This window comes from Augochlora pura, chromosome 10 (assembly GCF_028453695.1).
Source record: "Augochlora pura isolate Apur16 chromosome 10, APUR_v2.2.1, whole genome shotgun sequence".
NCBI lineage: Eukaryota > Metazoa > Arthropoda > Insecta > Hymenoptera > Halictidae > Augochlora > Augochlora pura.
In genome coordinates, this window is record NC_135781.1 from 32,698,164 (window position 1) to 32,762,741 (window position 64,578).

Consider the following 64,578-nt stretch of genomic DNA (forward strand, 5'->3'; position numbering starts at 1 on the left):
AGCCACTCCCACCCCGTTGACCACGCCTACTCTGCGGCCACGCCTACAACCGCGCGCCTTCAACACGCAGAGAAAGAAATAGATTCATAATTCTATTCACAGTCATTTCTCGCGCCTGGTCCGCGACGGGGTTCATTTTCAGCCACCTCAGTTTCCGATCCTAGCGTCGCTGCGTCCTACTCCGTCGAACCACCGAATCGCTCTATAGATCGATGATTTTCTACACAGAAGGATTTCCCTCGCGAAGATTTACCAAATACGATAAACCGACAATCATTGATGAAACATACATTTAGGAAAAAAAAAAGAAACGTGTGCGTGCTTCTTTCACCGAGGACTGACTAAAGATAATTAAGTTCCGATATGCTTTCATGCGATCTCGAACGATTGATATATAGGTAAGAGGGACTTCGGTGGCATCGGTGATGAAGGAACCAGAGCCAAAAGAAAAACACACACACACACACACGAAGGCTAGGCTACACTCTTACTTCGCAAATTGTTTCCACGTGCTTTTAGTTTTCCCGGATCGAGATTATTCATCGTGTCTGAAACGCCGCTTTGCGAGTATACAACGTGATATAAACATATCATTGCGCGATTTAGCGGAACGAACCGACCCCCGCATTAGGATCAGTAAGAACGGAGAAGGGATAGGAGATTTTTTAGTACAAGGAGGTCTCGCGTGCATTCACCATCCGCAACTATGTATCTCCTCTATTTATTATGATACGGAAAATTATCCGACGAAAGGAAAATCGCAGCGGATCCGCCCGTATCCGAACTCGCTCTGATAACAGAGTCCGTCGTTCTTCCGCCGTATCGATCCTCGCGTCGGCAACCAGAATTTTCTACGGTGTTCAACAAGTGCGAGGAGCAACCGGCGAATCGGCGTAAAAAATTATCGGTTCTAAAGGGCGAAAGAGTTTTAAGCGCGCGATGGAAATCGACGTCGGTTGTTGACACAAAAGGGCGAATCGTTTCGATCGGAAATCGACCAGCACCGTTCGGATAACGGAGCGCGCGAACGATGGCGCGAGGGTTCGGACACGGGACGGTCCGTTGAATTTTAATGGCGGCAGAGGTGGGCGCGATAACAGAGTTTCCGCGTGTGCTCGTCTTTCTTAAGCTTTCAATGTCGTCGATGTCTCGTTGACTAAGTTGTGATAATGTGATGGTTCAAATAATTTTAGGGAAAAAGCAACGGAGCACGACGAAGGCGCCGCGCGGAGTAACAGATGGTTTCTCCGCGGGACCGTATTTACGATTGTATTTCGCATTTGTGTGCACGTTTTCACGGTATAGACGGGGGGAGGGAAGAACGAAGTGATTTTCTTTAGATTGTCGACTGCTCGCGGCGTGTCAGAAAAATTCGAGGCGCCGGTTTTCTCGAGGACCTTCTTAAATGAGGAATTAAAGAGTCGTAAGTCTGACAAACTATGCACCTATTATCACAGGTGCTCGAATTGCTTTTCGGTGCGTCGTAATATTGATTTCGGACCGGACGGTGGTAATTTTGCGTGTCACAAAAATATCGGAGATAATCGCGACGCGAGCGGAACGCTCTCCTTTCGCGTAAGGTGAAAAATTAGTATTAAACGGACCGACGCTGGCATGATTTGGTAGCGGGTACGCGCGCGCGCGCGCGCGTTAATTTCGAACGATCGTCACGGCGCTAGATAGATTCAAATTGTTTCACATCGAGAGTTCCTTCAACCATGTGCAGATATATGTAGACGACGCATACACCTATCTTACCGTCCTATAAAGTGATACTATTTACATTTGTTTATAAAATGTTAAATCTAAATGCTCGGGAGAGGATAGCATTACAGCATTCACAAGTAAATAGGCGAGCGATTTAAATGGAACGAAGGAGGAGAAACACGTGTACATACATAGAATCGTGCCATATGTAAGATACAAATTTAGAGGAGGATCGTGTAAGGTGATCGTGTCAAAATTGTTGGCGAGGACTAGACTCTGTCCTCTCGGATGCGATCGTCGAACGCTTGCGCGCTTAGGCGCGGTTTCCTTTGTCCTCGTAGGAGACGATGCGGCGAGGCGTTTAAATGGTAGCGATTAATGGTTTCGTCGGTGACGAGGATCTCCAGCATCTGTACCGATCCGATCGGGTTTCAGGGGACGGGAAATTATTGCGTTCGAACGTAGAACCTTCGGCGTGGACGCCGAACTTTAGTTCGCACGACGGACCCTTCCGTGCGCCGATTGCGAACGATAGCGTTTTTCATCCAGAGCCTAAAATACGAAATAAAGCCGACGTTCGATCGTGAATCGGTTAAACGTCTGAGACGTTCGAAATTCCAATTTAATTTCCACGCGTGTAAAGTGCGCGAGAAAACGCGGGAGGAGCCTGCGCGTTAACCAGCGTTTCGCTTGTGTCGCGGTACGAGAAGAAAACTTTCCCTTTATTCGAACCGTTGCGAGGCCGTCCCGAAGAATAGAAATTTGCATAAAGATTTCACGGCAACAAAGACAGCCCCGCTGATAACGAAGCGAAAGATTCGCATTCAGGCGAACGGGAGGCTCCGCCGTGCCCCGGCATTCCGCTTTCACCGTTTAAATTCCAGCGCTTACTGACACCGCGAACAATCAGCCCCGGCGCGAGTCGAGAATAGACACTATTAAAAACGGCGGCCGATCCTCGTCGGCGCGCAGTTTCGGCCCGAGACACGCGGAGAGAGATGCCCGTGTGACGCGCGCGCCTCGGTGTATCGGTTCGACATCGATCAGGAACGAAAACCCGGAGTAGAGGAGGGCAGCAGCTACACGCTATACTTTTTCGGATACGCAGCACCGTGAAATAAAGATAATTAAAAAAACACACACACACGTACGCAGCCACACACAGAGAGACCCACACACATACACACACAGAGTTCTAGCGTTAAAACAACCCGAGGGATGTTTAAGACGTTGCACACACACACACACACACACACAAAGTGAAAGACAGCAAAAAACCGTAGGAGCCGTAAGCGAGCATACCTTAAAAGTATAACATAATGTATATGATCATATATAATTAACAATGGATGAGAAGAAAAAAAAAACGAAAACCACAAAACGAAGGGGGAGAAACCAACACGTGCATCATGTATGTGTATACATACATACGTACATACATCTATCCACGTATATGTATATATACACAGGCGTATAATAAACAACCAAAAAAAAAAAAATGAATAAATAAATAAATAAATACAAGCAAGAAAACTATGTATATTATATATACATAACAGGCGTAAGTGTGTAAGGGGATAACATTAGTCGAGAAAAAAAAAACCTAGCGAATATATCGAGTATAAGCGTAGAAACGAAGAGAAAGAGCGCGAGAGAGAGAGAGAGAGAGAAAGTGCGAAAGTGAGTGAAAGAGAGAGAGAGAGAGAGAGAGAAAAGAGAGAAGGACGAGCGGGAACGCGTGCAAATTGTTTAAAATGAACGCGGCTCGCCGCGAATGTACTGTGTTAAATACCTTTAGCTGTTAAGCGACTTGAAATCATTGAACCGTAACCGATTAACGCGACGAGGAGAAAAAACGTTGCGTGGCTAGCCTGCCGGACCCCCTGAGCCCCATCCGACAACAATTCCGTAACAAATAGGTCTGTCGCGAGAGGAGAACGGCGAGCTGATAGTCTGTCGTTTGAGAATGAGAGCGAGAGAGAGAGAGAGGGGAGAATTAAACAGAGAAAAGCTAAGCGAGAAAGTAAGAGAAAGAAAAGCCGGACGAAGACGAAGGGACGCAGATGCATGAGAAAAGCGTGTCCGTGCGCGTGTGTGGACGAGCGCGCGCGCGCTCGTTTCCGCCGCGATAGTGTGCGCGAACGGGACGAGATTAACGTTGCGTCGGCCCAGAAAGGTGGTTCGAAACTGTGACAGAAAGTGAGGGAGGGGGGGGGGGGGAAAAAGCTTCGTACTTATGGTGATTACGATCGCGGCCGCGGGCTCGCGCGCGCGATCCACACACGCACGCCCCTTCCACCGCAAACCCCCCCGCATTGTCCCGCAGTTTTTTCGTGCGATTCGGCGCGCGTGTCACAACGGGACCCATTATCGTGCTCACGGTTATGGGTCGCCACCCTCTCACCTGAAAAAAAAACACCCCACCACCGAGCCAACCAATCCCCCCGGCGCTGTATGCGGGCATATCACTCACGACCGTACGCTAAGGAGTAAGGTGCCTTTTTTAACTTTCATCGTATGTATGTAAACTTTTTCGGGGTTCGACTAACCAAACAAAAAAAAAAAGAAACTACAATCTAGCGAACGAAGAAGCAAACACACGCGAGAGAAAGATAGAGAGAGAGAGAGAGAGAGAGGGGGAGAGAAACACGGTCGGACACGAACGGGAATGGAAACGACGACGACCATGTGTAACACCGTATCGGGGAGAGACGGCTTGAGACGGAGAGAGATCGAGGGAAGGGACCGGTACAATGTCCATCCAGCATAAAAAAAAAAAAGATAAAACAAAAAGAGAACGTGCATCGTCCGCGATATTTTTTATTTAAACAGTTTTACGATGGCGTGAACTATCAAATCCGATCATCCTTTCGGAGTGCTATCCCGGTATGGGATCGGGTCCGCGCGCGCACGCGCGATCGAACAATTCCTCCGCGAGATCCCGTTCACACGGCCCGCGGGGTCCCCATGGCAGCCTCTCTTCGCATATACATACCAGTTTAAGTTTTATGGTGGTACACGCGCGATCCGTCGGGTACACCAGAAAAGAAAAATAAGCCCGAGTCAAGCAACAAAGGAAAAAAAAAAGATGAACCTCTCGTGCACCTGTATATGTAATGTAATTTGTACCGATGCGATGGAGGTCGTTAACGCGCGATTACGGTATCAGGAGCGTGCACGCGCGCGCCGACACTATGTTATCACCGACATTACACACGGGAAATCGTAACACGACACACAACTACCCCCCTTTCCCCGCGACCCTCCCCACTCCTGAACCCCAACTTATACCACCCCCCGCCCGTACACACACGTACACGAACGTTACATGCATAGGACACGTATAGGAAACTCGACGTGTATATACGTATATATAGGATATGTATACGCGTTACACACGATTATACTCGCGCGGACAAGAGAGTGAGAGTGAGAGAGAGAGAGAGAGAGAGAGAGAAAAGAAAGAGAATGATAAATACAGAGCCACTCTATCCACACACGAATCACCGAGCGACATTTACCTAAAAAAACATAGAATGCACACGTGCACACATACACAAACACACACACACACACACACACATAGGGGAATGCGAAAGAATGGGATGAAAGGGGACTGATACCTCCGAACAGACAATTCTCACGCGATATATAGAAATGGAAGCTCGAGACGCCCTGGGACGTGTGTAAAAGAGAAAAAAAAAGGAAACGTGTATGATATTGTACGCGGTGCGTGGGTATACGCGGCGCGGAAAGCGCGCGCGCGCGTATACACGCGGCCGCGTATGAGATAGTATATAAAAAAATATAAATAATGATGAATATAAATAAAATATATACATATATAAATATATATTGGTATATGTGTATATATACATATGTACATATGTATACATATACATATATAAAATACTATGAAGAAGTAAACAAAGTATAAATACGAAGGAAGTATATAAATGAGAGTAATAGGATAAAAACACGCTTAGGCTTAAGAATATAAGATATTATTATGATGATGTATGGTTGGTTTATAATGTAAAATATATTATAGAAAATGTATGTTGTTACGTTCGTTCTCCTACCATCCTGCTCGACGGTCACGTTACGACGAAGTGTAGCTCGAGAATTTTCAGCTAAGAATTAATTAAATTAGATTAGCCGAATGGCTAGGAATTTTTAATTGTTTTCTCGTTATCGCGTTGCTCGATTAAGAAACGAGCGGCGCGCGTTGAAACCGCGCGGCACACGTGAACGAAAAGTAAATTACAACCCCTAACTGGCCTCACGATTTTATTCTTCCTGTTCCCGCTGTTCCACCGTTACATGTATCCGCGATCACTGTCGGAATGAATATACTTTATGATATTGCCGTTCGGATACGAATCTAAAGCAAAGGTAATAATTTAATTCGGACGTTAAGAATGTTGTAGATCTGATGTAGATAAGTAATACACAACACGAAGTCTTATGGCGCGGAGACGAACGGCGGCATCGAAGCGGGAGTTTCGGAAAATGTTTATTCGGACCGTTAGCAATAATTGTGCTCACGCGACGACGGCGTTAATAAAAATATCACCGTAGGAAACACAAGGCCGGTTTTATTCTTATCCGAATCTCGTGTCTTCTATATCAATGTTTTCGTTTAACGTTTCATATTTCATTTCCGTCTCGCGTTGCGTCAACAAAATGAAAACACCATGAAACGGCGCAGCAGTCGCCGCGTGCCAGTGGAACGGACAACAAGTAAGTGCAACACAGTACTATTATTTGATATAAAAATAGACGAAGTACTTTTCATTCAGTCCGAGCTGCATTTATTATATCACGCTCCAATGGAATTCGAATTTATACCGTACAGATTTCTTGTTTCATCGAATAAAAGTATTTCCCTTATTTATACGAATCTCTCTCTCTGTGAAAATCCACGGGGCGATCAACGGAGTCGCATCTTTTTACCCCGTTCCGCCGATAATTCGAAACGCCCGGAGCATGCAGTTTCGCAGACAATCGTGCCTGCTACAGGTACGTCGAACTCATTGGATTCCGTAAACATAGGTCCGTTTGTGTCTTGCGCGAGCTCGGCAGCGAGCGTGGGAGACGCTTTTGCAGTCAAATCAATTCAAATGCATCGAACGCGTTCGGCTGTCTTACACATGCATACGCGTTCGGTGTGCCTCCGGGCGAGCCAGCATCCATACATGCAGTCGCGTGTAACGTAACTTTGTCGTCCCTTTCCCCCCCCCCCCCCCCCTCCCCCTCAACTTCTTCTCTCCCCGTGCCCCCGTAACCCTGCTACAGAAACGCTGGCTGAATATGGGAATCGATAGGAATACTTCTCGCCGGCGCTCGCTATATTGTCCGAAAATTCTTGAAAAGTTTAATTTATACGTGTTTCCTAGGAAACGTTCGCTTATTCCATATTTTCCCAATTGTAAATGCTCTAGGTCAATAAATATATATAAATTCTTTTCTTTCTTAAATTGTATATTAGAGTTAATATTATTAATAATTAGTTTTTTTTATGAGAAAGAAAATTTTGTATTTATCTTGCTCCTGTATTTAGTTTTTAGCTCAAATATTGACGACAAGAGGACAGAATTTTGTTGCTATATAAAGGCTTGATTTCTTGTAGAAGTTAAGACAAGAGTAAACATCTTTCACGTTATTAATGGAAACTAATAATTTATCAATCAATTTTCTGCAAAAATAACTCCACAATTTTAACAACAGTAAATCAAAAAGTCCGTAATGGATCTAATAAATCAACTACGTCGTGTTGACAAACCACCCTCCAAAAATATCGTATAATTCAAGAAATCCTAATTAGATTCGACCTCGCCGACAATTAATTCGAAGACCTTCGGCAACTACGGCGGCGAATCGTCACCTTGGAAAAGACGGCGGCATCTGTACCGTGGATCGAGTAACGCGGCGAGAAGGAAGAGGGTGAGAGAGGGGGGAGGGGGTCGGAGAGGGCACGTAATGCGAGCGCTCTCTCGCAAATACAAATTGTTATGTGGATACATATATCCGCCGGGAGCCGCATTCGCCTCTACAAGTAAACATACAGGTCCGTACATATCGAATACCCAGCGGAGGACATAGCATACAAGAGAATAGTGTAGTATAAAGCATAAACTACAATTAGCGGTAATCCGCGTGACACGGGCATGGCACCCTTTGCGCATATTAAAGCATTAGCTGCCGAGTCATACGAGCGAGCCGTACATCATTTCGGGACGTAGCCACGTCTGCCGGTAAAATCGTTAAATTTACGAAGAAACACGACTGGCCCGATACGGACTGACTGAATATTAGTGGAGCAACACCGGCGCGTATCGTATACGTATTCGCGCCCGTACGTGTGCGCGCCGCCTGCATACGCGGTTGTGCACACACCCCCTCGCGTCGCGTCGGTGTTGCTCCCCTGCGGGCTCTGTGTGCGTGCCTTTTCCGGAACCGAGCAGAAAAAACCCGTCTACTCGGATAAATTACGAATGAAACTCGATGAGAGAGCTGTTTCGGTATGCACGCGATGCAACGGAACGTAATTTTTATTGTCGAAACGCATGACCCGCGGAACGACCCGGAATGCGGCTATTGTCTTATGGCGGCAGACAGTGAACGGTGTGCTCGGTTCTTTCTCGCGAAGAAATATGCGCTAGTTTATCCGTGGCGATCTGGACGAATTGAATAATTAACGCTTTGCGGTCGAATTACTGAAAATTCAAATACGACGCGAATAAATATTCAAAAGGAGAATAAAGGGTCGGAGAATAAAGGTCGGAGAATATTTCTAGAGTTCTGCTATAGCTGAACGTTAAGCTGTCCAATTATATATTTATGCCGAAGCTACCAGTGCCATGTCGGTCAATTATTCACAATTTATTTAGTTTGTAAAAGGTACTGTCTCTTGTAATTAATGGAGACAATTTTCATCTCGCAAAAGAGATCGTATTACGGTTTTAATACTGTATAAGTCTACGCTAAGTCTGGATCACTAAATCCAATTAAAGTACTCGTCCATCCATCTAATCTATTGCACGTGTTCGGTATATTCGCTTTGAACGTCCACCTAGTTTTTGGCCGAGCAAAGCTTCCCTCGGTCAACGCGAACGCAACACGGTTCCCGGGTTCGGAAAATTACTGGCGAAGTTTAGCGAGTTACTCTAAGCCTATTTGACCATTTCAAGCAGATCGACGAGACCGTTTCTTCGCCTGTGGTGACCCGATTCATCGCTTATAGCGAAACGTAACGAAGGCTTTTACGTAACTGATATTGTTCAACGGGGCAAAAAAACCAAGGTCCGATTTCTTCGTTTCAATTAACAGGAAAGTTTTCGAACAACAACTTGAAATGAAGCAAATGCGGTCCACGGAATTGGCCTCATCGGTCACCAGGGAAGCATGGTACAGTGTAGTTCCCTCCGCCATTCTCATTTGTGGTTATCGGTCCACTGTTATTCCGTTTGGCCTCGGCGCTGCATTCGACCCTTACGCCTTTATATATTTCATTCTAACAAGGTTACATTATATTGTACGGCCGCCTACAATTAACGTGTCCCGCCGACGTATTTTACCGAGATCCGTCTGCCCTGTTACGCCCACTTCCGGTTATGAATGCCGCGAAATTAAAAGCTACGAACTTGACAAACCTTAACAATCTGCACTTCATTTATTACGCAGTTTAGTAGAAACTCTGCCCTCCCCGATTAAAAGAAATTATGTAATTACTTTTATGTTATTTTCGGATAAAGATAGAATAGAAATTTAAAGACAGAAAGCGTTGTCAGAAAAAAAGAATCCTCGGCTTAAAATGCACGTAGGCACGGCGCATAAAATGCCGCGTCGCGATAAAACGACCCTGTGTATATATGTATATATCTATCTATACATATATATATATATATATATATACGTAGCCAGGGATTTTTTAGGATCATCATTCACTTGCGCTACCTTGCGGATTTACATCGCCGCTTTCATCTAAAGTTACTATCGCAGAACTTTACGTAAATCTAGATTTATTACATGCGGATGACCTCTCAGGAATTTCTGTCGTACTCCGTAGCAACAGATGTCCGGTGTTTAAAGAGCTCTACTCAGAAGTTCGCGCCGGGGCATATCTCCGTTCCAAAAGGTTGCGGACTACCGTAATTATTACGTGTCACGGCGTTGCTAAGTTGATAGAATGGACGCAGAAACTGATGATGCATCGTCGAGGCTTTTACCAAAAGCATCTCAAAGATTTTCGAGGATCCTTACCGCTGAGGAAGTGGCTACGTATTATTACGTCTCAATTCAATTTGTAATCCTTATAATGTGAAACAGTGTCTGCTAACAGAATGGTAAAATGTTTAAAAAATTTCTTTGGAATATAACAAGGCACCTAACAGAAGGAATAATTGTTAATTCGAATTTTCATAAAATACTTCATCGATATCTGTGCTCATAAAAATTCACGAATACACCTCGATATTGGTTGTGTAATAAAATTCTAATACTAAAACGGTTGACATCGCAGGTATCGAAAATTAAGGATACCAGGTGGCGCCACCGATCTGTCTATGGAATTACAGTATCATAAAATTCATTCGAATAACTTTAATACAACATACGATCACAGATAAATTAATAAAGCCTGTAATAAATATTACAACTGAAGCCAATTAGTTAAAATTGACAATACAGAGCAATTAAATTAATAAAGATAAATGTAACAGTTTAAACAATCTGAGATATTGAAACTTACCAAGCTGGAACGAAGTCGAAATTAATAAATTTCGATTTTATGCGTATTATTCTGTTTTCATTTTTCTCTTCTCATCACTCATCACATGAAATGTTAGCCACGCTTTTTGTTGCATCATAGAAATAGAGAGAACTATTAATATTAACAAAGAAAACTAAGTAACTTTGGAAGCTGTTGAATAATGTAACACCCACTTAACTTTGATCCTGCGTAGTGCGTTAATTGCGCAGAAAAATGCGCAGGGCTCTATTTGCGCAGGATAATGCGCATAATACGATCCTATAACTTTGTGCATTTGATTTAAATTTGAATTTGTTTATAATGTTTCGCTTGAAATAAATAAAAGAAGAAAAGCATAAATCCATTGCCTCTAAATAATATTAAGCGCCGTTATCGGAAATAGAGTATACCCTATACTCGATTCTAGTTAAAAGTCCTAAATTTACGAGTTGTCAATAACATCGAATTAAATCAATTATCTCTAAATAATTGGAAATATTTTGATATAAATAATTTGATCTACATTGTAGCTAATTCTATAAAATTTGGTAAAATAGTTTGAACAAGGCGCAAATAAATGTCATATATGCGCCCTCTGTCGTGGACAAACGGAATCGCAGTCTAGGGAAATATTTGGGGGCATTTCTAATCCGTCGAAACTGCGTGGACAAGTTGGTTCAAGTGCAAAGTAACTAGGCGAATAACTAAAATAACAATTGCGATATTTGCAATGTGATGTCGGAGATATTTAAGTATACTTGCCAACGTTTAATTAGGATATGAATGTTGTACAGTAAACAAATATGTATCATGACAATTCTTTTTAAAGAAACTACTTGTTCGATATTTTGCGAAGTGTATGGTATCTGTACTTCAATGGAAGTGTAACTGATATGTTGTACATAACCTTGTAGTTCCTAGAGGTTATGATGTGCAGTTGATTATTTTCTGATAAGTTGTCGGTGTTTTTAACAAATAAATCCGCACCAACGAAGTTAAAAACATGGCGTATTTAACGAGAAAAGAGATTGACGAAATGAAACCGCAGATTGAGAAGGCGGTTCATAAATTTCTTGGCTTCGGGGAGCCTGCTATCGTTACCACGGCTGTCAATTGTATTACCTCTGGCTACGATAAGCGTAAAACTGCGGGTTAGTATTGTTATTAATTCGAATAACGAAGGTACAAATTTTCTAATACGAAAATGTTAATATAATCGATGTTTTTTTTCAGATAAACTATCCGCTTTACTGGAGGACAAGAAGGCTTCAAAATTAACTGAAAAAATCTTTGCCATATACGATGATGCCAAAGCGGCACAGAAGAGTAAAAAACGGAATCATGTGGACGATAAAGACAAAGAAAAAGAAGCTAAGAAACCTAGGTTTAGGGACGATGAAGTGAAAAATGAGAAAACAACGGAAGCACAATTATCTGCGGATAAGGTAAGTAGGCTGCGTTACTGTGTAAGCAAAACATTGTATCCACTTATGAATAACTCTATTTGTGCAGATACGACAAATGATGGCGAACGCCCAAAGAGAAATTGAAGAACGGAAGAGGGCATTGAAGGCCATCAAACAAGAAGAGATAGCTCCAGTGAAACCATTGCTTAAGTCACGAGATTCATTACCAACAGTAGGTAGCATGTATAACCAAGGTCTTTTAAGTAAAACAGATTCTGACAAAGCACGAAAAATTGCTGCGTTACAAGCTCAAATCAGAAGTAAACTCAGCTCGGGACTGCTCGGCAATGTCAGCGTTCCTGACAAGCCAACTCCGCTAATCCTAGACGAATCAGGAAGGACGGTAGATATAACAGGCAAAGAAGTTCAACTGACGCAAGTTGTGCCAACATTGAAGGCCAATATACGAGCGAAAAAACGCGAAGAATTTAAAGCACAGTTACAAGAATCGAAAGGTCCGGAAGAAATTCAGGACACGCACTTTTTCGACAATAGGATAGGCGTGAAACCCGCTGTGCGCGGTAAACGTACATTAAAGTTCCATGAGCCGGGAAAGTTCCAACAGTTGGCAGAGAGAATTCGTATGAAAGCCCAACTGGAGAAATTACAGAATGAAATTAGTCAAATAGCTAGAAAAACCGGTATAAGTTCGGCAACTAAGTTGGCACTTATAGCACCGAAAACAGAAGCTCTCAGCGAAGATGTGCCTAACGTGGAATGGTGGGACTCTGTTATATTAACAGGAGGATATCCGAACGAAGATGAGCCTACAGCAATTAAAAACTCTACTATTACAAATCTCGTAGAACATCCTACGCAAATGCGGCCACCGAGTATGTATATTTTACGAAGATCTAGCCGATCGCAGAGCGACTTCAATTTAGCCACTGCTAATTCCATTTATTTTTTACAGCCGACCCGTTGAAACCAATCTATATGCCTGTATTTTTAACGAAGAAGGAACGTAAAAAATTGCGCAGACAAAATAGGCGCGAAGCGTGGAAGGAGGAACAAGAGAAAATCCGATTAGGTCTCGAACCGCCGCCCGAACCAAAATTACGAATTTCGAATCTTATGAGAGTGTTAGGTACAGAAGCCGTCCAGGATCCGACAAAAATAGAAGCTCATGTTCGACAGCAAATGGCTAAGAGATTAAAAGCACACGAAGACGCGAATGCAGCACGACGATTAACCGCTGATCAACGACGTGAAAAGAAGGCTAGGAAACTTAAGGAGGATACTACCCTTGGTGTACACGTGGCTGTTTACAGGTACGTAAAGGAACAATATAAATTACAATGTTTACCAATGTCTTTGTAAAAAAAAATACTGTTAATGGTTAATATTATTTTTTATAGAATACGCGATCTACTGAATAACGCATCGAAGAAGTTTAAGGTAGAAACGAACGCGAAACAGCTTTACCTGACTGGTTGCGTGATGCTTTTCCGCGATTGCAACGTTGTCGTAGTCGAAGGAGGTGCGAAACAGCTGAATAAGTATAAACGGCTAATGATGCACCGCATCAAGTGGGAGGAGGATACTATAAAAGATAACGACGGGAACGACGTACCCAACAAATGCGTCCCAGTATGGGAAGGGACTAGCAAACAACGCCACTTCGGCGAGATTAAGTTTAAAGTTTGCCCGATCGAGAAAATGGCTCGTGAGCACTTTAAGAAGCACCAGGTCGAGCACTATTGGGACCTAGCCTACAGCGGAGCTGTTCTCGACAACACAGACGATATTCGTTCTTAAAACCAGATTTTCTAATTCGAGCGATGAATATAAACACGCTGATGTAAATGCGATCATAGGTAATTTTAATACCATGTAATTAAACAATCGCTAACGAAACGTAATAGTAAGAAGATCCAAACTGTAACTAAACTGTGGCAGATAGAGCGAGAATAAAAGTGCTCAAGAGAACTCCGCGTAGAGATCCTTCTTAACTGCCTCTAGGAACCCTTTAGATTTAACAGAGTATTCAACTGATATGTGAATTGAAGATAAACATTTTTATCATCCAAAAAAAAAAAAATAATAAATTTGTTGTATAAAAAGTGTGATGAAATTTTTGATTTCTCGCGCGACGAAGACAAATACCGAAACGTCGAAAATTCTGTGAAAGCAAAAGTCACCTCAGCTCCCTTTACTCTCGTCTAATCCTAAAAAAAAAAATAATCGCGCAAGAGATCGAGCGACCTCGGCGCAGAGGTCAATCGTTCGCGTTGCTCTTAAGAATGTTCATCCCGTACCGACATTACGGTCAAGCCCGTGAGTGTTAATTAGCATAGCGCAATGACATCGCGATGCCAACGCGTGCCACGCCGCGAACGTACACACACAGGGTGCATAGGCCGCGCGCAACACTGTATTGTATCTGGGAAGATGCAAATGCACTTTTGAGCCTTGAAACTGCACGTCCAACCGCGACTACGGACAACGGCGTCTATGAAAGGTGAACCTTGGTCTCGTTCATAATACCAATCCGACTGGAGCAGCGATGCACTTTTACCGTCGCATCTAAGTAAGTGTTACGCGCCGGTATATTGTTGACACCCTATATTACTGTGATCCTTACGCCGCGCGAGCCCCACTCTTTTATCCGACCGGACGCGCAGAGGTTTTACTTTCGTTCGAGGATCGGTCTCAGTTCAGGTTTGCCGCTACATGTTCTCGTACATGCCCGGCGCAGGGTCTTGCGAAATTCGCCAAGGCAAATGAATTCTATCGCGTGCTGATACACGGACCGATTGCTACCTTCGAAACCATCGTTCCCAACGAGCGAGAGAATCATTTTGGGGAGAATGTCAACGTGCCTGGAACGGCGATCGATCGATCATGTATTCGTCCTCCTGTCCCGGTGAGTCTTTTCTGTCTTCGTTCTATCGGGCAAACGATGCAACGCTTACACGGGCCATTAAGAAATTTATGATTGCTTTCTCAGACGATTAACCATCCGTCTAGACGCTGACACATCGGCACCGCGGTGTAATCGATTTCTATTTGCGCTTTCCTAATTAACGAAATCCCGCGTTTTCTACTTGGAATTTCAAATTTTATTCCCGCGGGTCACGTGACGCGGAGAAACAATCAAACGCCCGTGGTTTCTTACTTTCTTTCTGCTAATTATTCGAACTCGGCTGATTGTTTTCTCGCGAGACTCTAGTTCGCGCGGATAACAGAAAATAAAGTCGGCTTTACAATTTCTGCGGATTAATATTTCTTAGTTGTACGAGACGAGCGAACTAAGATCGGAGCTTGAAATATCTTCTCTTTACAATAACATGAGAAAATTTGCAAGAGGGGTAAATATCCGTGCCAAGGAAACGAAAAATCGTGATAGAATTTTTTCCGAAGGTTGAATTTCCAGAAATTTCAAGGTCAACGGTGTTATTTCAAGTTCTGATTCATTCAATTAATATTGCTTGTACGCTTCAACTTAAACGATAATTAATTACTTTTAAACAAATTCCGTTAGTTTGAAAGGGTCTCTGAAAACGTCTTTTCTAAATTCACCTCCACGAGATCGGCATTCAAAAATCGAGATACTCATTCATCAAAGGATCGACTTGCCAACAAAAGAGCGAACGCATTGTAAAAAAAAAAAAGTAAGAATCGTTCTCAGCGATGAGTCACAGAAAAAAAAATGGCGCCCATTTGCCTACACGGTCTCCTAATCATGGGAGCACGAGTTACGTAAGGAAATCACAGAAGAACCAGGAAGGCGTCTAAATGTCAGACAGCGATCCTTCGATCCCCACTTAAGGTCGCATTAATTTGTTCGCGATCCAGAGCCCGTTTACCACTATTGGCGCGATCGCAAAGAAAAAACCAACGGAACGAACACCGACCCAGAAATTCGCTTGCGGAATCTAGGCGAATCAATGAATGAACTTAACGCGATAAGGGTAACGGCGGGACGGTCGTCGAGATTCGGGCGAAAAGATATCCTCCGCGCAGACAAGGTCTTCGGAGTCCTCCGTGAAAGTTCGCCGCGGATCCCTCGTGATCAATGTTGAAACGGATCACGCGACTCGTTCAATATCGGTAGACCTACATTCCCCTAATAAGGAAGCCGGCGTTATCTCGGAGATCATGCGAATCTTCCCGTCCCCGAAAACCCATCGCACGGAGGAGAGCCAGGCTTCTCTGTCGCGTTACCCTAATTCGTTTCGCGCGCGTACGTAACAGCGGCGAAAAAAAAACCGCGTAATCTACATGGGCCGAAACCGGCGTCTGCGCTTTTTTAATGATTGATCCTATCTCATCATTGTCAAGTTAGATAATAAGACAACTGTTGAATTTACATGACAATTATTAGGTAACCTCAAGGTGTACCGTAGGATAGATGTTAGAAACAATTTCTCACGAGTTCACCGGTGGGAGAGGTACACAACGTTACCGCGGCGACATCCACTTCTCGGATAATAAACTCTCACGTTGCCGATGCTGAAGGGTCTCGTGTCTCGGTACACGGGTCCGTCGCAGATTACAGCTTGTTATCTCGTGATTCTGCTTCTCTCACGCTCGAAACACCGAGAATCCAGTAATCTTCGCCGTGAAACAAAACGGGCGGGTGATCGCGATTTTTTCAACTCGCGAATAATGATCTCGATAGCACGGCCGTAAACGGCACCAATCTAATCGTGGCTTGTTTCAACTTCTCTTCCATTCCCACGGTACTGAAGGTTATGGTATTTCGTGCAACGCTATTATTTAACAACTTCATTAAATGCAGGAGGATTACTTGAAAGATTACTCTTCAAGGGACCGCGGTTGCTGCATGATCCTCGTTATTTGATGTTGAGCAAGTCCTTTGAAGTTCTTCGAAGTTCTTTGAACTTCGAAGTCGCGTCGCGGTTTCGCAACCCTTCGCCCTACAATATCAAATCGTATTAGCGTCGAAGATTTCAATTAGACTACGTAGTGAACGACTTCCAGCTACGTGTAAGAACAAATTTATATTTCCTATCCTTAGAATCCGATTCGCAGATTCCTCGTTGCGTTCGCACTGGTCGAGGGTGCGACCCTGCCGTCGAGCATGTTGTTGGACCTGAACAAGCGTACGAACGTATCGATGCTAAAATATCATCAGGCCGAGCAAGCAATTCAGAACTCGCACACGCATTTGAATCATGGCTCCCCGTCGTACTTTCTGAGCGCGTCCCACGAAATTACCGAGCACGCGCAAAACCTTTCGAGGAAAGCTCTACGAATCGAGACGATGGCGATGATGTTGGTGGAGGCGTTGAACATGACGTCGAAAGAGGCGTCCTCCGTGTTGCCTTCGGTAGCGGCCATCCATTGCCCCGACACGTCCACATTTTTGCAAGTGATGGCCGGCTGCAAAGAATTCGACTCGCGGTACAGAACGCACACCGGCAGGTGTAACAACGGCCTGCACCCTATCTGGGGCGCCTCTCTAGAGCCTTACGCAAGATTTCTAGCGCCGGAATACGTGGACGGCGTTTCTTTGCCACGCACCAATCTGCCCAGCGCCAGGGAAGTCTCGTTGAGAGTTCATTCCGGGGGCTTGGACCTTAAACACCCCTACTTGATGGCGCTTACCGCGCTGTTCGGCCAGTTTCTGGTCCACGATCTTGCCCACACGCCGAAAATGGAACTGCCTGACGGTGCGAAACTGAAATGTTGCAATGTGGACTACGAGCACTTCCATCCGGAATGCTTTCCCATCCGCGCGGATAACGCCATAGGGTGCATGGAATATTCGAGGTCGGCGCCGCACCCAGGAAACTCGTTTCAGGTAACGCATTGTCTCTCGCGAAACGTCTCTCAAACGTAGCTAAAAAGAGACCTCCTTTAACAATTGCGCCACTAAGGTAACGTAACGTGCGCTTACAATTTTCCTCTAGCATTTTGCGTATGTTCTTACCGATGATTAATTAATTTAAAAATTGATCTTCGTTGATTATAAATTATCTTCAAATTTCCTAGAAAATGTAAAGCATGTTAGGCATAAGAGTTAAAGAACTTTTCGCGAGAAACGTGAAATCTCAAAGCATCCTTACCTGCGGCAGAATTGTTCAGAACCTCTCCGAATGTCCTAGCAACTGGGTCAGATCCTAAGTTAATCTAAATCAGCTGCACACAGCTTTTGCGTTTAACGAGAGCGTGTAGGAAGTAACATTTGTACGTAGGGCTGCAAACTGGGTCCCCGCCAGCAGATCAACCAGGCGTCCTCCTACTTGGACCTGTCGCCGGTTTACGGTAGTTCCGAAGAAGTGGCGAGGACCCTGCGATCCGGGAAGGGCGGTTTGCTGAACACGCAGAGGAAGAATCTGCCCATGCCGTCACCGAAGTACGAAAGTTGCCGTAGCGCCAGCAAAGCTTTCCCGTGTTTCCTTAGCGGGGACTCGCGGGTAAACGAGAACCCCGGTCTCACTCTGATGCACGTGCTTTTTCTACGGGAGCATAACCGAGTCGCAACAGAGCTGGGACAACTGAATCCTCTCTGGGACGACGAGAGACTCTACCAGGAGGCAAGAAGGATCGTTATCGCGGAAATGGAGCATATAACTTATAACGAGTTTCTGCCCGTTGTTCTCGGCGAGGCGGCCCTCGACAAGTACGTGCACCCTCTTTCCTGACATAATTAATTTCACGGATTAACAGGCTCGCGCGAAAAACGAACACGCCCGCGTTCCGCCTGGTTCCCGGACTTTTAGTCGGGCCGCGGCGGCGTTTCTCCGCGAGAATGATAATTAGCCGCCGCCGCCGCCGCCGTCGTCGCGTGTGCATTATTGTTACGGTATGATTCCAGGTATCAATTACGGTTGACACACCGGGGATACTTTCGCGGCTATGATACAAGAACGGACGCGACGCTCGCGAACGCCGTCGCGTCGGCTGGACTCTTCTTCGTGGCCGCGCTGACCCCGAAAACCCTCGACCTAGTTGACTCACGATCGGCGCTAAAGTCCGGAGAAAGATCCTTATTGTCCGCCTTCTACGCTCCGCAAGAGTTTTACGAAGCGGGGGCTGTCGATCGTCTGATCGTCGGCGCCACAGGTCAGTCGATTTATTAATTCGTATATGGTCGTCGTACCAGTTCTTTTCATAATCTAGGCACTGCCTGCGTTCTCGACGTTTTATTATCGTTGCAAGCTTTCACCTGACCGCTTTCGGATTTGTTACCGTACGATTATTACAGTTATAAGGTTATGCTCGCGAGACGCGATCGCTATTGGCGTTTTTATGACGTAACGCTGTCCAATAACTATTAAATTTAATATTAACTATCTATGTTCTCTTCTTGCTGTATATATTTCTATATTTATCGCGAATGAAAGGAACTTTTGCGACTACCTGGATGCATGTCGCTCGTAAGATTTGAAACAGCTTTCCTGTCGCATTTTGATCTGCAAAAAAAAAACAAGACCGAGATAAGTCGTCTACTTCTCAATGATTACCGCATCATGATTGAAGCGATCGAAAGAACAAGTAAAGTTTTAACTTAAACAAATCGCAAGCACGTGTTTGAATGCGACTTAATTAAATAACACCGCAGTCTACTACCGACACGTTGTCCCATGAGAGCTTGGTTTTAATGGCGATCTAGGATGCAAGATTTAATTTCCGTGACAGCGGGACATTCTAGGAAGCCATTACCGCCGGGATTGAATGAAATCCTTTTGGAACGATACTTCCACGATGGAAAAAGCAACGATATCGCCGTGGACTACGCCGCGCAGGTGATACAGCAAGGACGTGATCACGGATTGCCGCCTTATATCAGATGGCGGTCGTTCTGCGATTTGCCGGATATTAACGACTTTGAAAGTCTCAGGGGATCGGTGGCCAAAGATACTATAGAGAAACTTCGGGCCGTTTACAAGTAAGAGAGACGAGCGTTTAACGTGATGTTAGTGTAATCAAGAATTGGAATAATTTTCTGTCATTAATGTTCGACGAATAGAGACGTGCAAGATATAGATCTTGTGACAGGAGCACTTTCGGAGGCAACCGTCTCAGATTCTGTTCTGGGACCGACATTTCTCTGCTTGCTGGGTCGCACTTTTCGCAGCCTTCGTTTTGGTAAGTAAAATATTAGAAAACTGTGCGGCACTGCCATTCCATTAATATAATTATATGCATTAAACAGGCGACAGGTACTGGTACGAAAATGCGAACACGCCGGGCTCGTTCGCGTTGAGTCAATTAGAAGAAATTCGGAAAGTTACAATGGCGCAGATCCTGTGTTACAACGGCGACAGAGTGCACCTAATGCAACCCAGAGCGTTCCTTTTGCGAGATCGTTTCTTGTAAGTCTAGCATTTATACAAAAACATCGTGATAAGTAATTAATTGATGGACTCTTCGCTTTCAGAAATAATATGATAAATTGTACGATACACACGAGCGCGTCGCCAAATCTTTCGGCTTGGAAAGAGAATAAGGTCTCGTAAACTTTTCCTTAGCGGCTTACGCATGATAATATGTCCTTAATTGTACATAATGAATCCTAATTCTAGCTACTATTAATTGACAATATAATATAATTAACGTTGTCCCTAATAGTAGAAAAGAGTAGACACTGCACTATTTCTAAGGTACGTTCGAACATTGTATACTGAATTCAGCGAAAATCTTGTGAAATTTTTTATAAAACGTAATAAATGTTACACTTATCGTGTTAAATATATTATATAGAAATTTGATAGATCGTTGGTCAATGTTTTAATTATTGACGTGGACAATGTACGATTTATTTTATAAACAATCCTTACTGTATTCACGTCCATTCCAAATTCGTACTCCTCCTACCTCTTCTCATTTTTCCATTTTTTATCTCTGCAAAAATAAATTAATATTATTACTGACTGTATACCTCCTTCGTGATATTGTTATACTATGTTACCAACACTTTATGAGTTTAGTTCACCGTTATCTGAATAGAGTCCGCTACAGTACGGTATAGCGGTTTTGTTATGGCGGACACTCAAATAGCTTGAAACAAGAAAAGGAAAAATTTTTTAACAGTATATCACACAGTAAAACGCTATCGTAATCAGTAAGTTTAGTATAAAGTAAAATCAGGTAAATTCTTATATCTATACAATTGGTATACAGAATATTTTATACTAGAAATGCAATTATAAATTCATGTACCATATATAATTTATAAACAGATCTGTATCAGCTTAGATCTACGTATTAACTTACTTTTTCTAACGATGAAAAATGTCTTTAGAACTAGATCATTTTTCCAGGGTAGTTAATTTTTTATCAGATGCAGTAAAATGCATTTTATGCAGCTCGTACGAATTCGAAGTCCAAACCGGGCAGATTCCTACCTTCTTTCGAATCAGCCGCTTGGTGCAGCACTTTCCCGGAGGCGACCGATTCTCGGGCGTGAGCACTCACATTTCCTCTCTGCCGAAACTGCATGCACACGGATGTTTGAATCCGCCGTCTATTTTTCCTGCAATACCAGAGATTTAGTTGCGAAACAGTCACATGTGATTCATCGAACGATCTTCGTTCGCGGCGCCCGTTCCGGGATTTCTCTGCTCGGGACAGTCGTTCGTTTAATTCGAGAACGACAGGCGGTTTTCTGAACTGACAGAAATCCGCGTCTAACTTGCTGCGTGAATGCTACGCCATCTTGATTATTCTCACACTCCATTACGTCGTTTTTCCGAAGTCGATGCTCCGATTCCAACGACTTTATGTACTGTGGTTTATCGATAATACGTTCGAAATTAACCGAACTAAATTCCATCGAAATAATAATGTATGCATGAAGAAAGTCTGGGCTCCGATGTCGTTCATTATTCCGTATAAGAAACGATACAAGTGGTGTGGATTTACGATATAAACTAAAATTATCTACGAAGATGTTGAGGAAGTTTTAGATCGTACGATCGGAAAAACATTCGGTCGGACTGGTTCCGATCGTTTCGAACGCGAATCGTGTATTCCATCGTTACGTACGTTCTGTCCGTGTTCGGAACGGGTCGCACGCGATTTTAAGTTTTCCGCGGATTTTTCAATGGCTTTGACCACCGTTGTGAATTTTCCCAATGGCGCATGCACAGCTCAGCTGTGTGCAATCGCGAGCAATTTATTAGAAAAATAATGTATTTTACAGTATTTTTATCCAAGTAGAAGGTGTACTGGACACGGTATTCGTAACATTAGGTATGTTGGAGCTGATATTTTGCTGTCATTAATTAACTGACCGCGGAGTATGCGGGATACGTTGAAAATCTTTTGTGACGGGTTTAGAAGCACCTGCATGGGATCCACCTTAGTTCTACAAGCTTCCTGACAGACTTCTTCGACTTGTCAGTTCGTGAAACGTTCAGTTTCCATTTGCTTGTCAAAATGCTGAACGATTATAAAGCTTCGTGTTTGTTCAAGAATCTCCACGAGTTACGTTCTCGTCGTGGAAATACTTTTCAATGAAACTGACAAGACACTCGTTAGTATAGTTTTGTTTGCATGTTGAAAACTCGATATCAAGTGAAATATATCACGTGAAGTATCAGTTGGATCGTTCGCCTTCCCGGATTAGTTTGACAATCAGTGTTTCTTAATGATTGTTGGCTTTGTTTAAATTATATTGAATCGTCATATAGTATGGTATTGGAGAGTGTTCATCAACAACATTTTTCCTCAGCACTCTCTTGATTTTTTGTTTTAATTTACACGAATTTGTTCGTGCTTATGGTCGGGAATTGAAGTGAAAATTTCGTTTTTTGTTCCTTCGGGCAGTGTTTGTTCAATTGAAATTATTTTCATAGTGCAATGGATATACTAGCAATTAATTTTCTCTCTTATTATCACTGCTCATATCTCTGATGATTAGATATACATTAAAATGAAAGTGTATTTATTTTGAGTTTATCTAGTAGATGTACAATATGTCGGATCCTTATGTTTAACAGAAACATTTCTCCGTGCAACAGCTATGTAATTAATAATGTTTTGTTCCACCAGGAAACATGGACTGCCCATCTAGTATTGCAACAGTGCTTAAATTCTACTCACATTACATGTAGTCTTTCGTTCTGCATTGCTTTTGATGCATCATACGGGACAATACATTTTTGAGGCAAATTACTTCTTAGCTTCGAACAAAAGAGATGGATGCATTGAGAGACGAAGACAGGCGCAGGCGCCTGAGGGTGCTAGAAGATCGTATAAGAGATCCAAGAAGTGTTACAAATATCGATTGCCTGTTGGATACAGTCCAAGCCTTGGTAGCAGATTGTGATCATTCTAGTGTAAAACGAATGAAGAATATAGAAGCGTATATGAATAGATGTAAGTACTTCTATGTTAACATATAAATACTTTACTCTCTTTTTTTTTTTAAACAGTAATTCTAATACATTATGAATATTCTTGTCAAACAAATAGAATACAAAAGAATTTGATTTGAATTTCAGATGACTCGGTGGCACACGATATTTGTAAAATGCGAATGCGCATGGACGATTTCACTTTAATAAAAGTGATAGGCCGTGGAGCATTTGGGGAAGTACAATTGGTACGACATAAGTCTACGCAAAAAGTGTATGCAATGAAGTTACTCAGTAAATTTGAAATGGTAAGGAATGCGTATAAAGATGCATGAAATAAATGTTGCGAATTTGAAATATATTTAAAATGTATATCCTTTTATAGATCAAAAGATCCGATTCAGCCTTTTTTTGGGAAGAACGTGATATAATGGCACACGCGAATTCCCAATGGATAGTTCAACTGCATTTTGCGTTTCAAGATCAAAAGTATCTTTATATGGTGATGGACTATATGCCGGGCGGCGATCTAGTAAACTTAATGTCTAACTATGAGGTACCGGAAAAGTGGGCAACATTTTATTGTGCAGAAGTGGTGCTTGCACTAGACGCAATACACCTAATGGGATTCGTTCACCGTGACGTAAAACCAGATAATATGTTACTCGATAAACACGGCCATTTGAAACTTGCCGATTTTGGTACTTGCATGAGAATGGATGCTGTAAGTATGCTAACATTTCTGTTAAAACTGTGTCGCGGCGTATCGAACTCGAAAAATGTACGTTATCCTACTTTGTTTTTTTAGGACGGACTTGTTAGGTCCGATACTGCGGTAGGTACACCTGATTATATATCACCTGAAGTACTTCAGTCTCAAGGTGGTGAAGGTGTATATGGAAGAGAATGTGATTGGTGGTCGGTTGGTGTGTTCTTATATGAAATGCTTGTCGGTGATACTCCTTTCTATGCGGACTCATTAGTTGGAACGTATTCAAAAATTATGGACCATAGAAACTCACTGCACTTTCCCCAAGAAGTTGATATTTCCCATTCTGCCAAGAATTTAATATGCGGCTTTCTTACGGACAGAACAAAACGTCTTGGAAGAAATGGTGTGGACGAGATTAAAAGACATCCGTTCTTTGAGAATGATCAGTGGACTTTTGAAAATTTACGTGAATGCGTGCCACCAGTTGTACCTGAACTTTCTGGTGACGATGATACGAGTAATTTCGACGACGTTGACAAAGAGGATGGCCCGGAGGAGAGCTTTCCAGTGCCGAAAGCGTTCTCCGGTAACCATCTACCGTTTATCGGTTTCACGTATTCGGGAGACTATCAGTTAATGGCTTCTAGCGGCAAGGAATCGGTGGATGGGCTAGAAAATCATATCAATAACGGTACAAGCGACGACATTAAGATATCGCAATTAGAAAATTTATTGGATCGAGAGAAGAGACAAGTGGAGTCCTTGGAATCGAGGCAGAAGGCTTTGACGATGCAATTGGAAGCTATGACACGTCGGGAGACGGAACTGCGGGAAGAAATTGGCAGAGCGAACAAGGAACTGACTTTACTGCGACATAATTATAAAGAAGCACAACGTAGAGTAGAGCACGAGACGGAATCGCGTAGGAAGGCCGAGTCATTATTCGTAGAATTGAAAAAGAAATTCGATGAAGAGCAAACGAAAAGGGCACGCGACGCGAGCAATTCGCAGCAGACTTCTGAGCGTGTCGCGAGTTTAGAGAAGCAAATCAAAGAGATGCAATCGAAGTTGGAGAGAGAAACGGAGACGGTAACGAGACTGCGGAAGCAAGCTACTGAAATTACCGTAGCCCGACAGGCTTCGGAACAAATGGCGAACGAGCTGCAGGTGGCTAGGGCACAGTTGCAGACACAGCGAGACAACTTACAGCAAGAAGTGGCTACGTTACAAGTGAGTATTTTAATTGTTATCTGATACGATTTCCTATTATTTAATACTTTATCGAAATTCAGCGGAATCAACTTATATACATCAGATTTCTTTATCATATTTTATCGCTTTTTTTTTTTAAAGGGACAACTATCAAAAGAGCGTAGTTCCCGATCGCAAGCGTCATCTTTGACTGCAGAATTGGAAAGTCGTTTGTCCACTCTTCACCTGGAACTTGAGCACAGTCGAGAAAAAGAGGAAAAAGCGATCTCGGATAATAGACAATTAACGGAAAGAATTTCAGCATTGGAGAAAGAGGCTGCCAGTTTAACTCTTGAATTAAAAGCAGCTCAAGCCAGATACAATCAAGAGGTGGTGGCTCATCAAGAAACGGAACGTTCTCGTATATTGTCTAAAGAGGAAGCGAATTTGGAAGTTGTTAAAGGTAATATTCATTTTTTGCTGAACATATACTCGACTGTTCCCTGTAACAAAAATATACATTCTCGTTCTAATATGCGCATCAGGGCGAAAGAGTAAAACAATTGAAGGTAATGGACAAATCCTCATTGATTCGTAGTCTATTTAAATGTTTTATTTTTTGCATAAAATTTAATTGATTACTAACAATAACTTTTTCTATTTCCTGCTGCCTCTACTTACCTTTTTAATACTTGGTATTACCGTTACGTATGTACATTGTAGTATTAAAAATAAAAATCCTTCCATTGGTTGTTGTCATAAAATTTTCTTAATTTGACAGCGCTGCAAGCTAAATTGAATGAGGAGAAAAGTGGAAGACAACGTGCCGAATTGCTCGCACAAGAAAAGGAGCGACAAACGTCTATGCTCTCTGTGGATTATCGGCAAATACAGCAGAGACTACAGAAACTGGAGGGTGAGCATAGGCAAGAGGTAGAGAAGGTAAAAGTATTACAGGGTCAGGTCGAACAGGAACAGCAGAAAAGAAACGTTCTGCAGACTGATTTGGCGCAACAGTCGTCCGAAGCTGGAAGATTGCGCGCAAGGGAGCAACAATTGGTTAGCGAAGTTGCTCAATTGAGAGAAACGAAACGACAAATAGAAGAAGAATTGCATCACTTGAAAACACAGAGAAACGTGGACCAGTTGCAGACGAAAGAATTGCAAGAACAACTGGAAGCGGAAGCTTACTTTTCGGTAATGTATTGTTTCGTACTTTGTTTTACTCCGTTCTCAGTTGTTGTAACTAATCTGACCATTTCTCCATAGACCCTTTATAAAACTCAGACACAAGAACTTCGCGAGGAGCTCGACGAGAAGCTGCGATTGCAACAAGAGCTGGAGGAAGAGCGTAGCTCTCTAGTGCATCAGTTGCAATTGTCGCTAGCTAGAGGAGACAGCGAAGCTCTGGCAAGATCAATAGCCGAGGAAACCGTGGCAGATCTCGAGAAAGAACGAACGATGAAGGAATTAGAATACAAAGACGGAGTGGCGAAGCACCATCAGGAACTGAATTCTAAGGAACAGATCATAAATCGTTTGAAAGACAGCGAGGGCGAACTTAAGAAGAACGTTGATCAGTACTTCAAAGAGAAAGATGACTTGAGCAAGCGACTTAAGGAGTTACAAGATCAACTTACTAAAGCACAGTCTAACGCCGAAGATATAGATAAACTTAGTAGTAAATTAAAAACGGAGCAACTGTTGAAGCAACAAGCAGTGAACAAGCTGGCAGAGATTATGAACAGGAAAGATTTATCTTCGAGTGGTAAAACAAAGAACAAAGCATCCGCGGCGGACTTAAGGAAGAAGGAGAAAGATTGCAGACGTTTGCAACAGGAACTTACGCAGGAGAGAGAAAAATACGGACAGTTGGCAGCTAAATGGCAAAAGGATTTACAAGACCTACAGGTAAGCGGAAAAGCGTTACCAATTTTTCAGTAGACTTGTCCAAACGTCCTTAATGTTGACGTTATCTTTACAGGCACAATTGGTAGAAGAAAATCAATCTAAATTAAGGTTACAAATGGAGCTTGACTCGAAGGATTCAGAAATAGAAACGTTACAAATGAGGATCGCGTCACTGAATTCGGAAACTGCGAGCGTCTCGTCAGTCGAGAATGATGGGGAGGATTCTGTCTTATCAGAACATGGTACCATGAGGTTGGAAGGCTGGCTAAATGTGCCAAATAAACAAAATATTAAAAGGCACGGGTGGAAGAAACAATACGTTGTTGTCTCTTCGAAGAAGATAATATTTTATAACAGCGAGAACGATAAGCTGAATGCCGATCCAGTTCTAATATTGGATCTAAACAAAGTCTTCCACGTTAGATCCGTTACTCATGGTGATGTCATTCGAGCCGATGCCAAAGATATTCCGAGAATTTTTCAGGTGAATAATTTAACAGTAACAATTCTTGATCCGCTATAGGAGGTTTAACAATCATCCAATCGTTGTTTCGATCTTTATAGTTGTTGTACGCTGGTGAAGGCGAGGCAAGGCGTCCTGGTGACGAAGGAAACACGTTGCCTGGTGTGGAGTTGCCACAACTTACTGACAAGCCAGGCACACAGTCGTTAAAAGGCCACGAGTTTGTTTCTATATCTTACCATATGCCGACGACTTGCGAAGTATGTTCGAAACAGCTGTGGCATATGTTCCGACCACCGCCGGCTCTCGAGTGTCGAAGTAAGTTATTATACTTAACTGGAAGAAATATCGATTTGTTCACTCGGTGATCTAAATTTATCACTGTTCCTTGTCCACGAGATCGATGTCTCCGCTGCTTGCATTGAAATTCTAGTTAACCCCAATTCGTTTCCCGCAGGGTGTCGCATAAAAGTGCACAAGGAGCATTTGGACAAGAAGGAGGATGCCATAGCACCATGCAAATTGCACTATGACCCGAACAGCGCCCGTGAATTATTAATCCTAGCTGGTAGTCCGGAAGAGCAGAAATACTGGGTCGCAAGATTGTCTAGACGTGTACAAAAATGTGGCTATAAAGCGAATTCTCACGTCGATGGCACGGGCCAACGTGTCTCGCCAAGGTAGCGTAGCCGTGCGACTCAGCGTAACCGGAGACTAAGTAGCTCTCTTGTATTGTGGAATCGCATGATTGGGTGTAGCGAGGTTAGAGACGTTTGATTTTTCTTGCATTCCCATTTTCCAAATAGATATCCACACTTTCATTCAAGATTCTAATTACAGTATACGATATTGACACTCGTTGTTCAGGATAGGTGTGACAAATATCGAATTCGAGTTGGATTCTTATTACATGTATAGGATCAGCCGTCGGCAATAGAACACCTAAATGTCCGGTCAAGTCGCAGACGAAACAAAATGTTTAACGGGGTACGCGGTACTGGATAATCAACAATTTTGTTTGTCTCTTTTTCAAAAATATTTCTCGATGTCAACCCTGATTCAATAATCTAATTTACCATCATCCAGGGTTTGAACGAGTTCTGACTTTTAGAAAAAAAGGCAATGATCTTCAAATAACCTTGCGAACAAGATCAAGCAAAAAATTCAATGCAAAGACTGCTTTAAATATTTTCTTCTATCTTCGATCCAAGATAGGCATTCGGGTGTTCCGTTTCTCGTGGCTCTCCCTGTATAGAATTACATACGCAGGTACCTGAAGGAAACACTAGACTGCGCGAGGTTTCAAATTTTATTCGATTGGGCAAGTACAATTGAGAATGAAACAAAAGTGTTGAGGTAGAGTATAAACTTATAATGTGCCTAATGAGATAGGAAGCAGCTAACGATTGCATACTGAGACATTTTGATATTTTTATTTTATTGTTTTTACACGTGGGGGGAGAAGATGCTATATACTTTTTAACGTGGTGCTTTTAGTGCGACGAAATATTGGGCAACGGTCCAAAGTTTCTTGTTCCGGGTATAGAATTTTTACATGGAGTTTTTAATCGTTGCAAGTTAAATACGATTTAGTGTTCCTCTGACTTTATAGTCCGATTAGACTTCAATTAATACTATTAATTTTCGTATCTAATCGAATCGATCGATGACCGCTGAGTTTGGTTTCGTTTAATGTGTATTCTGAATGGAAGCTCGAGCTTTTATCTACTATTCGAAGTTAAGCGATCGAAGTGAAATATCAAAAGAGCAATAACGAAATAATAGGCTACGTTGACCTTTATTTTTCTTTGTTGTAAACTGTTAATATTGTACATGATATTGTTTAATAGTACACACGTTTAATCTTGATTATATACTGTTTACAGAAACCACTATCGATCGCGTCATTCGATCTTTTTGTATTCGTATCTCTTTACGCGGTAATTTACTGTACAGAAATATATTTCTACATACTGGAAAGAAATTTACGGAATCTCGATTTCACGTTCTTTTTATCAATTCACGCTGCATTGACGTTACATTACCTGGTAGTTCAAACATCACGCCATAATACTGTTTCTGTACTTTGATCCACATTTATTTAGCTTTTTGGAATGTTTTATAGCCGATGAAAATACTGTTACTAATGCAACTTAAAAAATGTTTTACGATAAAGAAAGGAACTGTTTTAACGAACAATCTCTACCATCGAATCTATTTATTCTAGAAACTGTTTGTAATTACGAATGCGTAGCAAATAATGAAAGGCCATTGATTCCAATGATGTTTCTCATTTATTTACAACGACTAACGAGAATGGTAACACATTACGGAGTTGCGAGCAGTAAATCAATTCATATCCATTCGCATAGTTTCATCTTCCGGTTCTGGAAGCGACACAACTCAGATTTTTGTTTTATCGGACGGATGCTTCTTTTTTTTTCTTGATATGGGACTCTCACATCTATTTCTACGTACTCCATAGATACATGCCGCTGTTGCGCTTTTGAAGCTTCTTTTTGTCACATCAGCATGTGTGACGATCATTATGAAAGTGGCACAGCTTGTGTATGTTATATTTTCGTTTGAATCTTCATCGGTCATGTTGTCCATTTATCTTGCATTTTGTCTCGTAAGCCACTTTCATGATCCCGGGCACATATTATAGAAAGCATTTCAGAAACGTAAGTAAAAACTTAGTCGACGAGAGAGGATTGCCGAATGAAACGAAAACGTCTTAATAAAATAAAACTGGTCCAGGAAAATAGGACGGCCAATAATGATAAATATTAAAATAATCTAAGCTAAAAGCAATGCCTTGAAGTTTTGATAAAGGAGCAACAAACTTTAATTACAATTGATACATTAATTTCCTAGAGGCACTAGACACCGACAATTCACTATCAGCAGAGTGTCCATCATTGAGGACACAGTCGTATCTCAGATATATCCGTGCTAGATTCTAGTGAGACTTAGATTAGATCTAGTCTCGTTAAACAAACTTTCCTGCACATCTCGGATAAAGCATGATACAGAACAATGAGCTCGACAGTAACTTCAGGATAGTAGCAAACCAATTACCATTCAATTTCAATACCATCGATGTTACTTCATGCTTTAACTGTCGCTCGATCGTTCTTCAGCAAGGTCCGTCGAACGGCTAAGTTTTTACGTATAGTTCCGAAGCACCTAGCTCCACACACTATCGATGTTGCTCGTGAACTCGAAAAACTAGCCTGATCCGCTCCCCATGTCGCCGGTCGTGCCTTATCGATCTCGATTTCTGTTTTTTTTCAGAGAGTCCACCAGATCCACCTTGAAGCCATATTTATCGGTGCAACAACGATCCGCGACGCTGCCGGCGAACGCTAGCATGGGCAAGTGACCGTAACTAGCGGAATAAATTCGATTAGCGTCGCTCGCGCGCATTAACTTTTTTTCTTTTCTGGTTCATGAGAAAACAAAAGAGGAAGGAAGAGAAGAGGGTTCGCGGTGAAAAAAAAAACCCTCCGCCGCTCGGGACCTCGATTTTCGCGAGTCGAAGCAAGCGGGTTCCGTCGGGTTCCCTTTGGACTGGGCGAAGCCGATCGGTGATATTTCGCCTCCGGTGTCGATCGTTATCAGCAGCTAGCTCGTTAGTTGCGCGGGGAGAACAGCGTACAGGGTATAATCGCGTCGTCGACACTGCAAATTGCTCGTTAACCACGGAAGAGGACGGCAGAGGACTCTTTTCCCCGTCGACGATCGCGCACGGAAAATTATTTCGGTGTACGATACCGTCGCGAAGGGGACACCGAGTCCGCTGCTGCTCGCTTCGAACTATACATACGTGTATAGTCCGATAAGGAGCCGCGGTTCTTATCGGGCGATTCCCGTGGAGACGATCGTTAATTTATCGCGTTCGACGCGACTGTCGGGAAAGCAGGATTATAGCGGTGCTCGAATACTTTCTGTCATCCATTCCAGACCGACCCTAACAGCAGATCACGGCACGCCGTGGAGCATCGCCGTGAGAGCTGGTATCGTGTCAAATAGTTTCGTTACGTCTAATGGATTTGTTTTATTTATTCTCGCTTGCCGTTCGCTTAAATCAAAAACCCGAACGCTTGGCTGAACGAAAGGGAACTCGGGAGCGAGGGACCCCGGAGAATCCATGAGAAATTACCGTGCGAAGCAACCGTCGGTGTGTAGAAGCTAATTTTTTTCGCCGGAAGAAACGTGAACGATGCTCGTGTAAGTCTGCCAAAATTTATTACGTTAATTTACCTGTGAAACGAATGGGCTTGTCTGTGTCGGCACTCAAGATTTAGGAAATCTTGTAAAGCTTGGAACGTTTCTTACGGAACTGAGACTAGGTTCTAGGGCAATCTTGGACAGAGAGAAACCGGACACTTTGATTCGAGGATGGGAACGACGAAGTGAACTGTTAACCGTGAGCCATTGATAATAATCTTTACAAGAAGCACGCGGCGGCGAGGGATCCGCGGCCGCGTCGTTTTATACAAGTTTTTCCACGGGTCGAATTTTTATAGCGATTTTTTCTTCTCGTAGACGCTTAAACACGATTTCCCCCCCCCCCCCCCGTTGTACATACGTTTTAAATAACCGTTGCCGTTCACGGCTCGTCCGCTGATTTCGGGACGAGAAGTCGCCGCGCGAAGTCATTAAGCGAGCACGCTTGCGAGCCTAGCGGCGCATGACGTGTCCCGGCGTTCGTGTCACCGGCGATCACGCTATGTCGAAACCCTGGAAGGACGAAACATCGATCCGCACGCGTGGCCATTTTGTTACCTTCGCCGAATTGTCTCTGCCGAACCGTGGTTTCGCAGTAATATTGAGAAAAACATAAGCGACAATAAATAATTGTTTTAAACACTCGAACACTTTATCTACCGATAGTTATTTCATACATGACCTTGTCTAGGCTGCACGATTATCGTAATAGATATTGTCGATCAATCATTGCTCGACGATGTTCGACGCAGGAGCGGAAATTTTTTAATGTGTCAATCGACGCGAGGGTGCGAATAATTTAGGATTTTTACCTGGAAGAAAATCGTAGAGCGTCTTTCGTATAGAATACGATTGCTGAGAAGCCTAATTTACCAGCACCCGGTAGCTAAAGTGTTATCCTTCACGACCGGAGGGCTCCCCGAGCCTCCGCTTCCGGTCTTTCTAGGGTTCAAGAACGCTCACCAGAACTCGCGTAACATTGTACCAACGGTGCGCCGATTTATTGCGACCGCGAAGGTTTTGTAAGAAAAAAGAATCGAAAACATGGAAAACAATATTTCGCGACGAATTTCGCCGAAAATGATCGGAAGTATTATTACTTTTATATACGTCTCGGAATTAGTATGTTCAAAGCAGCGTCGGTTAAAATTGGAACCGTCTCGCGTGCGGAAGCAACGCGTTATCGCAGAGTCGTACGAGCGCGGCTGCCAAAGTTTCAGTTTTAGAACGAGACGCGTGGGATGCTGTTAAACGCGTCGACCAACGGCGAATTCGCCGATAGAACACCGAAACGCCGAACGTAATTTTAGTTCGCCGATGCAATGTAAACCCGGCTGGTGTGTGTTTAATCGAACATTGAATCTCGCGGATGTCTCGACTGTTGTTCCTTGTCTGTTCAGCAACGTGTCTCTGTAATCGTTCGCCGGTTCGCGAATCCTCGTTCGGTTCGAACAGTTCGAGGCCATTCGAAAGAGAGAGAGGCCGAGAACCTTCGAAAGCTCGATGGATATTTTGTATGAAGTGCGAGTCGTTCGGGGACAAGCTGTTTTTATAATTTTTATGGTTTTGAAGAAAAGATACGAGACTAGGACGATTTTAAAAGTCACCGGTGTTCAAACGTGGCTCGATTAAATAAAAGAAAAGTGACGAACTTTCTGGTTGAGAAATATCTTTTCTTTTCAAACCTGTGGAGGTTATCGATTCGGTCGGCTTGTGTCATACGGCTATTTCTGTATTGTAAATTGTCGTCCCTATTGCCATGTACTCGTAAAACGTATTGCGGTCGTGTAGAAGAACAAAGTGCAGAATGAGCACCCTGAGCGTGGGGCGCGAGCTATCGACACTGGGACCAACAAAGCCTAATTAAATTTATAGCAGCAACGCATTAGATCATTATAAACAGACTGCGAATTTTTACATTTTCAATTTGAGAAACTTCCGTTTCAATCGCAGCTCCTTTAAAAGAAACTTCGAACGATTTATGGACCTCCTCTATTTTGCTAAGATTGTTTGTTGGCCCCGGAGGGTGGTCGGAAGCTCGTCGCCCGCGCGCCGGGGGTTGCGCGATCGATGAACAAACCTGCGCCGCGAACGAGCTTGATTTGTATAGTAGAGATAAATATTTACAGTTGTAACTTAAGAATTTTTAACACGATGTACGATATTCGCTATTAACTAGGAAACAGAGGAGCAGGAATCAAGAGAAGCCTTAGGAGTTAACGTTTGGACGGTGCCCCCGGTGAGATTAGCGAGCGAGAGGCATCGAACAAAAATAGAAAGACATGAACGGGAAGATAAATGAAATCGGGCGCGAAGAACGCGTTTTATTAATCGTCGTCGCCGCTTGTGTTCTTATTGCGGTAACTTTGGGGTCGCGCAGCGTGGCGTCATGGCAACCTGCGAAATTGATTCATCGATTACCGTTTTGGAAATCATTCGAAGAATTCTCACATTTATTCTTAACTATTATTATTTGCGTATAATTCTCGGACCAGTTTAAATTGTAACTATTACCTAAGTTTTTAACACGTTGAGCGCTGCGTCAGTCAAATATGGCTGACACTAATTACTGACCAATTTTGAAAATTCATTTTGATTGCAATATGTTTGAGCAAACTGAATTTGATTAGAATATTTCGGATGCGAAAAGGTTCTAATGCCATTCCCTAGGAAAAGTATTGACTTTCTAGTATCGCTTTAATGAATTAAATTGCTTTAACTATGGGAGAATTTTGGTGACTGATTAGCGGCGCTAAACGTGTTAATTACAATACCCGCAACAGTAATCGCAGTACAATTATCGTGCAATTTTGTCGTTTCGTTGGATTGCTTTAATGTCACTCTGTGCGTCGTTCCGGACAAGCAGGAAAAGAATTGAACATTCTCGTCCGTCGACCCTCGTACGCTCTCTAAAAACGATTCGCGACTTTGCGGTTATTATGTATCTTAACACTTCGTTTGTTAAAGAAATCAAACATGCTATGTTAAGGGCAGAATGACTTAGAATTCTACATTCTAAGGAGAACGTTTGGGGGGAGGGGGTTTTCGGAGGAGCGTACGAGGGTCGCCATTTCCATCCACATCGTAGGCCGCCGCCGTGTCCTCGCGCGAGATATTTTCAAATGGTGCTCCCCTCCCTAAATCCCCTCGATCACACACAGTTTCGTCCTTATTTCGTTCTCGTATTAAAAAGAGCAAAGCTTGTCGAAAATAATCGATCCGATTGTAAAGCGACGGGAACGAATCACGGAGAAAAAGAAAGAGCGAAGGAAAGCGCGAAAAGAAAACGAGAAAGAAATAACAGAACAGAACAATAGGAACACCATTTTTTAAACTACTGCCCCGTGCCTTCTTTCTGGGCCTCCCGGCCCTCCCGCCACAAAGTTCGGACAGGTTTTTCGTCCGAGCTGCGACGGCGAGCGCCGGGACGCACTAATTTTTGCCAATTGCGAGATAACGAGAGAGAAAGAGAGAGCGAGCGAGAGAGAGAGAAAGAGAGCGAAGCAAGAATAAGAAGAGGCGGAAGAACTTGTTAGAGCATATTTTATTATTGTTTAGTTATTTACAATCTGTATATTATTAATTAATATTACGATTAAAGTATTTTGTAGATAATACAACGCGAGTCCTAGACGTTATCCACCATCGCGCCGTTGATCGATGAATTGTTGTCCGTCGTGTCCACCAACGAAACCGTCAGAAGCTTGCCGGATAAAACGGCGCGATCAATCGTTCCGCGAAACGGTGTGTATTCTTATCCGGCGATCTTCTCCTCGATTAAACTTTTACGATCATTATCTCATGTATATGTATATTTATAGTATTAACGGTAAGACAACACACACACACACGACTGCCATTTTTCCTCTCGTCCTCTCGTCCTGTATTTTCTACTCTGTTTCTTCTTCTTCTTCTTTGTTTTATTTCTTTTCATCGAACCCGCGTGTCCGTTCGTTCACGGCGTGCACCTCTCTCTCTGTTTTGTAGCCTCTTCTTTTCCTTTCGTTCCGGTATCTCTTTTTTTTGTAATTGATTTATGTAGTACAAAATAATACTCCATATAATGTGCAGCCTCCTCCACTATTTCTTTTTTTTTAAGATGTATAACGTTTAACCCTTTGCGGTTGAGTGGCGACTCCGCTAAATATGATCGTGCCACGTTTCAAAATAATTTTTATCATATTCCTTTATGTTTCATCATTCTAATTTATGATCATTCTAACTTCGTTAATTTCATCGTCGAAATCAAGAGAAAAAAGGCTCGGAACTTTTTACTTCACCTAATATATAAAATGCTCCAAGTTATACAAAATGGTAGCACTACAAGCATAAACAAATATCTTGGATCTCCACTTAAAATGGCTCCGACTGCAAAGGGTTAAGTTCTCAGATCGGTGATTTTACGGTCGCGATCGTCGATCGCAGAGAAATCGTTTTACCGTCGATCGTAGGAATCGTTTTGGCATCGATCGCAGAGAAATCGTTTTACCGTCGATCGTAGGAATCGTTTTAGCGGCGACACCGGCTCGTTTCACCGTTTAACGCACGCGGAACACTTTCCACGCCGCTTTCTAGAAGGCTTCCTCTTCGCTTCGGGGAACGCGCGGACCGTCGCCCGGAATACGATCGCAGTTAATTAGGCGGCCGTCGCTCGTTCACGAGGCATCGACCGGCCGAGGTGATGTCCGGAATTAATGAAAGGGCCCACTTTGCATATCCGGCCGCGGGTCGTCGACCTTTAAACGACATCCCCGAGATAGACGACTTAATTAGTACGGCCTACCCTCCCGCGGACCTTCGAACAAACTCTCAACCCTTCTACGGTCCTCTCTCCCACAGATTTTTCTTCACGCGACTACCCTTGTTAACCCTTTGCAGTCGGAACCATTTTAGCTGGAAATTCAAAATATTTCTTCAGACTTACAGTATTTGAGTTTTATAGAACCTAAAATTTTGTATACATTATGGAGTTGCATTTTGTGGCCCCTGCAACAGTTAACAGCTCTTAACAATTTTCTAAATATAAAGAAATATGATAAAAATGATTTTGAAACGTGACATGATCGTTTTTAACGGCGCCTTAGAATCGCCACTCAAATTCGCAAATTGACACTTGCTTTTGCTCGATCCTCGAGTGAATTCTGTTACGTCGACGCTGATTTGAGTTTCGCAATCGTTTCAGGGAGGTCGCTCGTTCAACGCCGTGAAAACGGAGCGTGATCTAGGATTTCAAAGGGAAACCGCACGTTTTATCGTGTATCCTTCACTGACCAAATTTATTGCCGAGCTAAGAAAATTTATTGCTAAGCTAAGTAAATTTATAGTAACTTTATAATTTATTTCAACTGTCTTAACATTTTGGCACGTGTAGATTACAGTTTAGGACATCGGTGAAAATTTTCGAAAATGCACGCCATCGCGAAATTTTAAACAGATCGATGATTCCATCGACTGGTTTCCATTCGTCCGAAAGATATACGTTTTCAACCGGTTGCACGAGCTGCTCCCTCAGACTATTAATTTGTTGATTAACCCCTCGCCGTACCATTCCCTTTGCAATCGTAATGATGGTGAAAAAATTTCTTTGAATCAACGATAAGAGAACAGAATTCGATTACAATGTAAAAGAATTAAAATCTTTGTGATTCGTGAAGATACGGTGAGGGATTAAGAGCGAATACCGGTGGTGAAAGCTACGGTGTCGTTCGGGGTGAGTAATATCGGGCTCGGCGTGGAGATTAAACGTTTCTGTCGTTTATTTGTCAATTTTCTGTCGCTTATAACTTCGTAACCATCTCGGCGAGGAGATTCACGTAAAACGGTAGCACAAACATGAAATTCGGGGACCTCGAAGATTTCGCTCGCACTTACACACGCAGCTATTATACGTATAATAATAGTAATAATAATAATAATAATTAATAATAATAGTAGTAATAATAATAATTAATAATGATAATAATAATAATAATCTTTTGCTACAACTTGTCCGGGTCGAACTCGCTGCACCCGGTAGGTCCTCACGCACGGAACACAATGAAAAAATCGGTACGTGTGAAATAGTTTTTCAATGGAAAATTCGAGCGATCCATTTCGAGTACACGAATATATTCATATATAATTATATATATACTTTTGATTACATTCGCTAAGTCTATACTGTTTTTTTTTTAAACGGGCGGTCGACAAAAGGAATTTCAATTCGAATCGTTATAATCAGTCCGTTTCTCCTATTCGAGTACATTTTTTTGTTATCGAACGGCGAGTTCGCGGGATGGTCTTTCTTTCCCTCCCCTCCCTGATCGCCGTCTCCTCCTCGCTTCCGATTTGCTGGATATGTGGTTGAGAGTTCTTCGTTCTCTGTCGTCGTCGCGATTACGCGGAAGAGACCGGAGCGAGCGACTCGTTAGACATTTGAACGTAATTTAATTGGGTTGGCAACTAAGTAAATAAAGTTTGTACAATTAGACAAATCAAATTTTGACACTGTCTTTCTTTCGAGATATCATTTTAATATACTGAATATATATAAAATAAAAATCGTGCTTGCGATGCTTGCTTTTTTGGAAATAATACAATAAAATATGTCTAAAATGCGCTTCTTGTCTTTTCATCTTCAAACAGTGATAAAAACGAAACTAAATAACTAATCGATACAATTTTCTTACTAAATCGAAGATGAAAGTCCCGACAGTAAGAAAAACAATGTAACTTAATTACTTTGAACACGTTGATAAAACAAAAGAATGGTGTTAAGACTATTAACAAAATCCGCGATCGCTTAATTGCCAAATCCAATAGAAAAAATCTTAGAGACTATCGGCGGCGGGATCGGCCGCTTAAATAAGTACGCGATCGATGGCCGATCGTTTAACACTAGAAACCATACGAATAGAAAGAGAAAGATAGAGAGAGAGAGAGAGTATCTGAGAGACATCGACAATTCTCATTGCGTACACGTTTATAGAAAAAGAAAGGAATGCGCTCTTTGGTGGTACTAAAAAGTGAGTAGGTATACAACGAACAAGCTCTCGCCGGTGAACATCGAGCAGGCGTCTCGCCCGGCACGCTCGATCCACCTTGCCTTTTTTACACGCGCGATTTTGTCGCCTCCCAGGTGGATCGTCGAGCGTTTTTGTACAAAACGAGAAGTGAAATCTCTGAAACGGCTCGCGGACACCTGTCCCGACACGCGTCGAGCGCTCTCTTGAAACGATGGGTACAACGTTGTTAAAGGAGTTCATGTGTATGTACAAACGATCGAGCTCGTCTCGGTGTAGCAGCGTGTCTCTACCGAGGCGATCAAGTCCTAGGTTGTAAACGCAAACACGAAATCCCTTTCTATCGTCCGCCGACGATCGCGATCATCCATTCGCGTTTGATGGATTCAAATCGCGCGCTTGTTCAATTGGTTTCTTGGCGAAGTTAATTCGATTTTGAGAAATTCGTCAGCTAATTACAAACTCGCTGGTTCTCTCCGCCGTCGTTCTCGCGGACATACGTTGCTCCATCCATCGTTCAACTCGCGCTAGATGCGGAAAAGCATCGATCGCGACGCTCGGCCCTAAATACATCGAGAATACAGGTAAAAGACGGAACCGACGAAGTTGACGAGTCGCGTTACAATCACCGCCGCGATCTGTCTCGTCGAGGATTCTCGGATCGTTCGACGTCAGCGTCGTCGACATCAGCGTTGTAAACATCAGCGTTGTCGACGTCTTTCCATTAAGCGTCGTCGATCCAACGACGTTAGCGGATCGCCTGCCGCGCGATTGGCGTGGAAGACGTCGAAAGAGAAAACGTCTTCGACCAGGGAGAACAAAGAACCCGTTTCGTCGGCGACGGAGAAAGTCCCCGGCGCTGTCGGCCACGCCCGACCGGGGCCACGGCGTTCGCTTATTTACAACATAGAGAAGAGATCTGCCTACCGTTTAACGCTATCATGTAAAGGCGATACACTCGGGAAACACATGCATGCATGGCCACAAGATATAACCGGAGCGGAGGGAGTTCGGACATGTAGGATGCTCGTACAATTTCTTGGACACGATATTTATACACGTCGCTGGCCCGCGGATCTTTGCGCAGAGTGAAAGTGTAGAAGTGATCGCGGAAGTTGCGATTCAATAACGTTGGTCGATTGAGAGACGGACTGCGAATTTTTATGCGAAAATATCAATCGCGAGAAACGAGAATTAAATAGCACTTTTAATCATTCTTTAATCAATTTTGTGGATTAAAGAGAACACATTGACTTCTTACCTCTTTTAAATAATTCTACCGTTTAAAACTTATTTTACTATAAATGCATAAGATCCGCAGTCACGAGATTCTCAAATTCTGCATTTACCGTTTTATATTCAATCTGTGCTCAGTTTTGTACAAACGAATTCTGTTCGACGTCGAAGGATCGAAACAGGTGTATGTACCTTGACACTTAGACTCCGACGAAGATCCACAATTTATGTACGATCGTACCGACGAGAAACAAGTATATTTACGAGCTTCTTACAGCTTTCGAGAGAAAGAAAGACTAGAATGTAGACACTGCGCGTGCTTAACGAGTGTAAAAGCATTGTTGAATATTGACTGCGAATAGCTAGTAATTTCTGTATAAAATTCGAACGACATTTTGGAATTGTGCAAACTTTATGACAGAATTATAAACATTAACTTTGCGTTCATGGTCCCCGACGCATGGGATCGCTGAGAAAAATGGTAAAAGACCGGACGGTACTGGATCGGGCGTACACCGAAGCTGTTACTTTATGCCGCGTATGGGAACTCGATTACAAAGTTAATATTCACGAGAATAACTCGCCGCTTGCTGTTAATATCCTAACATTTATTTACACTCGTTGTCTACCGTTGGACCAAAACGCGTTAAAAAATCGAAGGTTTAATAAAGCAATAGCAACACTTTCGACGCTAAATTGACCACGGTCAAATGCTCCATTTAGAAATTACAATAACAATTAAGACAATTTCGTGGAGGATTATTACAGAAATTACATATAAATTACTATAAGAAAAACTATACAAATTCGAAGTAAATTGGATCTTTTGAAACTCATCTGCAGAGCGATCAATTTTATTTTTCGGTAGAAATAGCGTTGACAAATCGCGGCGTTGTTGAATTGTCGTAACAAGATTATGGTTTCGAATGAAGTGAATATGATTGAATAGCGATAGTTTCGTCGTCGGTACGATCGGCAGGATGTCGAGGCTCGAGAGTATCCTACAACCACCCCCGTCCAAGCGATCAAGACGATCCGCCCGACTTGGGGTTCTGGTTGGGGCTGTTTGCTCGCTGCTACTTGTCCGGCTATGTATATATGCGCGTACGTATAGTCTACTTTCAATAGATAACGACGAAGCTGTAAAAACTTTTGGAAACTCTGGAAAAGGCCTTCCCCTCTCGGCCAGGATTAGGCTCGCGAGAGGAGAAGGGCTCCGGGACGGCCGCGTTGTCCTTTTCGCTTTACGTATTCTCGTCGCGGGCCGTCGCCGGCAGCTGGGACGAAGGAGAACGACCGGGTTCAACTCCGCGTGAAAAGAAAGTGCCATTGTTTCCTCGTGGAAAGTCTCCGCGTTCTTTTGTTGCCCGGCGCGCCACGAACGCGGTCCCGCGATCGTTTTCCGTCCGCTACGGAGCGAGAACACCGAGCCGCCGGTTTCCCTGGGGCAGATCGCGGCCCTCGGCTCTTCTCTTCTCCCCACCCCATCCCGGACCCGCGGAGTCCTTCGTCTTCACCAAAGGGTCGTCTTCTAAAGTCTACGGTGTCGCCTGCCGTTGGTGATGCGGCTCCCGCCCTTCTTGCTCGCTTAGATTCCGACGAGACCACGCAGTCTCGTGGCCACGCATTATTTCCTCACCAACGAGACTAGGCTGCGGTGCGTCAGCTTCGGCTTCAACGACAGCTTGCTCGGCGTGGCAGCCGTCTGCTGGTGGCCCCTGTTACCCATTTGCTGATCCCTCGCGTTCTGCTTCTTCTTCAGCGCCTCCTGCTTGGTGCCTCTGTGCATGCGAACGCAGCAGATGCTGTTTATTAACGCCGCCGGCCGGAAAATACAACTTCGTCATGGATTTGAAGCGGAATGGGTTAGTAAGGAGTTGGGGGCTTGTTCGCGGTTGCTACCCTCTTGATGATTTTGCTATAGTCGGAGCAGGGAGGATTGGAAGCATAAACGGATGCATGTGAACGAGTACAAAGTTGAGCTATGACAAAGTATATTTTTATATATGTCTATTATATTCCGACGAATTTAAAAATAGTTCCATTTATATTGTATAGTAATGTTCTTAATTATTTAAAAAGTAAGAGGTCCGAGCGATAAAAAATGGCGGCCGGCGAAAGAAATCGGACTTGCCGACGCATCGGCGGCGGGGTCGGTGTCTCTCGAACAACAGAAAAACAACCGAGGCCGCGGCGGCAGCGAAAAACGGCGACTTTATCTTAAGAGTTCTCGTTCCACTTTGCATTCAGGAAAATGGGCCACGCGTCTTTTCACCAACATTCCCTTTTTTTCTGGATCCCTAATTGCGTTGAAAGAGACCTACTTCGTTCTAATAGGGAGGGACGCGGGTGCGGCGGTTGGCCGGGAGAAAGAGGAGAGCGCGCGCGAATCATTTTACGTTCGAAACGGAACTCACAGATATCGGGTGAGATCCTCGATGTCGACGAGCATCGAGTCCTGCTCCATGTGCAGATCGTCCCGTCTCAGCAGTCCCTCGACCAGCGCCTCGTTCAGCGCCGCGATTCGAGCGTGCAGATCGTTCGCTATGACCTGAAGCTGCGCGACGTTCAGCTCCGTCAAAAGTACTCGGGACAACCTGCGCCTGTCCTCGCCCAACTGAACGCCGACCTACGAATAACAATGATCGTTTGTTTCACCCTTAGCTTGGACGTGAATCGACCTGTGTTCGTTGGCCGACTGTTCAATTCTAAACGCGAACCGAAGAACATCGGCCCCGGCGAACGTTTTATCCATTGTTTCGCGAGCCTTTCGGTGGCAGAGCCTCTCTTGCCCGAAGCATTTTCACAGCGCCGCCACTCCGCTGCCAGAAAAATATTTCATCGGCACTGCGATCGTAATTCGTGGAGGGATTATTCGGCGGTAATTTAGAAACGAAAAGTATGTCAGGTTATGTCAGGTTATGTTGCCCGAAGCATTTTCACGGCGCGCCACTCGACTGCCAGAAAAATATTCCATCGGCACTGCTATCGTAATTCTCGGAGGGATTATTCGGCGGTAATTTAGAAACGGAAAGTATGTCGAACGAATGTTTGAAAAGAGAAATGTTAATAAGCTTCTTTCAGCAGGTGAAGGACGAAAATGTATAGAGTTCGAAAGTATGACAATTTAAAATTGAATTTAGGTGAAGCAAGCCGAGGGAAATATGAAATCCGTATATAATTGTTCGAAGATTACGAACAGAATTTGAGAAGCAAAATACAGTGGATATAAAATATGTCGAAGCATCTTCAATCTATACTTTATGAAAAAGGTAATCGCATGTCATTCTATTTTATTTATCCATTCAACTGAAATATTATTTATTTCGAATCCTTTTACACAGGAATAAAATCTAACTCGTCTGATCATGGCAGGCCACTACTCCTGAACTCTGATCAATCAAATATCAGGTAAGTACAGCAAAAATTCTATTAAATTATACAGACAGCGAATAAAATGATAATAATTTCGCTCACCTTTTCCAGGCTGGATCGCACCATCTCCGTGATGGGGCTCTGTTTCAGCCTTTGCCTCTCCACCTCCATCTGCATGTGAGCCATCTCCTTGGCCTGTGCCAGGGCCATTCTCGCCTCGGTCTGTAACCTGGCCTGCCGGGCGAAAAAGTCCGCCTCGTCGATCGGCGCCGAATTCGAGTCCATGTCGAGCCTCAACGGAGGAAGACTGAGTACCTGGGGTCTGATTGGCATCTGTTGTTTCTGCTGCTGCTTCGAGTTCAAGGAGGTCGGCGTCGATCCCGGCGAGGCGTCATTCTCCGAGCACGGGGACTCCGTGTCCGACGCTGTCTCGTTCATGAAGCAGATCTGAAGATTCATTCCTGAACACAGAATCGTCCGTTAGTACGCCTCACCTCGGCGAGGAACACTTTGTTCATTAAAGAATCATTGTCAAAGGTCGAGGGAGGTCGTGAATCTATTTTTATGAATGTGGTCGGAACTCTGATCAGTTGAATCGAATTTATACTTGCGAAATCTTGTGCAATTCCACGCGTCGTTGCAATTAGAATATGCAATATAATTGTATAATGTAATTAGGCTATATTAGGCTATCTATAGAAATACAGATTTTGTTTATCAAGATTTTAAGAAAGTTAGTTTGCTAGTAAGAAAATTATTTATAGCGAAAGCACTGTAAAAACGGATCTGTAAATTAATCTACTTCATTCTGCAAACATTCCACGAAATTCGTAGCAGTGAAAATATAAAAGTTAAAATTAAATTCTTCATAGAATGTTTAGCATATTTAGAGCGTCGGTTTCGTAAGTTAAAGTTAGAGGATTGTAAATCAGAATTCATTGAAAACTAACACAAAGTTAAATGGTTCACGATTGAATGGAGAAATTGTAATTGATGTAACATATGCTCGACACTGGGCAACGTCCCTTACATTTAACCAACAAATTCTCCCCCGCATCTCGTCGCAAGGCTGCACAAATTTCCCGGTTCTTTTTCCAAAACACAGATCACTGTTTCGATTAAAAATCCTTCGTAACTGTTCCACGGCGTCATTTCCGAGGATTAATTATTCAACGCGTCCGCCGCCGACAAGATCGCACGTGTCTCCTTTCGCAAACAGTCATTTGTCTTTCCCAACTTAATCCGTCTCTCGCTGTCAAAATCATCGATAGAAAAATCAATGCAGTAGAAAGATAAAACGCCGAAGCAATTTCCTTTGAAACTGGCGCACTGCGATAAGGGTTTACACTCGCGAGCACCGATTATTCGAATGATGAAAAAGAATGTTAAAATTTGTTAAATTTTTAGGAATCACGGTCGATGGAGTTAAGAAACAATTTGTGAATAGTGAGTTGCAACGAGGAACGATCGAGGCGAGGAAGAAAAACGTGGGAGCCCCGGCGTTAGGGGCTGAAGTGATACCGACCGCTTTGTAGCCGCGACTGGAGGCTCGGCTTTCTTCCGCGTTCAGCGCGCAAGTCTTCGGCATCTGGACCCATCGCCAGCCTCCTTCGGATCTCTTCACGGTCGTTCCGTCGCTGCGAACAGACACAGAAAACTGAAGAGCGCGACTACCCGTTACGCTCCGGGGGTGGAACGTCCCCGTGCGACAATCCCCCGGGGTCCCGTGTCCACTGTTCACCGGCTCCCAATCACATTCGCGCGCGTGCTGGCGAAACCATTAATGAGATTCACCGCGTTTCTCCTCCATCAGCGCTGCGTAATGCGCCGCGAATTACATCCCCGGTGTCATTAATGGATTCCGTTACGATTTAACCGGGTGACAAATTTGCCTCTGCTCTGTTATTTTCATTAGTGATATTCATTAGAGAATATGTTGGATACTGCTGTATTTTAAATATATTTTAAGCTTTCTTTTAAGTATATTTTATGCTTTGTTTTAAGCTATGTTTTTAGTATATTTTAAGCTAGGTTTTAAGTATATTTTAAGCTAGGTTTTAAGCCAAATTTTAAGCTATATCTTAAACACTATTTTAGTCTATATTTTTTAGTCTATATTATAATTGCAGGATATTTTATCTTGCTAACTAGAACTCTTGATTTAACAAAAATCTATCAGTAAGCTTTTCAATTGTTCTCCGAGAATTATTCCAAAAGAACTTGTTACATTATCACTATTCAAAGTCAAGTTACCGTAACGGAGTACTTGCAGATTTAATAAATAATATAGCAAAGTAATTATTGAACCAGAGCACAGTCCTCTGTATTTAATAGTAGCAGAGGTCGTGTAATAGAGTACCACCTTCGTCGAATCGCATAGACTGTAAGATCGTCAAAGGGGAAATATAGTTTCGCTATCGGTCTCGGATCGAGGAGCGCGATTACGGTCGGCGGTTCCCCAGAAATTCTTAGGGGCGTCATACGGTTGCCCGAAGTCGCACCTGAGAAGCTTCATCTGGATCCGCCCGTACTACTCTATCGAATCGCATGACAAGATCTTCCCTTTCAGGCTCCTTCGTTTCGTCGGATTTCTGGAACGGTTCGATCGCCGTGCCTCCTGACTTTGGCTGTTCCTTGGCTGGCTCTTTATCGTCATCCTGATGCCCCAGAAATGAAAGCCAGCTCCGGTAATCGATACGGCCCATTATATGCCATTGACAATAGCGGCTGACGACTGTTCGAATGGCCATAAAGATATTCATTCACCGCTCTGCGACACGGAGTCGTTCCCCGCGAAAATCCGCCGACTAATTTACCTCGCCTTCTTCGCCGAGATCGAGCAAATTAGGACATTCGGAGAGAAGTGTTAACGATCCCTATTCGCGACTCGATGTTACATATTTTAACGTACATTTTAAGCAGAAACGTATAACCGATTTCCTAGTTACATAATTAAAAACGCGTGAGAGCTACCGCTGAAACCGAAACGTAATTGCAATTACTTCTGTTAACAAGAACAAAAATAAGGATCCGGCGAACCCGTTTGTTCGAATTTTAATGTTCGCGCGGGCCGGCGCCGAGCACTCTCTAGTCGATGAATTCACATTGGTTCACCTAGTTGAGCGCAAATGAGTCATTGAACCGCGAAGGTTAAGTTCAGTTTTAAAAGCACTCGAAGCATAGAGTGCCCGTCGTGGAACGGAATTCTTTTGCAAAAAAAATCAATGCCGGCCCCCGCAACGTTTCACGATTTTCGTCGGAACAATCGGGTCAGATCCTAAACTCGAGGACATTTGTAGTCGCGCTGCGAACTTTCGTGGAAACAATTTCGCGCAGCTGCGACTCTTTTCATTCGCGTTATTGACTGTTTAGGCAGCCGTGGTTTTTAAAACGTTCGACGCCGACAATCGGCCACTACAATGCCTGTACAGATGAAACAATTCAATTAATTAAAGCGAAGTTAAGGAGAGTTAATATTTGTTATAGAGGGTGGAATTAGAATTTTGTCGCGTTCGTAACATTTTAGTCAAATTTAGTTTGTTCAAGTAATTTACAATAAAAATGAATTTTCAAAATTTGTCAGAATTTAGTGTCAACGTGTTCAAGAGGACAAATTAACCCTTTGCACTCGAGTAGCAACTCCGAGGCACCGCTCTGAAATTATTCTACTGTTCCAAAATAATTTTTATACAAAGTTTAGATTTAAAAAATTGTTAATTATAATACTATTGGTACGAGTAACAAACATTAATTTCATATGTATAAAATACACTTTGTCGCATAAAATGGGAATACTATAAGCTAGAAGAATGATTTTAAATTATATTAAATTCATAGCTAAAATGGCTTCAAGCGCAAAGGGTTAACTTCGGACTTATAATAATTGTTGATAGTCCTCGAAACACGAACACTATGGAAACGTGTCGCAGGGAACTGCGCAGGCAAATGTTCGACCAGCGTTCGTTCGATCTTGATTTCCAAGGCGGCCGTAATCTTTCGCAACTTTCCTTTCGTTGTTGCTATTAACTCGCGCGTGAATGTCAAAATCAGTGTTTTGCCGGCTAAACAGTCGCGACCCACTTTCCCCTTTTTATGCATCGGGTGATCTCAGCGGTCAGGCGTCCATGGAACAAGTGCAGGAAATCGGTTTTCGGCAGGTTATGTCCAGTTATAGCTTCAAATTAGTTAGGTTAGAATCGTTCGCGGACAAAAATGTTGCTGTGTTCGCCTGGCGTGCTATTTATTTTATCATTCTATTCCGTATGTTTCTGCTGTTAAAAGTTCGCGGAACGTTCTCGTCGGCTCGTTCAGTACAGCAGAGAAGACAAGCAATTAGGGATAAATTGCAGTAGGCTTTGTAGTCGGGCTAAAATTCTGAGCACCTGATCGCGGAGGCTAATTATAACTAACGAGGAAAGAGTGAAGCATGAAAACTACGAGAGAGTGTACGCGAGGTTTATTAGTGTAGAATTCGCCATTTTTTTAATAAGACCGATTTATAATATCGACTCTGTAAATTCTAAAACATCTGCCTTTCGTTTATCTTTGTAATTAACCACACATGGTCTTTCTACGCCGATTCAACTTCGGATACTGTATTATTATTTCTAAAATTGTCTGCTGACGTTTGCTTACTGTATTAATATTTCTAAAATTGTCTGCTGACTTTGGCATACTGTATTAGTATTTCTAAAATTATCTCTCGACTTTCCACACTATTTTCTCGTAATTGAAAATCGGAAGGAATATAAAAGACCTCGTTTCGCAGGAACGAAAAATTATTTCATTTTATAGTCGACGTAAATGAATATCCTATTGCCATTCGCCAGTCGATCGTTAAAATCGGTAATCTTACGAGGTCGAAGTCGTCGTAGGTAAAGGTGTACAGATCCCTCACGTATCTCGAGTCCTTCTTGTAATGCCTCTTCGTCTTGCTGCTGCTGCCCATGTTTGCAAACGTCTGTTTACAACGAATCCTGACCGATGAAAATATCGCCCTATCCCCTCCTCTCTCTCTCTCTAGTCACCGTACATCGAAACGATCGATTTCGAACACGACTACCAACACCGTTTCAGCCGCGTGTGTCCTCTTCCAAGCGAAAACTCACGAGGCACTCGCGCGAGAAGATCCGCGAATTTCACGGGACGCAACACGCCGCGTCATCCTTTCCCCGCGTTGCACCAGGAAGAAGAAAGTTCGCCGGAACGATTCGACATGTCGGCGAGGTTGTTCGCAACGGATTCCCTGTCCGCGGCGGCACGCTCCGTAATAAGTAGACCGGCGATCCACTTTCCTTTTATTTCGTCGTGTAACAACCGCGCCGAGCCGGGTCTCGTTCCCAAGTTACGAGCCACCTGTAAACTCCGTTTCGCTCGACGAAGACAGCGGCCCTTCAACGCGCGCTTCCGCGTCAGTCGACTCGTCCATTCATCTTGTCACGAGCCTCGTTGCAATCCCATTCGACCATTCGTCTTCTAAGACTCTTTGAAACGCGCCACGGTTTCTCGCTGCGAAACACGCCGTGCGATCCTCCGCGCTCAAAATTCTCTGGCCATCGACCAGTCTTCCAACACGGTCCAACCTAATCGCTATACTCCATAATTGAATTTTCAACAAGACATTAATATTTATATTCTCTTTCCAATAGAATTTTAAGAAATTCTCTTAACGCTGCGTCGGTAATATAAAATATTAATCCTCTATCTTCGCAGATTAAAACTTTGATACTCGACGTACCAAGCAGCTTGGAATATCGCTAACAAAGGGAAGAATTCTTCCACAGGCGTTCAATTATCTCGCTCGGCCGATCCTAACCGAATACATTCATTTTCGTATTAACGTCTCGCTGGCGCAAGATCTGTCGCCTTCGTTGTTCCGCTTGCGTCGCGGCGATGAAATTATTATAACAGCCGCGGTTCTTTGTTCGGCCGCTAATTATCCAATCCGCGGGCCTCGTTCATTTATCAGCTTTCCAATTAGCGGGAACCACGCGGAAGTCGTCGGTACGGTTCGCGTCCGCGGCGCGGACGACCCGGAAGCACAATTTAATTTCAATCCGACCGGCGTGTCCCTCTCGGCCGTATCGATCCGCGTTGTTTATTAAACCTGGTCGCCGAACCATACGGAGCACAAAAGTGATGACGGGAGTTCCTCTTTGGCGCTGTAAATATTAATATCTTCTCGGGAGACGGTCGACGCATCGGCAGACGTCGTTGAAAGAGCGTTCGACCAGTTTTCAAATGAAAACCGCAAAATTCCACGGCCGTTCGCTGCGAAATCCGATCGCCGGTCGAAAGTGCGCTACGCCGCCGATTTTCAATTATGTTCGCCCTGGCGCAGGCGCGTTTTTCTGGTTGGTCCTGCGAGATGACCGCTTTATCCTGCGAGATGACCGTTTTATCGAGATGACCGCTTTATCCTGCGAGTTGACCGCTTTATCCGCTTTAAACCGCGGTCAGGCGCGACACGGGGTTTCTGGTCGCTGCACGGTGCACCGTAGACAACCGGGTTGCCCGGGTTTTCGCCATGGGACCCGCGCGAAACGAGAACAACACGAGACTGGCGTAAAGCGAGTCAAGTGAGCGGCGAACCGATCTTCCGGTAAGGTTTGCCAGCGCGAAGGAGGTGGTGGAGAGCCGGTGCTATTAACCGTCTACGGAGGCTGGACTCCGCCGTTAGCCCGGCTTTTCTCAGTCCACGGTGAAAGTGGTGTGTTCGCCTCGATTTGATGCGAACGCCTCCGTGCAATCGGAACGCCGTTCTTTTCGCGTCTGCACGCCGTCCGCGATCGCTAAAATGCTGCGCGAGTCGTCCGTCTGGTTTAGGAGCGAGTCTCTCAACAGTTTACCGATCGTAAATATTTCTACTGTTACGATGTGCTTGAGGCTATCGACATTTTTATATTTTTATGGTGCTAGCATTAAATGATATTTATTTGATTTATTTTATTTGATTTATTTTATTTCATTTATCTGATCTATTTTATTTTATTTATTTCGTATCTATTTTATTTTATTTATTTCACCTAGTTTATTTTATTTATTTGATCTATTTTATTTTATTTATTTTATTCATGGCAAAAGATATAGCAAGATACCATTTATCTGTTTTATTTATCAATTTCTTCGATATATATTTTCCACACAGTACGGGTCTCAATTGACCCAAAATCTGCCATTTATATATTAAAAATTCCAACAGTCTTATGCACCAACTAAACTGCGACTTTTACGCGTTTATAACAAAACAGATTAGCTCAAATACAAAACAGTAAAAGCATTCAAAGAATTTAAAGAATTTAAAGAAACAGTTACCTCATTTCCAACAAATTAAAATGCTTAAAAAACGAAACAAATGCCTGCACAGCTCCCATACCGTGCAATTAGTGCGGGCAATCTCCGTATCTCATAAAGATCCGCGTAATTATAGTTTCGCACACGTCGATGCTACTTCATCCGAAACGTTGCCATCGCGCGATTCTATCAATTTTATAACATATTTATCCGAGCTAGTTCGCGTCTCTTACGTGTCTCCGATTTTCGATCAGCGTTCCCCCGGCACCGTGTTCGACGATTCCGATCAGGTTCACTGTCCTCCGCGTTCCAAGTCCTACGCGAAAACCACTCCGGACTGTATACGCTCGCGAAGATGGTGTATCTTTTGTGAGCCGTACGCAACGCCGTTCTACTTGGCTGCTCATGCAAATCTTTTGACCTACGGCTGCCACGGCTTTTAAGGTGCAGTGATACGTTATCTCGGGATGGTACGCTAACAGACGCCTGTCGAAAAAACGGCAGATAGCACTCTCACAGAATCCCGAGCACGGCGCAACGTCGTTCTTTTCAATTTCGGAGCGGCGGCCTTTAAAAATTCGTCTAACAGAAAATCCATCGCCGACGATATCAACAGACAAATTTCCTCTTCACGATTGGTCTTTAAAAAGTGATCCACCGGTTTTTCTGAATCGCATAATCGAGCTCCAAATACCGCCGAGTTCGCAATAACGTGAGAATATATCATTTTCGCGAGCAAAAATGGTTCGCCGTTTTTTTTTTATAGAACAGTTACAAAAAATCGTAGATCAATTTTTCTTGCGTCATTTTAAAGAGGAGTGTGCGATCTTTAAATTGTTGGTAGATTCGTTTGTAAAGAAAATTTTTCGTCGATTTTATGGACGTTTTTATGGACGTTAATTCAACGAGATCGCGAGAAAGACATCGATCGATCAATCGCACGGCGAACTAAAGCGTCGAAACGGTTTTCAAAGCCGTAGATCGTCGCACGGTGTGTTCGACGATCGCCATAGATCGTCTCCGCGTGCCGACATCCGTTTCCTGTCTCCCCCTCCCCCTCCCGCCGCCATTTCCATACAATGGCCGCCGCGCCGTCGAATATATAGATCGTCCGCGCGCATTTAATGAGACTCTCGCTATCGGGACGCCGAAAGAGGGTCGTAAACCTCGTCGACCTTATTTTCCGCGTCAATAATCCAGAAAATACTCGCGCGAAACACGTCGCGGGGGAATTAACGCCGAGTGGTGCCCGCCGCCGTGTTCCTCTCTCTCTCTAACTCGCGAGCCGCCCGCGGCGCGCGATTCCCGCCGCGAACAGAAGCGGGAATTCGCCCGCAGCGGCGAGGGCTGCCGGGGAATTCAGTGCTGGCCTCTTTTTTCCATCCACTTTATCCGGCGGAGGCCCCATTTGAACGGGCGCACCGCGCGCGTTAGATTCGTTACTCGAAGTTTACGTAACCGTAAGCGGCCGCCGCCGCCGCGCGGGAACTGCGAATTCGATTCGAGTTCGCGGGCCGGTAATTGGGTTAATTAAATTTCGAAGAAAGCGCCGCGAAACGTACTCGCGAGTCGCGATAATGGCCGCCGCCGCTCGCCTCCTCCTCCCGTGCGTTCGCAAACTTCGATGGTCGGATGCCAAGTTCAATAGAACTTCGGTTTCCGGTGCTTTTTCGCAGCCGGCCGATTTTGCTCGTCCGAGCTCGCTGATGGCCGAAGTCGGCCAACTCGCGTTCATTGTAATTCGCGGGGGATTAGTTTAATGTTAGGCTAGAAGCGAGGCGAAAAGATATGGACGCTGTTATAGTAGAATTTGAAAGGTTAATTATCGTGCATTTGATTCTATTAATAGGGTTTTTTAGAACTCGCGTTTATTAAAATTCGCGGAGGATTAGTTTAATGTTTAACGAACTGAAGCAAAAAAGATATTTATATTAGAATTTGTAAGGTTAATTACCGAGCATTCGATTCTATTAATAGCGTTTCTTTTCTTTAAATAGTTATGACAGGTATTTAATGTAATGGCTAACCGGTTCACTTAACATTTTCATTTCGGCTTCTTTTTATCATTTGTGAAAGTCTGCGAAGTCTCTGAAGTCTCATTTAATAGTCTGCGAATTTTTATGTATTTTAACAAGAGGCGCATTTACCATAAAAGCAAATAATATTAAGAAGACTGTTTAATTAATTAAGGAGGCTGAGTTTCTGTTGTGATTTTTTAAAGAGGTTTGGTAAAGATTTTAACCCTTTGCACTCTACTGAAAACGCTAGAAATTGTTAAATTCTTTTTAAAAAGAAATACAATCCATACCAAGTGGGAATACAATAAATTGAAACAAATGTCTCCGACTTAAAACAACCACGAATGTAAAGGGTTGAGACGGTACTTCCATTTCAGTTCGCATTTCGAACCACTCGACCTCGATATTAAAATAATATAATTAATCTAACCTACTTATTTCCGTAATAAATTCATCAAATCCGCGGTCTGATAATTAAAATAAAGAGTACGACGCATCGGCTCGTTACTTGAAACGGAACAAACTAAAGATTCCTTTCTTTTCCGTCTATTTCTCGACGATCGAGCAACGAAAACGCGAGAGAATCGTAGAATTCCTCTCTCTCTCTCTCTCACGACTACAAATCGATGTCGCCTCTTCTTATCTCCTAGCACGCCCACCGCATCCTATGCCGCTTTATTTCGAGACCGATCAGAGTCAGAGTTTATCGGGCATGCAGGCACGTACGATTACGAAGACCCCGTCGTTATATCTCGCCCTTCAACGAAAGCGATTCAATCGGCGTCGGCCGTTCATTCAGCGTTATCGTGCCGTTTAATCCGTGGCAAAAAAAAAGAAGAAGCGTCGGTCAGGTGAGCCGTGAAATTACCGGCTCTCCTACGCGAGGACACGCCAATTACACGATCGCCTTTCTTCCACGATCGAGCAATCGCGTTCTCCCCTTTTTTTTCACGCATTCGTTCGCGCTCGACGGCCATTTTTGCGTATAGCTTTAATCATTCTTCCTGGAGCAAATTGCCGCGTCGATTGCTCGCGCTCGTCCACTCATTCGAGCGAATCAAAAATTATCGCACAGACGACGTTCCAGGAAAAACTCCACTCCGTCCAATTTCTGCGGGCTTTTTTTTTTTTTTACGAGTTCTTGGTAATTTATTTTTTTGTTATATAGATTTTAGTTTAGCATTCTTTATGAATTTCTATTTAATGCTCTTTATGGATTTCTATTTAATGAAACAAAAATTTATGGATTTGTATTTAACGTTCTTTATGAATTTCTATTTAGCATTCTTTATGGATTTCTATTTAGCATTCTTTATGAATTTCTATTTAACATTGCTTATAAATTTTCATGTATCATTCCTTATAGACTTCCACTTAATATACCTTACTCAATATTATCCAAATCTCCTTACAGAATTTTAACCATTTGCACTCGGAGCGGTGACTCCAAGGCACCACTCAAATTTTTCTATCACGTTTCAAAATAATCTTTGTACTAATAAAGTTTGAATTTAAAAATTCTTATAAGTCGAACTGTTAGTATGAATAACAAGAATCAATTACGTATGCATAAGCTGCACATTGTTATATAAAACGGAGATACTATAAGCCCGGTGAAAATTCCTTTAGAACTACAGTTAAAACGGCTTCGAGTGCAAAGGGTTGAAACTGCATTTACCATACCCCGCAAAATTTCCGTTTAACGTCTCGCCGTAGAAAAACTCGCGTAACGAGACCTCGATTGCCGGCCGCGTCGCGCCGTGCCGCGTTCCCGCTAATTTTACCATAATTAATGCGATTCCGCAACGGTGCATGCGACGACGCGCCCACAAAGCGCGTCCTTAAATATCCGCATTAGCATGCAAATATTGCGCCGCGTCCACTGCGAATAAAGAGAGACGCGATTTACGCACGCGTGTCGGGGAGAGAATGAAAGGTCACGCGCGCGGCGTTCCACGCTCGAGGACGAGGGACGAGAATTTCTACGTATCGAACTTTCGTTGCTTTCGAGAAGCAATTTATTGAGAATTCATTCGATTTATCAATTCATTCGTCTGGAGCAGTTTGCTTCGTCGCGGAACGAAATTCCCGATTTCGCCGACGAAAATTCGCGGCACGCGAACAATTAAGCAATTAAGCAACAATGATTTCCACTTACCCGCCGCTCCTCCTCCCGCGCCGCTCTCAGGTGAGATTCGATCGCGTCCAGATCGATCTTCGGCATCGCTGTCTCGATGTTGTACACGTCGAAGCCACCTTCAACAGGAAAAACAATAGTGCCGTCAATTTTTGAACAGGTGAGACGACGGCGACGAGATTGTTACTCCGTGTACGATAAGAAACGCTTTTCTTTGACGGTGATCGATTTACGATTCGAGTGAGGAAATACTTTGAAAGAACTTTCCTTGCTTGCTAGATAAGATTTCAGGCGGTTATCACGGAAATGCAAGAATCTACCAGTGTTGCAGTAATTTATGAGTAGTGATAAGTTTTTAATCGATCGACAATTCCAACAACGATATAATTATGCGTGCTTTGCATCGTTTTTCATTTTATTTATTAATTTTCTTCAACTATCTTTTTACAATATTTCTCCTATAAAATATCAGCTTCTCTGCCAATCCTAATGCAACGCGCAATAATTTAAATTCATTGTCGAAGACTAGAAACAAGAGGAGCAATGCTCTTCCACGTGTAAAATACCTTCCATCGAGCCAACAGCTTTTATGACACAGAAATTCCATTGAGCTACCAGCTCTCGTGACACAGAAATTCGTCTTCCGACTCCGACATCGAGCTACAAAGTGTTCGCATCGTAACGCGACGCTAAACGACGACGAACGGGTTGCAGAACAACGATGCTTCACAATAGTCACTGGAGAATACAAGTCTGGCCGTTGCGCAAACACTTACGCGTGACTTTAGCATCGCGAACTACTGCGTTTCAATGAAATGCGTTAATCCACGAAACGAAAACTACGAGATCATTAAAGGAACGCGCATCGCGGAGGAAGCCGACGGACGACGCGAGCACATCGTCGACGAGCGAAAACGAGCGTCGACGGCGAAGGAAACGCGCGTCGACGGGCGGGCGACGGTGAAAGAAACGTGTCACGAAGATACGCGAAGGTACTTTTTATTGTCCTAACAGATTACGCTAATCGTGCGGGCTTCCTGCGCGCGATAAATGCGGTAAATGTTAACTAGCCAAGATTACGCGCGAGTTCCCAGTCGCGGCGACCATAATCGGGCCGCGCTGCGTGACCCTTTTCGCTCGCACGCGGTTTATTGTTTTCCGTGCTCCTGGCACCGTGAAATTTCACTTCTCTGTTGAGCAACCGACTCGACGCGACGGACGCAATCGCGTTTCAGCGGCCGCAAAACGCCCCGGGGCAAGCTGAAACTTCCGTTTCCGGATGATTTTACCGGCGGAAAAAAAACGAATCCTCCGATCGCGAGAATAAACGGAAAATTTCATTTTAAACTAGTATGTCGTTAGGTGAATATAATTAAAAAATATAGATAATCGATTTATGTTATTTTATATTATATATTTTATATTCAATTTATATTCTATTATTTTCTATATATTTTTAGTCCATGATAATTAGGTTATCTATTCTAGCAGAGAAGCTTCTTTAGGTTGTGCAACAAATCATCATAGACAGATCTCTGATCGTAACAAACCCTAACCTCTAAAACTCTAAATTACCTCTTCGACAAAATCCTATCAAACCTAACCTGCATTAGTCACGCATTATAACCGGTAAACCGCAGGACGGTTTCCTCAAGGAAACATACCTGGTCCAATGTCCACGTCGGCGCGCCTCTTATCGGGACGTCTCTGCGAGTTCGGCACTCTTATCTGTTGCTGTTGCTGCTGTTGTTGCTGTTGCTGCCGCCTCTTCGCCTGGTTCCTAGCCATTTTCTCCTTTTTCCTGGAGTCGGCGCTGGACGCCTCCGGTAGATCGCGATCGTACAGCTTGTTTGTGTCCTCCATGGCGTCCTTCCTCATGGTCATGGCGGACGGCGACCGCGAGCAACCGTGTATGTGGTCCATCGTCTCCATCGCGACCACGTCCGGCACCGGTTGCACGTACTTCTCGAGATCGACCCCGATGTCGCGGCCGATGCTCGACAGAAGATCGATCTCCTCGAGCTTCGTGTAGGTGGGCTGCTCCTCCGGATAGCTGTCCGTGTCCGAGTTGCTCTCCGAGTCGTCCTCGGCAGAGCCGTTCGACGTCACGTTTTGACGGTTGCCTATTTTGGACCGTGCCTGGTGAGGCAACTCCTTTGCCTCGCGTATCAGGTCGATCTGCTCCACCACGATGTCTTCCGTCTGAAATGGACAGGCCTTTTAGCTACTATTCTCACTGTGTTTGTCTTTTTATTTCGTCAGCTAGAGTTGTTTTTTTATATTTTTTTTTATAGTCGATTGGAGAGGCAATTTTTCCTGAATTTATACGTGTGACATTAAACCGAGGGAAGTAGAAGGCTTTGAATGATCAGAAGCATTCGAATTTTTCTCGGGCGTGTATTTCCAAGATTAAACCGCGGGAAGAAGATGACTCTAGCAGCTGTATTCCATTCTTTATGTACAGATTTAAACCTCGAAAAATAGACGATTGTAACAGCTGGATAACTGACTATGATCGACAATGTACAATGCTTTATTTATCAATTTTTGCTGGACGCTTTCTATCTAAAACTATACAGTCCTTATAGTATAATTGAGTTACAATGAATTGGGAGAGAATGAATTCAGTCAATTTCTTTCCTATGATCAAGACATCTAAAAATGTCTATAAAATATTATACATTCTCGATACATTTCTCCAGTAAAACAAACTAATTGCTTCCAGCACGAAGAGTCGACCGAAACAATTTTCCCGAATAGCCCGTCGACGCATCGCGACACCCGACATCCATGTACAGCCACAACAGCTGTTCCCCCCTCCCACTTCCACCGCGATGAAGTAATTTTTGCTGGCGTGACCGCGCGTCCCCCCACTTCGTCGTCGACAGGCATTGACATCAGAGTCACAGCGGGGGCAGAATGATCGCAGTGCCGGGCATCTGGCACTTGGTCGCCAGTTGTTACCAAGCGGCGGCAAGACAGCGCCCGTTAAAAGCCTCAGGAAATTTCTGATTAGCGCGTAGCCGCGTTAACCGCGCGTAATTCCAGCGACGTGCCTAACCGCGACACGCGGAACGGATCAATTTTCGTGGGACGCACCTCGCCGACCTCGCTGGTCTTCCCGGAGTCCGGTATCTCTTCGATTTCGGGGAACTGCAGGGTCTCCTTGACGCTGGTGGTCAGCTCGACGATCTCGACCTCGACCGGGATCTCCCGCTCCTTCTTCTTCTCTAAAACCGCCTCGGACAGCGCCGGGGTGGTTTCGGCGACCGTGTCGGCGAGCGCCTCCTCCGGCTCCAGCACGGTCAGGTGCGTCTCCGCCTCGACGATGCCGCTGACGATCTCCGATTCCGGCGAGAGGATCTTCTCCTCCGTTCTGGAGTCCTCCACGCTCTTCACGTAGTTTATGCACTTCTCCGACGGCGGCACCACCGACTCGTACAGTGATGTCACGGTCTGCGGACAGAGTCGATATTTCACGATGATTATTAGGGCTTTGACTAGGATGCTTGATTGAAAGGTCCGGGGATTCTGTTCTAGCGTGATCACCGCCCTCGTTTGCCTGCCGTAAGGGCGGTTCTTTTCACGGGATCGACGTCTGTCACGGCCGCCGTGTGCACGGCTTTGAAATTCGCCCCTGATTTTCGGCTATTTCTTGTCGGACGACTTCAACGACCAGCTGCTTGGTATCGCGAACAAGATTTGCTTTTAGATGATTACAGAGCTGTCGGGAATTTGTTGGTCGTATTCTACAATTTCGAGGTGTTCGCCTTTCATTAATTCTTGATCAACGCGAGTTGTTCCAGGGAAATGTAACATTCACCACGTCGAAATTCATGGGAAGCTATTGGAGGAAGGAAGTTCGTAATTCTTGTTTGTTAATTAATGATTTTAATGGAGGCTGTGGTTGAAATATTTCGACAGTGAAGACAGACAGTCGATGCGGGTATTTTTAAATAAGCGGCGATTTCTTGAAATAGTCTTTCTTTGAAATAATCAGAAGATGAAGAAGTGCTGATATTTAATTATAGAGTCTTTAGAATAATTTAGAGATCGAGGAGTGTTCATTTACTATAATATAGTATAGACCTTTTTAAATATTTTGGAGATTAAGGACGGCTAATTTTAAACCATAAACCCTTCCAAATAATTTTGAGATTAGGAAAGGCTATTATTAAAATATAGACTCTATCAAATAATTTAGAAATTAAGCAGATATAATTTTAAAATACAAAGGGTACAAACTCTTCCAAACAATTTCAAAATTAAAGAGAGCTGCTTTTAAACCACAGACTCTCCAAATAACTTCCTACATCAAAGAATCGAACCGCGTACCTGTATATTGAACTTGGGCTTCTCGTAGAAGATCTTCCTCTGGTTCTTCTGGCCGCAGAGATGGTTGATGCTGTCCTCGATATTATTGTTGTACTCGTTGTCGTTCTCGACCGGCCGTGCGTTGATCTCGTTGAGCCGCACGTAATCGGGACAGCTCTCGTGCTCGTCCTCGGTCAGATCGGTGTCGGACAGAAGCGAGGGCGCCAGGTGTTGAAAGCCGGGATAGTTGGGGTTGACGATGCCGCGGCAACCGGCGGGCAGATTTCCTTCCTCGGACCAGTCGGACCACTCGGACGGCGTCAGCTCGTGGGACGAGTCCTCGTGCGACGAGTTACGCCCTGCGGAATTTCATGCTCGTTGCGCATTGCCGGAATACTGAATAATCGGGGGTACGCTACCGCGACACTGACTCATCATCGCCGGCAGCTGACCGGCTCCCCCCCCCCCCCCCCCCCGGCTCGTCTCTCGCCGCTTCTCGCGAGAATACGCGATCGGGCCGTTTGATTAAAACACGCGCGTCCCGATTCCCTCGTAGCCGGAGAACTGATCTATATTGGACCTGTTACTCATCCCTGATAACGCGACAACGCCGGTGATCTGCGGAGTGATTGCGTCGATTATCTCGGAATGGAAAAAGAGTAGAATTTCGAGGTACGGCGCGGCTAATTTCTAATTAAATCAACTCGAGATCGTAGGAACCAATTAATTCGGCTAGACGGTGCTTCTAACGTTGTTGCTACTCTGTTCAGAGGCAAATCCGATCGTTGATAAATATGATCGTAGATACACGGTGCTTTAGCATCGAAAAGCTGGCTAAAAACGATTCAATTTATTAATCTATACATTTCTAATTATTTTCAGAATCATTTCAGTATTTGATACACGATCTACAAAGAGAAGACTCCAAGGACAGTACAATAAACGCTGCGGCGCATAGACGAGAAATAAAGATTCGATCGCGGGAGGACGATCGGCCAGCTGTTCGACGCGAACGATCCGGGCTAAACGATTTAAATCCAAAGAATTTACCTTCGTAATCGGCCAGGCTCTCGACGGAGCTGTTCCTGCGGATCCTCGGCACCGACAAGTTGTTGTTGAGGTTGCCGGCGTCGTTGTCGCCGGTATCGATCGCGACGTTGTCGCGGGTGATGGCCAGCGAGGACCACGTGGTGGTGTCCTCGGCGACGCGGAAATCGTCGGCGTCCTCGACGGCGAACTCAGTCGACGTCGGGCTCCGGGCCACGGGGACCGTGTTCGTCGCCGGGTTCTCGTTCCGATTCTCGATCTCCTCCGTGCCCGGCTGGTTCTGCTCGCTTCTACGTAGCTGACTGCGAGCGAGACAGAGAAATGAGTCCAAGTGGATCGATACGTTCCGTTAGCCTGCCGCGGCCCGTACGATCTATGACGATGCAAATATAGTCAGCACACCTACGTAAGACGTCTGCGAGCCGAGAGAGCCGCCTCTCGGCCCACCCACGCGCGCGACGCTCCGCGAGGGAACCCTTTCGTTTCATACAGATCCGCTCGAGTTCCGTTCGGATTCGTTCGAGTTCCGTTCGGGCCGATTCGCGGCCACGCGGGGACCAATTCCGCTGAACCGGCGGCAAAACATCGGATCGGCCAACTCTTTTTTTTTCTCCGATTCTTTCTCCGTCCGCTGTCTCTCTCTCTTCCCGGCTTTTCTCTTTCTCTCTTTCTCCTTCTCTCTTTTTGTCTCTTGACTCGACCGTGCGACGAGCCGCGAATGGGTGCTCGACACCTTTACGCCCGCGCGATACAGCACGGCTTGACGACTACTGCACAAAACGATGCACCGTTCTCAAACGATCCACGGATATTGATATTCTGCGATTAAATTGCCGCGCCGCGCACACATTTTCGTCTCAACTGGAATCGCGAGATCTTCGTTCCAGATCCCGGGAAATCTTTTTATTTAGACCGCGATCGCGTCCCGCTAATGGAGCAATTTTTCCTACCTTTTCCAAGTCGCGGCCGTTTTAACTCGTTTTAAAATTGTTTCTTTTTTTTCCGGCGTACGGTATCTCGGTGGTTTATACGACCCGGTGTATTTCATTGCGCTATTTTTACACCGTGGCGCATATCAAAGTAGTACCATTGGCTTTTGAGGGCGCACTGATTTGATAACGTTCAAATTGGTTTGAGAAGCGAGAATTTTTAGCCGTGTTGCAGAGTACCGAAATAGTGAGTTTAAATTGACAATAGTGTCAGAGGTTGTTGGACAATGATCGTTGATTTGATATTCGAGTTTTCGATGTAGTTTGTTTCAGGGAGATTTTCTTTCTGCGAGATAAAAGGTCGAAAATAATAGCGTCCATAATTATCGCAAATCTGAAACACCGCAGGGATTTCAATTACTTTCCTTTAATATACTCACTAATTATTTTAATTGCTTGTTACTCGAGGCGTGTCGAGAATTAAATACTCATTAAACTGAGATTTAGGATTAATTAGGGTTTATTATTGCATCGCCACGGATCGAAACGAATTTCACCGTAATCGGGCTTCTTAATCGCAGCATACCGATCGTGCAGAGACCACCTCGCGTAGCCGCTTACACACACACACACACATATCTAACCGACTATATGTATATATATATATGTATAGTGTCAGTGCAAAAGAACGAACACACGTCTGTCTAGGAGATCAAACAGAGCAGGCGTCTCTCGGTTTAACACCATCGTCAAGAACGTAAACAAACAATGTTATAAAGCAACGCAAAAAAGTACGTCCAAGCCCGCGGTTACTCATTTGCTCGTACGGTGGCTCGATGGTGCAAAACAACAGTGTGTGCTGTTCCTCGTCGAGAACGGGACAAGTGGTTCAGAGAGAGGTGAGTTTCGAAGATATCTGGATCGTGTGTGTAGATCGAATCGTCTGTGTGGATTTGATCATCTGTGTGGATTTGATCGTCTGTGTGTGTGTGTGTGTGTGTGGATCAGATCGTCTCTGTGTTTATGTGTGCGTGTTTTTTGGTCAAGCCGTCGGATAGCGGTCGCCATCGAACGCGCTAAAAGAGAACACGCATGGCGTCGTGCACACAGATCATCGTTTCCCAACAACATCCGAAATCAATGGAGCATACTATACATATATACTTACTATGTATAGTGAGAGATCTATACAGAAGCGAACGATCATCTAGCGTAAACGAAACACTAACGGATTCTCGTGTGGTCCTACTCTAATTGCGGGACTGGGAGGCAAGGGGCTGGAAGGGCGAAGACATCATAATTTGCAATCAACAAATATTATATATATACTGCGGGTCCATTTGGTGGAACAAACTCTAGCAGGTGTATGGCGTTTCATTTGTTCATGGAGTTCTGTGATCGATGGCCTCTAGGGGAGCTGTGGGGGTAGCAGGGGGCTCATGCGACAATCACTTGTTGCGATTTGCGTGTTTTTTGTTTACGTTTGCTTATGTTTGTTTGTGTTTAATTCTGTTTGTTACTGTTTTGGTTCTGTTTGTTTATGTTTGCTACTAGTTGGTTCCGTTTTGCTTCTGTTTGTTACTGTTTTGGTTCTGTTTGTTTATGTTTGCTTCTAGTTGGTTCTGTTTGTTTATGCTTTGCTTCTAGGTGGTTCTATTTACCCCTAATTGTTTCTATTTGCTTCTAATTGTTTTTACTAGCTAGTGTTTGCTTCTGTTTGCTTCTACTCGCTCCTATTTGTTTCTATTTGTTCCTACGTGTTTCTGTTTGCTTCTACTCGCTCCTATTTGTTTCTATTTGTTCCCCTAATCGTTTCTGCTTGCTCCTATTTGTTTCTATACATTTCAAGTTGACTCTGCCCGCTCCAATTTGTTTCTGTTTTGTCCACTGTTCGTCGTGTGCGGTTTTGCTGAATGCGTTCGAACAACTTGGGGGAAGAGGGGGGGGAGGGGGGGGGGGGGCTGGGGTTGACAGAAAATATATGTACAGTCTGGTGGACACCGAACAACTAAACTTGTGGGGACATATATAAAACGGTTCGTGTCAGTAGTACTCGGCAACACCATATAAGAAGCACGCATATATGTATAATACCCAGAATGCATGGATAAAGAAAAGTAAAACGTAAAGAAAAGAAAGAAAAGAAGAAGAAGAAGAAAGGTGGAACGATATAAACGGTAAACTTGTAATGAAAGAATGGGGACCGTTTAAGAGTCAACACTAACCTTCTGGTTTTCCTTCTCAGTTAAATGCCTTCGCATTGCTAATAATAAGGTATGGAATAAATAGTCTACAAAATTTACACTGGGTAAGTAAAGAAAACATCTAAAGCAATCCGATCGCTAGATCGCTAGGTGGAGGCTACACACGCGGTACACGCTCGTGAGCTAATTGCTAGTTACTACTACGGTCGACGGTTCGAAACCCGTCGATCCACGCTGAGAAAGATCTAGTTCTAAGAAGAGAACGGTATCGAACATACGGGGGATCGAGGGGGTTACGCTATTTATTCTATGGTTGGGGTACAGGATGATCGGGGGCGGTGGTTCGTCGATAACACGGAGAGTAAACGTTTCACCGAGATCGTCGGGTGAAGTGTCCAATTCCCCGATTACTAAACAGTCTCTGAACAATTTCAGATTTTTATTAATTTTTATTTATTAGGAAACGATCATCGTTGCTCGAGAAAAATTCAGTGTATCGTTTTAATGTCGCTCGATCAGTATACAAAGTTTCAAGTCATTAGTATGTTGAGTTCGATTGTTATTCTCTTATCCATTTATACTGTAAAAGTGCATATAATGTATTATGTATAATAATATAATAATGTATAACGGTATAATGCGTACAAGTACATATCAAAGCCCATCCAACAGATACACAAATAAATATACGGTATAATCGTATTAAAAAATTCCCAAATGGTTGAAGCAAGACGGAGATAACAGGCTCAGAGATATTATAATATAAGCGCGCGTCGCTTTTTCCAAAAAAAAAAAACGGAAGGAACCGTGAAGCCTCAACAGGTTCGTGTTTGCGCAGACCCGGCGACAATTGGACACTTCGCGACTAATGGAACCGAAGTCGGGGTGAAATTAGCGTAACGTCGCTCCATCAAATTCTCCGGACAACAACACCGAATCCTCTCAACACCATTGATCGGCACGCGGGTCGTTCGACGGCCGCACAGATTACACGGCGAGGCGATTACATTGAGAAACGGCAAGAGCGTCGGCGAATCTACGATTTTGTCGTTGAAGTATAGTTAACCGCGGGCATGATCGACGATACTGAAAGCGTCAAGGGGCGTCAATGAAGCCACGTCATTCACAGAACGGAAGTACACGGTGTGTCTGGTGCTAAACTGTTCGGGAAATCTTCCGAATTGTTGAGGACACGTTGAAAACCGATTTGCGACCGAATGGCACTGGGAGCAAATATTTTAGCAAAGATTACTGGGAATTTTATAAATTAATTATAAGAGTGAGTGGATCAATTTTGATATGGTAAGAACATTTGG

General features: G+C 43.8%; 5 protein-coding genes across 23 annotated transcripts in view; 4 read left to right on the forward strand and 1 right to left on the reverse strand.

The window, feature by feature from the left end:
- LOC144476475 (nucleolysin TIAR) overlaps nucleotides 1-3,206 on the forward strand; it is a 680,102-nt gene extending 676,896 nt beyond the window's left edge. For all 6 annotated transcript variants that reach the window (XM_078193491.1, XM_078193490.1, XM_078193489.1 and 3 more), the window contains one exon: nucleotides 1-3,206. This exon is cut by the window's left edge. The gene's annotated coding sequence lies outside the window, so the exon portion shown is untranslated.
- Nucleotides 3,207-11,178: 7,972 nt separating this feature from the next.
- Prp3 (pre-mRNA processing factor 3) lies at nucleotides 11,179-13,982 on the forward strand. Its single transcript, XM_078193094.1, has 5 exons — nucleotides 11,179-11,610; nucleotides 11,693-11,904; nucleotides 11,972-12,758; nucleotides 12,839-13,196; nucleotides 13,284-13,982. The coding sequence occupies exons 1-5, from the start codon at nucleotides 11,463-11,465 to the stop codon at nucleotides 13,681-13,683; spliced, it is 1,905 nt and encodes a 634-aa protein (XP_078049220.1). The 5' UTR covers nucleotides 11,179-11,462; the 3' UTR covers nucleotides 13,684-13,982.
- A 624-nt stretch (nucleotides 13,983-14,606) lies between these two features.
- Nucleotides 14,607-20,554, forward strand: LOC144475846 (peroxidasin). 2 transcript variants are annotated; one of them, XM_078192165.1, is made up of 8 exons: nucleotides 14,607-14,791; nucleotides 16,924-17,695; nucleotides 18,090-18,517; nucleotides 18,713-18,960; nucleotides 19,537-19,786; nucleotides 19,868-19,986; nucleotides 20,054-20,213; nucleotides 20,279-20,554. In XM_078192165.1, the coding sequence occupies exons 1-8, from the start codon at nucleotides 14,736-14,738 to the stop codon at nucleotides 20,355-20,357; spliced, it is 2,112 nt and encodes a 703-aa protein (XP_078048291.1). In that variant the 5' UTR covers nucleotides 14,607-14,735; the 3' UTR covers nucleotides 20,358-20,554. The 2 variants fall into 2 exon arrangements, with proteins under 2 accessions (XP_078048291.1, XP_078048292.1); XM_078192166.1 differs by having other exon boundaries at nucleotides 14,715-14,791; nucleotides 16,910-17,695.
- Nucleotides 20,555-21,370: 816 nt separating this feature from the next.
- On the forward strand, nucleotides 21,371-43,553 carry Rock2 (Rho-associated, coiled-coil containing protein kinase 2). 13 transcript variants are annotated; one of them, XR_013495019.1, is made up of 16 exons: nucleotides 21,371-22,092; nucleotides 22,894-23,220; nucleotides 23,346-23,506; nucleotides 23,584-23,922; nucleotides 24,007-25,140; nucleotides 25,264-25,564; nucleotides 25,647-25,670; nucleotides 25,892-26,298; nucleotides 26,371-27,012; nucleotides 27,086-27,496; nucleotides 27,577-27,793; nucleotides 27,933-28,155; nucleotides 30,773-31,708; nucleotides 43,089-43,217; nucleotides 43,290-43,356; nucleotides 43,432-43,553. XR_013495019.1 is itself a non-coding variant. In XM_078193240.1 (13 exons), exons 2-13 carry the CDS (start codon nucleotides 23,040-23,042, stop codon nucleotides 30,858-30,860), a joined length of 4,128 nt encoding a protein of 1,375 aa, XP_078049366.1. In that variant the 5' UTR covers nucleotides 21,371-22,092; nucleotides 22,894-23,039; the 3' UTR covers nucleotides 30,861-35,838. The 13 variants fall into 13 exon arrangements, 4 of the variants coding, with proteins under 4 accessions (XP_078049366.1, XP_078049369.1, XP_078049370.1 ...); XR_013495018.1 differs by lacking the exons at nucleotides 43,089-43,217; nucleotides 43,290-43,356; nucleotides 43,432-43,553 and adding an exon at nucleotides 31,800-35,839; XR_013495020.1 differs by lacking the exons at nucleotides 43,089-43,217; nucleotides 43,290-43,356; nucleotides 43,432-43,553 and adding an exon at nucleotides 35,310-35,839.
- On the reverse strand, nucleotides 37,670-60,472 carry Schip1 (Schwannomin interacting protein 1; the record flags this gene model as incomplete). Its single annotated transcript, XM_078191529.1, has 9 exons — nucleotides 37,670-41,726; nucleotides 42,363-42,574; nucleotides 43,423-43,781; nucleotides 44,846-44,957; nucleotides 54,790-54,887; nucleotides 56,433-56,970; nucleotides 57,868-58,224; nucleotides 59,104-59,441; nucleotides 60,133-60,472. Coding segments are annotated over 9 exons (2,508 nt in total), but the record flags the coding sequence as incomplete, so codon positions are not given.
- Nucleotides 60,473-64,578: the final 4,106 nt, after the last annotated feature.

Bases quoted from the DNA above. Each gene is read 5' to 3' on its own strand.
- Prp3 (XM_078193094.1), top strand. From the start codon at position 11,463: ATGGCGTATTTAACGAGAAAAGAGATTGACGAAATGAAACCGCAGATT. The intron at 11,611-11,692 runs GTTAGTATTGTT...GTTTTTTTTCAG, and splicing joins CGATAAGCGTAAAACTGCGG to ATAAACTATCCGCTTTACTG. The intron at 11,905-11,971 runs GTAAGTAGGCTG...CTATTTGTGCAG, and splicing joins CACAATTATCTGCGGATAAG to ATACGACAAATGATGGCGAA.
- LOC144475846 (XM_078192165.1), top strand. From the start codon at position 14,736: ATGTCAACGTGCCTGGAACGGCGATCGATCGATCATGTATTCGTCCTC. The intron at 14,792-16,923 runs GTGAGTCTTTTC...TCCGATTCGCAG, and splicing joins GTATTCGTCCTCCTGTCCCG to ATTCCTCGTTGCGTTCGCAC. The intron at 17,696-18,089 runs GTAACGCATTGT...ATTTGTACGTAG, and splicing joins ACCCAGGAAACTCGTTTCAG to GGCTGCAAACTGGGTCCCCG.
- Rock2 (XM_078193240.1), top strand. From the start codon at position 23,040: ATGGATGCATTGAGAGACGAAGACAGGCGCAGGCGCCTGAGGGTGCTA. The intron at 25,565-25,646 runs GTAATATTCATT...TATGCGCATCAG, and splicing joins GAATTTGGAAGTTGTTAAAG to GGCGAAAGAGTAAAACAATT. The intron at 28,156-30,772 runs GTAGCGTAGCCG...GTTTTTTTTCAG, and splicing joins GGCCAACGTGTCTCGCCAAG to AGAGTCCACCAGATCCACCT.